Consider the following 72,089-nt stretch of genomic DNA (forward strand, 5'->3'; position numbering starts at 1 on the left):
AGGGTGGGGAGAGGGAAGAAAAAGCAGATAATTATTCTGTGCGTTCTTGCAAATATAAAAAATATGGATTATTCTTTTCTGCCTTTTTGGCTACCTTCATGACACCTGCCACCAAAGCAAAAAGATCAAGTGAGCAAGAAAGGACAAAATAGAAAATCTACTGCCTGGTTTTGTGGGTTTTTTCAATATTCATAAAACTAAGAATGGGAGTAAGAGAAACTGGTAGTTCCATGGACTATGACCTATCAGGCTATACATTTCTCTTGCATCAGCTTCTGCCAATATGGCACCCTGGATCCTTGGTCATCCTAGGGAAAGAAGGAAATCCCCAACGATGAACCAGCTTTTCAGCATCCTATTAATAGGACCCATATCCTTTGTGACTACAGGACTAGAAACTTCAAAAAGGCAACTTTTTTTTGGTTTTTCCTTGACCGCACTGCTCTGCATGCAGGGTATTGGTTCCCTGACCAGGGACTGAACCTGCACCCGCTTCAGTGGAAGCAGAGTCTTAACCACTGGATCACCAGGGAGGTCCCCAAAAAGGCATCTTTACCCATGGTGCCATCTGGATCTTGCTACCTAATTCAGTCTATTTTCTCCAGATTTCCCCAAAGTTCTATAGTTTCTCCGGAGCTAAGGCTCTGATTATTAGCAAGTATGGAAAGCAGCAGATAGTAACTCAGAAAGCATGCAAACCACATATGCTCTACCTTTATTCATTCTGATTTCAAGGCTCCACTGCAAGCACACATTCAGTTTACACCTAGCTGAACCTAGTCAATTACACCTCTCTTCTAAGTGAAACGAGCCAGTCAACATTTTGGTCAAATGGTCAACATTTTGACAACCAATCAGAATGTGGAATTGAGCTTCACATGCATGAGTGTGAAAACACACACACCATACATATATATTCATGAAGGTAAAAGCAGGTGGAAACATACATCTAGTGCCTTGCCATCCCCAAGTTTTTCACCTACATGCAGTGGAGACAGAGCCTGCATCTTTCCTCAGGATTCATAAGATACCCCCGAGGCCAGTGGGGGTGGTCTCATCTGACATGAGCCTTGCTTAGTTCTAGGCTTCCCACTGTACTAAGTACACTGAAGTCACATCACAGGCACATTCATCCTAAGCAAATTCTATGCTACCCCACCAGCCACCACAGAGAACAAGAGAGAGAGTAAAAATAAGAATATGGAGACTAGCTGACCGGCCGACGCGCGAGCGAGGCAGAATCTTGAGTCACAGCCATGTTCCTGGTTAACTCGGTCTGGAAGGGTGGAAGAGGCGGCGGGGGAGGCGGGGGCCACGGCGGGGGCCTTAGGGAATGTGCTCGGAGGCCTGGTCAGTGGGCCCGAGGCGGTGGCGACGGCAGAAGAGAAGGAAGCGGCGGCTGCGCGGAACTGCGTGGAACTGCGTGCGCATACTGGGCGGGTGCGGAACTGCGTGCGCATACTGGGCGGGGTCATTAGCGCCGTTAGCGAGGCGGCGGCTGCGCAGTACAACCCAGAGCCCCCGCCCCCTCGCACCCATTACTCCAACATCGAGGCCAATGAGAGTGAGAAGGCACGGCAGTTCCGGAGGTCTTTGCCCAGCTGGCTGGAGAGGACATGGAGGTCAGTGCCACAGAACTCATGAACATTCTCAACAAAGTCGTGACCCGACATCCTCATCTGAACACTGATGGTATTGGCATTGACACATGTCACAGCATGGTGGTGACACGACCGGCAAGCTGGGCTTCGAGGAATTCACGTACTTGTGGAACATCGAAAAGTGGCAGGCCGGGCTTCCCCGAGGGTGCAGTGGTTGAGAGTCCGCCTGCCGATGCAGGGGACACGGGTTCATGCCCCGGTCCGGGAGGATCCCACATGCGGCAGAACGGCTGGGCCTGTGAGCCGTGGCCGCTGAGCCCGCGCGTCCGGAGCCTGTGCTCTGCAGCGGGAGAGGCCACAGCAGCGAGAGGCCCGCGTACCGCAAAAAAAAAAAAAAAAAAGTGGCAGGCCATATACAAACAATTTGACATTGACCGTTCAGGGACCATTGGCAGCAGTGAACTCCCAGGGGCCTTTGAGGCAGCAGGATTCCGCCTGAATGAGCATCTCTACATGATCATCCGACACTACTCAGATGAGGGAGGGAACATGGATTTTGACAACTTCATCAGCTGCCTGGTCAGACCGGATGCCATGTTCCGTGCCTTCAAATCTCTTGACAAAGATGGCACTGGACAAATCCAGGTGAACACCCAGGAGTGGCTACAGCTGACCATGTATTCCTGAATGGGAGTCCCAGACCTGCCCCCTCATCGCCTCGCTGTAGGAGTCACCTTGGACTCTTCGGTCTCCCCCAGGGTTGATCCTGTTTGCAGTCACATCTTCATGGCTCCTGCGGACCCACAGGCCTTTCTGTTCTCCTAGCCCTTGGCACCCAGATTCTCAGTCAACAGCCAGGGCCCAACATGCTTCAACACACCCTGCCCCAGCACACCCATCTCACATCTACTCCATAACCCCTCTCTTGCATCTGTGCCAAGCCCAACGTTGGTGTTGCTTGCATACCCCAAGGGCCCTTCTCTCAGTTCTGGGAGCATCACTCCAGTCCCTACACACCCTGGCATACCCATTCAGTTACCACCCAGGCAGCTAAACTCCAGGCCATAACAGGCCACATGCCCCAGTGCCTCTGTCTGTATTCTGCTCCCAGCCTGCCAGGCCCAGGAGGAAATAAATGCACCCTAGTTGCTGCTCTCTCTGAAAAAAGAAAAAAAAAAGTATATGAAATTCCCATCCCTAAGGCTCTTTCCACCATTCAAACCAAAACTGGACTCCAGGCAGGGAACAGAAAGAGAAGGAGGCTGAGGAGGAATCTTAACATGCCTGCCTTTCCCTTCTCCATACCAAACAGCTCCACTTGTATTTGTTATATGTTGGGCTTCCTTGAAATATTTCACGTACCAAAAAAAATGGCTTACCACTCACCACGTCCCAAAAAGGGAAAACTTCAAAAATGTCTCCTTGGAGGGGGATACAAAACAGGGCTGACCCATACTGAGTATGGCCCCTGCAGCTTTCCTTACTTACTCACGCACTTGGATGGCTTTGCGAAGATTTCCAGACTCAAACTTGGAGAAGAACCGTAAGCAGTCAGAAGTGGTGTCTTGCAAAGGCCTGTAATGAAATAGAGAACCTTTGAACATAGGACTTATTGCTTTTCTTGGGCACAGTTTAACATTTCTTAGAGATAAGCTTTCTCTTACAGATCTTTAACCCGAATTTTCACTGTGCTGATTTTAGGAGAAGGAATGGATTATTAACTTAAAATATTCTTATGCTCGTGCCATTAAAAGGATATTCTATACTCCCACCCCCCTCATTCCACTGAGGTTCAAGACCACCTACCAAGGCTCATCTAGACTGAAGACAACTTTATTTATAATATCGCTTGGCTGGATGAGCCTCCGGACATCCTCAAATATTTTGATCCTGGAAAGGAAAATTGAAAACATTTTAAGGGTTGGCCCTCACTCCTTACCCCATTCATCCTATGGTCATGTGGGAAGGGCCTTGGGACTCATCAGAGAATTATGAAAGAAAAATGTAATCATGATCCAACCTTGAGCTGAATGAGTACAAAAAGCACCACCCCTCCTTCCTTTTCTTCTTTATCAAAAAATAAAACTACACTGAGCAGTAGGAATGTAGGAAGCAGTGATGCCAGATTTTCGTTTTAGGAGGATTCTCTACTCAAAGGAGTTTTGTCAAGAGCATTTGGGCTGAGGGACTTTGAAGCCTCTGGTTGTGTGAATAAGAGGGCCCTCTGCACTAAGACACTTTTGAAGGAGACATTAGGAATGCTGATGGTCTGGGAGGCTCCAATAAGCCTTTGAATTCTTGTGTCATTTATAGTCCTTGGTTCTGTTTGCTCCAGAAGACTACGGTCAATCTTCTCTCTGAGAAACACCAATATCTGGGAGACTTAAGTAAGAGGGAGGAAGGATACCTAAGGGATATTTCAGATTCCCTCCTTGAATTTCTGATCCAGGTCTCTGGGGCGGGGAGGGGTAGGAGAAGGGGGAGGGAAGGTCAAAATGAGGCCTAGACTCAGGGGAAAGATGTCCTGTCCAGTGGGGAGCTGTTGCTGGGCCAGCCCCTGTGGTGTGTCTCTCAGGAACTTGAGCATGGAGATAAGGTCAGAGGGGTGAGGTCAGAGATGTCAGCCAGGAGACCAAGTGGAAGCAGTTCTTGGGATCCACCATCAATTTGCTGATGAACTTGCTAACAGTTAAGAAAACTTACTGCTATGCACACTTTGCTCCATAGACTTAGTGTATGCATACTTAGTATATTTTCTGGGAAAATAGTTTTCTCCTTGAGTTCAGTAATTTTCTTTGTAATCTCGCTATGCCTATCCAAAGGCAAAGCTCCGTTTCATGCATCCTGGGAATAATCCATCACACAACATTTCTTCCCTGCAGGATGCATTGTTTTTTTCCTTACAATCCTCAGTGATGCAGCAAAACTATTCCCCAAGCCAAGTCAGGTTCTATAAGGTTGGGACTGTGGGATGGAGGTCCACCACCTCCTCTCATTAACAAGAGATCAGATTCCAATTTGCAGTAAATGAGAAAAGTGATCCCAAATAATCCATACTTGTTTCTTCCTGAGAACCTTCCCTTAAGGAATGATCCCAGTATTTGGAGAAACTGGATAATCTTTCCCTTTTGTAGGATTTGCAATGGATACGGGGTAAGGGGTTGCATTAGAATCGTCTAAGAAATTCTTTTTGTGGAAACACATGTCTACCACCACCCTACCCTTGGCTCTGAAATGTCCTAGTAGGGAGGCAAGCTTGTATATTTGGCGAAAATTTCCTTAAGGTTTTTTTTTTTTTTTTTTGGTCGGGGGGGTACGCGGGCCTCTCACTGTTGTGGCCTCTCCCGTTGCGGAGCACAGGCTCCGGACGTGCAGGCCCAGCGGCCATGGCTCACGGGCCCAGCCACTCCGCAGCATGTGGGATCTTCCCGGACCGGGGCATGAACTCGTGTCCCCTGCATCGGCAGGCAGACTCTCAACCACTGCGCCACCGGGGAAGCCCTCCTTAAGGCTTTTAACATGCTGCTGACTAATGCTCACTTTCCTGAAGATAACAGAATTATCTGTACAAACCATTCCACCTACAAAAATACTAAAGAAGAAAAAATATATATAGCTCCCAAGTTAGTAGCACCATCACCTTTGGACTCCACATTTACGTTCCAACACGGACTGGGCAGAGAGAGGTGGACAATGCCCCCAGTAATCAGGAAATGCCATCATTGTGAAGTCAGACACAGATCTGGTTCTTCTAGCTTTGGCCATACAAAGATATGGGGTCATGGAAGGCGATATGCGTCCGATGTGTCTGCAGGAGCTTATCTATTAATTCAGTAGTTTCTCTAGGTCTAGTGGAATTGGAAAAGGAGGCACTTATCCTTGGGCAGGAAATCGCATCTATGTCCCAAGCATCCTCTTTGAAGGACGCCTGAACGTCTGAGATTTCACTTCCGGAAGAACCTATCCCAAGACCATTGGATTGTGCATTTCGGTATGGGTTCATTCCAGGTCCTTTTTTGGAGGTTAGATGTATGTTGGACCTCCCCATCTTCACTCTGCTCAGAAGGGAGGTCTGGACAGGGACTTCTCTTTCTTGTCCCCAGGAGATTTGGTCCTTATTCAAGCAAAGCCCTTTTGGGGAGGCAGCAGTCAGAATGTGGTGGTGACTGGCATACCGAGTCTCGTCAAAGTTCAAACCATCTCCAGGTTTGGACTCCAGTTCCTTCAGGTTAAAAGTGGAAAAGAATACGTCAGTGTTTCTTTCCAAGTAGAGAATACAATCTGATCCCTGTCCTCACTCTCTGGGCACAGAGCTAAGCATAAATCCTGTGCACTGGAAAACTTTTTCCAAAGTCAGTCAAGGAAAGACTAAGCTTCAAGAGTCAAAGAAATGGCAGAATCCTAGAAACGCACACTTGGAAGGGGCATTTGGTGGGTCTAGTATGAGTCTATGCAGTACATGAAAGCCTCCTACAACACCCCCAAACATTTACAGCCTGGTTGAATGACTCATTTACAGAAACTTCCCTGTATCCCAAGGTGGTTCCTTTTATTTGAGGATCATTCTGATTGTTTAAGAAAAATTCTTGTTTACTCTGAATTAAAATTTCCTTCCCTGAAACTTTTACCCACCAATGCCTTTCTGCTTTCTAGAGTGAAATACAATATGTCAGCTCCCTTCTAGAAGTGACTTAGCGTGTACCCTTAGATATGGCCAAATTCATGGTTTATTAAGAATCATAAGAAAATAATGGAGGTCCAAAAGCAGGTCTAAATTTTGGTGGGAGCAACAGCAGAAGAAGCAGCAGCAACCAACCACTGGATTAACATGACCAGGTATAAGGTGCTTGATTTGTTTCTGCTAACAACGAAACCCTAGAATCAGGCTGGTCACCTTCAGAAAGCCATCTCATACAACCATCCCACTCTCACAAGAGAATGATTAAGTCACCATGAATTTTCACTTGCTTTCCCAGGACATGAGAGTAAGGCACCTTGCCCACCAGACAACAGGCAGCAATGTGAACCTTCATCCTACTTCCTTCCGAGGTGATGGGTGTCAGATTGTATTGATAGGACCCTTGCATGCATCCTATCTCTGCCACCTTCTCATATTTTTGTTTAGCCTTTTACTTCCCTCTCAGAAAGATCCCAGAAGCAGAATGCTAAAGATGAGCAATGCTTTCCATCTGGAGGCCAGTTTGGATGCCCAGGGTCTGCAAAGAACCCATTAGCATCACCGAGGAGTAGAACCACGGCATACGTTCTACCTCAAAACTGCAGGAGAGCTCAAGACACATCGCCTCATATTGCATCAGTTCCTCTTCAGGTCGATCAAGACCAGGTTTGGAGCTCAGCTTGTTCACATCTGTTTCCAAGGCATCATCCTACAATGGCACATTCAAAAAATATGTTACAATCAGGAGAGCCATCCTGAGAAATATCGAGACAAGCTACAGATGGGACTTTTCAGAATCCTGGGACACGGTTTCCTTGCCTCCAAGTTATAGTGCTAGCCTAGTCAAGGATAATTTAATATGTAAGGTTGTATTTTTTAAATACTAAGAAAGATGATAATTTTTCTCAGTGTTCATGTTAGTATTTATCAGCCTTCATCATAAATAATTTATGTAAAATGAGATGAACTATGTAAACAATGAAGCACAATACCAAAGAATCGTTTTTATCTCATCACCACTGTCTTTGCCATAACTGTAACTGTTGTACCTATTCATCTATCTACCTATTTAGGTCACTCTTTTCACAAACGTTTAATGAGCCCCTACTATGAGTGGGCACTCTCCTAGGTACTAAAGACTCATTGATAATTGAACAGACCAAGGTCCATGATTCCATAGAACTTGCCTTCTAGTGAGAAAAGGAAGACAGTAAGAAAGCAAACAAATGAGCAAGGTAACTTCGAACAGTGATAAATGTCATGGGAAGAATGAGAGGTGGTGAAGTGATGGTGAGTGAGGCTGGGGTACAAAGAAGATAAGGAGGTCACTTTTTTTTTTTTCTTTTTTTTTGCGGTACGCAGGCCTCTCACTGTTGTGGCCTCTCCCATTGCAGAGCACAGGCTCCGGACGCGCAGGCTCAGCGGCCATGGTTCACGGGCCCAGTCGCTCCGCGGCATGTGGGATCTTCCTGGACCAGGGCACGAACCCGTGTCCCCTGCATCGGCAGGCGGACTCTCAACCACTGAGCCACCAGGGAAGCCCGGAGGACACATTTTAACAATAACGGCCAAAAAGGCAAAGACTTGGGGGAAGAAATTACTAACAGAAAAAGAAAATAAAAGCAACTTAAATTTGCTTACAGAAAGAAGGTGGCTGAATGTATACACTCATATACAAGAATTCATACATATAACTGAATCACTGCTGTATAGCAGAAATTAACACATTATAAATCAATTATACTTCAATAAAGTAAATTAAAAAAAATTTTTTTAAATAGAAAGTGGCTGAAGCATAAAGAATAAGAGGAAGACTGTAGGAGTCAAGATTCCATACGCAGGTATGGTGCTGAGCCTTCCAGGCTCTGGGGAGGAGGTCGTAACCTCCTACTATACCTTTATCCCTTTGTACATTTAAAAGTTTACCGAATCACCACCAGCCTTTTCTTCATTGGGATGAATAATACCAGACCTTTTATTTCTTCTTCTAGATCATCATTTCATAATAGTTTAACAGTGATGATGACTCTCCTCCAAACACTTCTGTATTTTTCAAAGGTTATAGAATGTTACAGAGAAAGGACATAGTTCCATCTCTTCATCTTTCTGTGCCTCTCCCAGATCAAGTTTCCCTAATAAAATGAAGGGGGAATCCACCCTATATTTTAGGAATCTATTTTGTTAGTTAAGGAAAAACCTGATAGTCCTGAAAGCCTGGCTTATTCTTCCTGAAATCAAATAAATGTGGAAAATAAATGTTATATTCTGGGCTTCCCTGGTGGCGCAGTGGTTAAGAATCCGCCTGCCAGTGCAGGGGACGGGTTCGAGGCCTGGTCCGGGAATATACCACATGCCCCGGAGCAACTAAGTCTGCGCCACAACTACTGAGCCTCTGCTCTAGAGCCTGTGAGCCACAGCTACTGAAGCCCGCGCACCTAGAACCTGTGCTCCTCAACAAGAGAAGCCACCACAATGAGAAGCTCGTGCACCGCAACGAAGAGTAGCCCCCGCTCACCGCAACTAGAGAAAGCCCGCACACAGCAACGAAGACCCAACGCAGCCAAAAAAATAAATAAATAAGAGGGTTAACATAAATTTTTTTAAAAATCATTTTAAAAAATGTTATATTTCTGATTCAGGGGATAGAGTGCAATATTCCATCCATCTTCGGCAATTTTCCTCCAAGCTTTAAATTAAAAGAAATATAGATCCCATGAGGTTGATATAAGGAATTTTTCAGATACAGCGCATACCAGGCCCAAACTCCTTAGCCTGGTATTGGAGATCCCAACACTTATCCTTTCCAGCTTCATCTGTCAGATCTTCCTTCATTTCACCATCTCTGCTACAGCCTCAGCCATGCCCCAAGGTGGCACCAATAGAAATGCAACCTGCCAGGCATTGAGAAACATCTCCCCACCAACAAGTAAGGTTGGTACGTCTGGAATGAGGAGCGTCAGGTAACCCATGAGCTTCAGCCTATCTAGGTGACCTACTCAGCCTTAGAGCAGGTGTTAGCAAACTATAGTCCACTGCTTGTTTTTGTAAATAAAGTTTTATCGGATCACAGTCATGTCCGTTCATTTATATACTGCCTGCGATGGCTTCCTCAGTATAACAGCAAAGTGGAGTACTTGTAACAGAGACCATCTCTGGTCCTCAAAGCTTGAATCTTGGCCTCTGAATCTCCAGGCACTCAAGCAGGTTGTCAACTACTTCTGTATTTTATAAACACTCTTTAGAAATACCCTTATATTTATTTAGGAGTGGACCAGCTTCTCTGTCCTCACAGCAACCCAGAGAAGCTTCATCATTTAGGATTTTGGTACCCATCTAACCCAGATAACTCCCTCCCTCCTCAGGTTCGACCCTTCCAATATTGACTTTCCCCAGCCTTAGATTTGAGTTCAACACCCTTTTGAAGGTGCCGATTCAAACTCTGGTAGAGACAATCCCCAAGTTTACTAGACTGAATTCTTTGAAGATAAAAACTATGTCTTATTTGCTTTTGTATCATATTAACTTCCCTAGGAACTTAGCATGCCGCCTCACATATGGATCATATCCAAGAAAATACCTGAAAGAAATAAAAAGTTTAAGAGGAGGAAAGGAGGGAAGAAAGCAAGGAAGAGCTTGAATTCACCCTTTCTGTCCTCCTCTTCTTCAGAGTCTGTCCAAATCTAATGTTTGTGTTCCTTAAGAAAACAAACAAACAAACATGGCCAACCTCTAGTCTATATTCGTTGTAAGTTTCTCTTTCCTTATGATGACATTCACAGTTTTCAATCAAAGAACAGCACCCAACTATACACTCTCAAGATGCTTTACAGATATAAGTTCCTTTTAATCATTCTTTCTAAGAGGCTTCTCCCAATTGTTAACTAAGATTTTCAAAGGAAAAGGCCACAAGTTAAAGGCCTGCATCTATTCTCTGACCGGAAATAAATACTCTTGGCTTCTTGCCCACATAACTTGCAGCAAATGCTGTTGGGTTCTCCAGGGGAAAACCCGCTTCCCTGTCTCCTGCTACACCCCAGAATCAAGCCCTTACTCTGATGTTCCTCTGTTTCTCTATAAGGCATGCTCGCACACTTACTTCTCACCTTCTCCTCAGCTCGAAGGCTCTTGATGAATTATTTCCAGGCCCTCACTTATTTGTCTTATGCTTCCTTCCCAGCTGGATTGATTGATTTGTTTAGATTCCACTCCACCCCAACCCACCATCATCTGCAGGGTGGGGGTAAGGAGACGGTCTGAAAGCTCTCCCCCGACCCCATGCTGTGTGAAGTCGAGCACCAGCCTGCAGCTTGTCCCTCCACATCAGATACAAGAGGTGACTGATGCTACACATCAAACATTCAGTTATCAAAGAGCCAGCGAGAGGGGTGGGAAAGTGGCATTGGTGAATGACTGCAGCAGCCCAGTATTATTCAAATAATTCAGCACGTTCTCCATAGGCCTGCATCGGCAAGTCACAGCAAAGAGCCAATTTGCTACTGATGACTTCAGAAATGATTCTATTTATCACCAAAACCCTGAGCACACCAGAATAGCAACAGCAGCCTTAACCTAGAGACCTGGCTAAGAGGTAGTCCCTCTATGTCTGCTACTACCATTAGCAAGGTGAGTGATTATTACGACAGAGAACGCAAAAAGTCTCTTTCTCCCTAGGCAGATGTGTAGATGGAATGGTATGTAAAAAGAAAGGAAGAGAGGGAGGGGGAGAGGAGGATGGATGGATGGATAGTAGATAGATAAACAGACAAGTAGATAGATAGATAGATAGATAGATAGATAGATTTTTTTAATCCAGATTTCATCTCCAGGAATGTCATAAAAGGTAGCATTTACTTCTCAATCTTATTTTGCAGATGTCAAAACTAAGGAACTATAACTTGAAGGGACTTGTCCAAGTCGATGTCCACCAACAGAGATGGAGACAGAATTATAACTCATAGATAAATTATCATTATTCTAGAGCAGTGGTTCTTAACCACAGGGTGATTTTTGCCCCGCAGGGATATTTGGCAAGTCCTAGAGACAGTTTTGATTCATGACTGGGGGGCAAAGGGGTGGATGTCACCAGCATCTTGTGGATTGAGGTCAGGAGTGCTGCTAAACATCGTATAATGCACAGGACAACCCCCCATGACAAAGAATTATCCAGCCAAAATGCCAAGGTTTAGAAAACTTTTTCTAGAAAGGCTGTCAGTAAACTATGCCCCACTGCCTGCTTTTGTGGAACACGGGCATGCTCTATTGTTTACACATTGTCTATGGTTGCTTTTGTGCTACACCAGCAAAGTTGAGTTGTTGTGACAGAAACTGTATGGTCCACAGAGCGTAGAGTAATGATTATCTGACCTTTCATAGAGAGTTGGCTGATCTCCATTCTATAGCATAGGTTATTATTGATAGAGACTAAAAGGCACTACTTCCTTGCTGGCCAGGATATGTGCCATACAACCCAAAGGAGCACAGTTCACATACTCCAAGGTAAATGGAATTGTACAACGCAGTGGTCCTGTGTAGAGATTGGGTAGATAAGAAGAGTGACTTACAAAGACAGTGGAGATCTACTAGAAAAAGTTTCCTAGGAAGTCTTTCCATGGTCTCTTTGCTTGAATATCCTTCACATTCATTAAATACACCAACCCTAAATGTCTACCTCAGGCTTATCCTGATGGAATATTAGTGCCTTGATAATAGATAGCCTCTGACTTGACGATGGGATTGTACTGGGCCTACCAAGACAAAAATGACAACTTGGAGATCAGTAACAGTAGCCATCATTTAGTGAGCATCAGTATCTGCCAGGACTTAAAGTGGAAACGCAAAAGTCCATCCTTAAAATTTACCCTGGGCGGGACTTCCCTGGTGGCACAGTGGTTAAGAACCTGCCTGCCAATCCAGAGGACATGGCCCGGGAAGATCTCACATGCCATGGAGCAACTAAGCCCATGCACCACAACTACTGAGCCTGCACTCTAGAACCCACGAGCCACAACTACTGAGCCTGCATGCCACAATTACTGAAGCTCGTGTGCCTAGAGCCCGTGCTCTGCAACGAGAAACCACTGCAATGAGAAGTCCATGCACCTCAATGAAGAGTAGCCCCCGCTCACTGCAATTAGAGAAAGCCCAAGGGCAGCAACAAAGACCCAAAGTAACCAAAAATAAATAAATAAATAAATAAAAATTTCTCAAAAAAATTTTACCCTGGGCTTAGCTGAACATAGGAAGGGACATTTTCCTTTGTAGAATTATGAATGTAGAGATCATTAGAAGCAAGGGCTAGTGTACCTACTTCCTCTTTCACATCTTCAGAATCTGAGTCTTTGTCCTCTTCTTCGTCTCCATCATCTTCAAAATCTTCTGAATGGGAAAAAAAAAACAGAGGTGAAATGGATGAGGCTTCCCCTTTGCCTTGGATTGAGATTCTCGCCACCCAATGCTTAGTACTTCCCACAAGTAAGGGGCCATTATTAAGTGTACAGGATCCCAAAACACGCTTACACTTATCATATGTGTAAATCATGCGCACATAGGTATGTGAGAGCACTATATCATGATGTCTAAACTGCTGTCCCACACTGAATGCAAAATGAGTGCAGAATAAAATGACACATGAATACCATTCTGGCTTCCTTCACCCAATATAGAAGTATTTATGCAACTACTATGTAGAAGTACTTATGCAACTAACGTTGCCAGAGTTTAGTGATCACATAGATGTCAAACCTGTTGTAATGTAGACAGCACTTTGATTGATTCCCTAATTTTAATACGAAGGAACCGATTTAAAACAAAAGTCCACAGAAAGCACCCAGTGTCATTGTGACAAGATGATGCCTGTGGAAAATCTGTTCCCTGGAAGGAGGACAAGGTTGAAAAGCACTAGTATCTTCTGACAACAAAACCTTCTCGGAGATTGGATAATCATACTTTCAAGTATTCTAAAATGACTTGCATGGGGTGGCAAAACAGCAAAAGTTTGATTTCAATTTCATCCTGAGGGCAAATTAATTCCAGAACCAGTCTGTATGGTGGAGGGACTCCATCATGGGATTGCAAATACATTTTTTAAAATCAGCTGAGATGACTCTACAGGCATTCCATAGCTACCAGGCAAAGTGCCAACAGTTAATAATTAAGGACAAAATTAATAAGCTTGGTATTATGAAAAACTAGCTTTCTCATACATGTCTCTAATTACTTATTAGATAATCACAGTTGATCTGTTAAAAAAATTCATTCTACTTTCATCCACATTCCTCTGAAATATTATCCAAATGCAAAAGTTCATCATAAAGCTCATAACTATGAGCAAAATAAGTACAGAAGAACTACCCACATACTTTACCTTCAGTAAGAACACATGGAGGTTCAGAGGTGGTGCTCCCAGGGATTGGGAAGGAATAAGCACTGCTGGCTGTGACCAAGGCAAGTGGACTCTTAGGGTAGCATTACCTCAGGATCTGAAGCACAAGGGAGATGACAGGCGCCACACTTTTGTCATCCAGGCAGTTCTGAACAAAGAGAAGATCATATCAGACACTGACATCTTGTGTGGAGTCCCTTTGCTATAATGTTGTTTTAAGTAATGGATTACACGCAGCCTAAATGGACAGTAATAGCCTTAATGTAGAACATCTAATCTGAACATTCTAATGTAGAATTTTGTCTAACACAGGATCTGCTTTGGTCCAGTGTGTAATCTGCATTTTTATTTCTCTTTTACAGCTAATATATTATTGGAATGAATTTAGTCTGAAAACAGACTCCAGAGACTTTCAAGGGATGCTGCACCTAAGGTAAAACATGGTCCAGAATAGCTGAGAGAAGAGGAGGTAATGGCATCTTCCTTCAACCATCCATGTGTCATTGTGAATTATTGCCTAAATTAGAGAATGAGTAGCTGAATTGATAGAAGTCTTACTTTCTCTTTTAGCTATGATCTGAAGAGAAAAATATCAAGGAAAAAGATAAAATATGAAATCAGAAGAAGGACTAAGAGAATCCCAAGTACCTAAATCAAATAACATGCTTCTTCTCAAAGCCCACAGTGGTGATCTCTCTTGGTATCTACACAAAGCAAAGAAAAATTGGGTTTGCAGATATAACATTTTGATACTGATGGAACATGACAAGGCCCTTCTTTTCAGACACTGTGAAAACTGTAAGAACAAGTTTACTAAATTGAGAGACAGAGAGTTGGGAGTAGTCAGTATGTCTTTGGCAAAAATATGGCCATTTTCTGCAGTCTCTTAGTAAATGTTTTGTCTACTGACTTGTTACAGAAAGTTGACTAATGTAAGCCTCCAGTTTGGTATTCCTAAGGGGTTTCCACTAAGCTCTAAGGCCAATCAGTCATAGTAGGAGATATGGAGGATGCTTAGAACATGCCACAGGGCAGTGACTGTCTACAATTATGCCATGCATGGTACCTCCAGGCCCACATTATCGGCTGCTCCACAGGAAAGAACATGGAGGAAAAACATTTAATAAAATTTAAGCCATGGTTTCAAGCTACCCAAATGACTCCAAAGTAAAAAAAAAAAATGTAAGCCAACTTTCAAAACAGAAATTTCTTAATAAAATCAACAATGTTATTTCCGAGGAGGAGCTTCAAGATGGTGGAAGAGTAAGACACGGAGATCACCTTCCTCCCTACAAATACATCAGAAATACATCTACACGTGGAACAGCTCCTACAGAACACCTACTGAACGCTGGCAGAAGAACTCAGACCTCCCAAAAGGCAAGAAACTCCCCACGTACCTGGGTAGGGCAAAAGAAAAAAGAAAACAGAAGAATAGGGACAGGACCTGCACCAGTGGGAGGAAGCTGTGAAGGAGGTAAGGTTTCCACACACTAGGAAACCCCTTCACGGGCAGAGACTGCGGGTGGCAGAGTGGGGAAGCTTTGGAGCCGCGGAGGAGAGCGCAGCAATAGCGGTGTGGAGGGCAAAGCGGAGAGATTCCCGCACAGAGGATCAGTGCCGACCAGCACTCACCAGCCTGAGAGGCTTGTCTGCTCCTTTGCTGGGGTGGGCGGGGGCTGGGAGCTGAAGCTCCGGCTTCGGAGGTCAGATCCCAGGGAGAGGACTGGGGTTCGCTGCATGAACAGCCTGAAGGGGGCTAGTGTGCCACAGCTAGCTGGGAGGGAATCAAGGAAAATGTCTGGAGCTGCCAAAGACACAAGAGACTTTTTCTTGCCTCTTTGTTTCCTGGTGCGCAAGGAGAGGGGATTAAGAGCGCTGCTTAAAGGAGCTCCATAGACGGGCGCGAGCCACGGCTAACAGCACAGACACCAGAGACGGACTTGAGATGCTAAGGCTGCTATTGCCGCCACCAAGAAGCCTGTGTGCGAGCACAGGTCACTCTCCACACCTCCCCTCCCGGGAGCCTGTGCAGCCCGCCACTGCCAGGGTCCCGTGATCCAGGGACAACTTCCCCGAGAGAACGCACAGCGTGCCTCAGGCTGGTGCAACGTCATGCCAGCCTCTGCCGCCGCAGGCTCGCCCCACACTCCGTACCCTTCCCTCCCACCCCGGCCGGAGTGAGCCAGAGCCCCCGAATCAGCTGCTCCTTTAACCCTGTCCTGTCTGAGTGAAGAAAAGATGCCCTCAGGCGACCTACACACAGAGGCGGGGACAAATCCAAAGCTGAAGCCTGGGAGCTGTGCGAAAAAGAAGAGAAAGGGAAATCTCTTCCAGCAGCCTCAGCATCAGCAGATTAAATATCCACAATCAACTTGATGTACCCTGCATCTCTGGAATACCTGAATAGACAACAAATCATCCCAAATTGAGGCAGTAGACTTTGGGAGCAATGAGATATATATATATATATATATATATATATATATATATATATATATATATATATATATTTTACTTTTTCTATTTTCCTGAGTGTGTATGTGTATGCTTCTGTGTGTGAATTTGTCAGTATACCTTTGCTTTTTACCATTTGTCCTAGGGTTCTGTCTGTCCATTTTTTGGTGTGTGTGGGTGTGTGTTTTTGTGTGTTTTGCTATACTTTTTAGTGCTTCTTATCATTGGTGGATTTGTTTTTTGGTTTGGTTGCTCTCTTCTTTCTGTTTTATTACTTTAAATTTTTTTTTCTTATTTTTAATATTTCTTATTTTTTATTTTAATAACTTTCTTTTAATTTATTTTATTTTATTCTTTCTTTCTTTCTTTCTTTCTTTCTTTCTTTCTCTTTTTCTCCCTTTTATTCTGAGCCGTGTGGATGACAGGGTCTTGGTGTTCTGGCCGGGCATCAGGCCTGTGCCTCTGAGGTGGGAGAGCCGAGTTCAGGACATTGGTTCACCAAAGACCTCCCAGCTCCACATAATATCAAATGGCGAAGATCTCCAAGAGATCTCCAACTCAACACCAAGACCCAGCTCCACTCAATGACCAGCAAGCAACAGTGCTGTACACCCTATGCCAAACAACAAGCAAGACAGGACCACAACCCCACACATTAGCAGAGAGGCGGCCTAAAATCATAATAAGGTCGCAGACACACCAAAACACACCACCGGACGCAGACCTGCCCACCAGAAAATCAAGATACAGCCTCATCCACCAGAACACAGGCACTAGTCCCCTCCACCAGGAAGCCTACACAACCGACTGAACCAACCTTAGCCACTGGGGGCAGACACCAAAAACAACGGGAACTACGAACCTGCAGCCTGTGAAAAGGAAACCTGAAACATAGTAAGTTAAGCAAAATAAGAAGACAGACACACAGCAGATGAAGGAGCAAGATAAAAACCCACCACACCTAACAAATGAAGAGGAAATAGGCAGCCTACCTGAAAAGGAATTCAGAATAAGGATAGTAAAGATAATCCAACATCGTGGCAATAGAATGGAGAAAATATAAGAAACGTTTAAAAAGGAACTAGAAGAACTAAAGAGCAAACAAACAATCATGAACAACACAATAAATGAAACTAAAAATTCTCTAGAAGGGATCAACAGTAGAATAACTGAGGCAGGAGTATGGATAAGTGACCTGGAAGATCAAAGAGTGGAAATAACTACTGCAGAGCAGAATAAAGAAAAAAGAATGAAAAGAATTGACAACAGTCTCAGAGACCTCTGGGACAACATTAAAGGCACCAACATTCGAATTATATGGGTCCCAGAAGAAGAAGAGAAAATAAAGGGACTAGACTGTGAAAATATTTGAACAGATTTATAGTTGAAAACTTCCCTAATATGGGAAAGGAAATAATTAATCAAGTCCAGGAAGCACAGAGAGTCCCATACAGGTTAAGTCCAAGGAGAAACATGCCAAGACACATATTAATCAAACCTTCAAAAATTAAATACAAGGAAAAAATATTAAAAGCAGCAAGGGAAAAACAACAAATAACATACAAGGGAATCCTCATAAGGTTAACAGCTGATCTTTCATCAGAAACTCTGCAAGCCAGAAGGGAGTGGCACAACATAATTAAAGCGATGAAAGGGAAAAACCTACAACCGTGATTACACTACCTGGCAAGGATGTCATTCAGATTCAAAGGAGAAATTAAAACCTTTACAGACAAGCAAAAGCTAAGAGAATTCAGCAGCACCAAACCAGCATTACAGCAAATGCTAAAGAAACTTCTCGAGGCAAGAAACACAAGAAAAGGAAAAGACCTACAAAAACAACCCCAAGAAAATGGTGATAGGAACATACATATAGATAACTACCTAAAATGTAAACGGATTAAATGCTCAACCAAAAGACATAGAATGGCTGAATGGATACAAAAACAAGACCCATATATATGCTGCCTACAAGAGACCCACTTCAGACCTAGGGTCACATACAGACGGAAAGTGAGGGGATGGAAAAAGATATTCCATGTAAAAGAAAATCAAAAGAAAGCTGGAGTAGCAATTCTCATATAAGACTAAACAGACTTTAAAACAAAGACTATTACAAGAGACAAAGAAGGACACTACATAATGATCAAGGGATCAATCCAAAAAGAAGACATAAAAATTGTAAATATTTCTGCACCCAACATAGGAGCACCTAAATACATAAGGCAAATACTAACAGCCATAAAAGGGGAAATGGACAGTAACACAATCACAGTAGGGGACTTTAGCACCCCACTATCACCAATGGACAGATCATCCAAAATGAAAATAAATAAGGAAACACAGGCTTTAAATGATACATAAAACAAGACGGACGTAATTGATATTTATAGGACATTCCATCCAAAAACAACAGAATACACTTTCTTCTCAAGTGCTCATGGAACATTCTCCAGGATAGATCATATCTTGGGTCACAAATCAAGTCTTGGTAAATCTAAGGAAATTAAAATCGTATCAAGTACCTTTTCTGACCACAACGGTATGAGGGTAGATATCAATTACAGGAAAAAGTCTGTACAAAGTACAAACACATGCAGGCTAAACAATACACTACTTAATAACCAAGAGATCACTGAAACAATCAAAGAGGAAATCAAAAAAAAACCTAGAAACAAATGACAATGAAAACACGACAACCCAAAACCCATGGGATGAAGCAAAAGCAGTTCTAAGAGGGAAGTTTAGAGCAATACAATACTACCTTAAGAAACAAGAAACATCTCAAATAAACCACCTAACCTAACACCTAAAGCAATTAGAGAAAGAAGAACAAAAAACCCCCAGAGTTAGCAGAAGGAAAGAAATCAAAAAGATCAGATCAGAAAAAGAAATGAAGGAAACAATAGCAAAGGTCAATAAAACAAAAAGCTGGTTCTTTGAGAAGGTAAACAAAATTGATAAACCATTAGCCAGACTCATCAAGAAAAAAAGGGAGAAGACTCAAATCAATAAAATTAGAAATGAAAAAGGAGAAGTAACAACTGACACTGCAGAAATACAAAGAATCATGAGAGATTACTACAAGCAACTCTATGCCGATAAAATGGACAACCTGGAAGAAATGGACCAATTCTTAGAAATGCACAACCTTCCAAGACTGAACCAGGAAGAAATAGAAAATATAAACAGACCAATGACAAGCACTGAAATTGAAACTGTGATTAAAAATCTTCCACAAACAAAAGCCCAGGACCAGATGGCTTCACAGGCAAATTTTATCAAACATTTAGAGAAGAGTTAACACCTATGCTTCTCAAGCTCTTCCAAAATATAGCAGAGGGAGCAACACTCCCAAACTCATTCTACGAGGCTACCATCACTCTGATACCAAAACCAGACAAAGATGTCACAAGGAAATAAAACTACAGGCCAATATCACTGATGAACATAGATGCAAAAATCCTCAACAAAATACTAGCAAACAGAATCCAACAGCACATTAAAAGGATCATACACCATGATCAAGTGGGGTTTATCCCACTAATGCAAAGATTCTTCAATATACACAAATAAATCAATGTGATACACCATATTAATAAATTGAAGAATAAAAACCACATGGTCACCTCTATACATGCAGAAAAAGCTTTTGACAAAATTCAACATCCATTTATGATAAAAACCCTCCAGAAAGTAGGCATAGAGGGAACTTACCTCAACATAATAAAGGCCATATATGACAAACCCACAGCCAACATCGTCCTCAATGGTGAAAAACTGAAACCATTTCCTCTAAGATCAGAAACAAGACAAGGTTGCCCACTCTCACCACTCTTATTCAGCATAGTTTTGGAAGTGTTAGCCACAGCAATCAGAGAAGAAAAGCAAAGAAAAGGAATCCAAATCGGAAAAGAAGAAGTAAAGCTGTCACTGTTTGCAGATGACATGATACTCTACATAGAGAGTCCTAAAGATGCTACCAGAGAACTACTAGAGCTAATCAATGAATGTGGTAAAGTAGCAGGATACAAAATTAATGCACAGAAATCTCTGGCATTCCTATACACTAATGATGAAAAACCTGAAAGAGAAATTAAGAAAACACTCCCATTTACCATTGCAACAAAAAGAATAAAACACCTAGGAATACACCTACCTAAGGAGACAAAAGACCTGTATGCAGAAAGCTATAAGACACTGATGAAAGAAATTAAAGATGATACAAACAGATGGAGAGATATACCATATTCTTGGACTGGAAGAATCAACATTGTGAAAATGACTATACTATCCAAAGCAATCTACAGATTCAGTGCAATCCCTATCAAACTACCACTGGCAGTTTTCACAGAACTAGAACAAAAAATTCCACAATTTGTATGGAAACACAAAAAACCCCAAATAGCCAAAGTAATCTTGGGAAAGAAAAACGGATCTGGAGGAATCAGGCTCCCTGACTTCACACTATACTACAAAGCTACAGGTATCAAGATACTATGGTACTGGCAGAAAAACAGAAATATAAATCAATGGAACAGGATGAAAGCCCAGAGATAAACCCATGCACATATGGTCACCTTATTTTTGATAAAGGAGGCCAGAATATACAATGCGGAAAAGACAGCCTCTGCAATAAGTAATGCTAGGAAAACAGGACATCTATGTGTGAAAGAATGAAATTAAAACACTCCCTAACACCATACACAAAAATAGACTCAAAATGGATTAAAGACCTCAACGTAAGGCCAGACACTGTAAAACTCTTAGAGGAAAACATAGGCAGAACACTCTATGACATAAATCACAGCAAGATCCTTTTGGACCCAGCTCCTAGAGAAATGGAAATAAAAACAAAAATAAACAAATGGGACCTAATGAAACTTCAAAGCTTTTGCACACCAAAGGAAACCATAAGCAAGAAGAAAAGACAGCCCTCAGAATGGGAGAAAATATTTGCAAATGAAGCAACTGACAAATGATCAATCTCCAAAATTGACAAGCAGCTCATGAAGCTCAATATCAAAAAAAACAAACAACCCATCCAAAATTGGGCAGGAGACTTAAGTAGACGTTTCTCCAAAGAAGATATACAGATTGCCAACAAACACATGAAAGAATGCTCAACGTCATTAATCATTAGAGAAATGCAAATCAAAACTACAATGAGATATCACCTCACTCCTGTCACAACGGCCATCATCAAAAAATCTACAAACAGGGCTACCCTGGTGGCGCAGTGGTTGAGAGTCCGCCTGCCGATGCAGGGGACACGGGTTTTGCCCCGGTCCGGGAGAATTCCACATGCCGCGGAGAGGCTGGGCCTGTGGGCCATGGCTGCTGAGCCTGCGTGTCCGGAGCCTGTGCTCCGCGGCAGGAGAGGCCGCAGGGGTGACGGGTCTGCATACCGCAAAAAAAAAAAAAAAAAAAAAAAAAAATCCACAAAAAACTAAAAATAGAGAGCCGGAGGAAGATGGCGGAAGAGTAAGACGCGGAGATCACCTTCCTCCCCACAGATACATCAGAAATTCATCTACACGTGGAACAACTCCAACAGAACACCTACTGAACGCTGACAGAAGACCTCAGACCCCCCAAAAGGCAAGAAACTCCCCACATACCTGGGTAGGTCAAAAGAAAAAAAGAATAAACAGAGACAATAGGATATGGACGGGACCTGCACCAGTGGGAGGGAGCCGTGAAGGAGGGAAGGTTTCTACACACTACAAGCCCCTTCGCGGGCGGAGACTGCAGGTGGCGGAGGGGGAAAGCTTCGGAGTAGCGGAGGAGAGCACAGCAACAGGGGTGCGGAGGGCAAAGCGGAGAGATTTTGGCACAGAGGATCGGTGCCCTCAGGCACACACCAGCCCGAGAGGCTTGTCTGCTCGCCGCCGGGGCGGGCGGGGCTGGGAGCTGAGGCTCCGGTATCGGCTTTCAGTCGGAGCGCAGGGAGAGGACTGGGGCTGGCGGCAGGAAGAGAGCCTGAAGGGGTTAGTGCTAGCCCGGAGGGAGTCCGGGGAAAGGGTCTGGAGCTACCGGAGAGGCAAGAGACTTTTTTCCCTTTTGTTGCCTGGTGCGCGAGGAGAGGGCATTCCCCTCCCTCCCCTCTGCCTGAGTGAGCCAGAGCCCCCGAATCAGCGGCTCCTTTAAACCCGTCCTGTCTGAGCGAAGAACGGACGCCCTCCGGCGACCTACGCGCAGAGGCGGGGCCAGGTCCAAGGCTGAGACCCGGGAGTTGTGAGAGCAGAGACAGGGAAATCTCTCTGGGCAGCCTCGGAGGCAGTGGATTAAAGCTCCACGGTCCATTTGATGTGCCCTGCGTCTGTGGAGTGTATGAATGGACAGCGAATCATCCCAAATTGAGGAAGTGGACTTTGAGGACAAGATTTAAGACTTTCCCCCCCTTTTACAACGAATTATCCCAAATTAAGGAGGTGGACTTAGCAAGATTTCAGACTTCTCGCCCTTTTCCTCTTTTTACAACGAATTATCCCAAATCGAGGAGGTGGACTTGGAGAGCAAGATTTTTGATTTTTCCCCCTGCTCTCTTTTTGTGAATGTGTATGTGTAATCTTCTGTGTAAGATTCTCTCTGTATAGCTTTGCTCCACCATATGTCCCAGGGTTCTATCGGTCCGTGTTTTTTTTTTCAATAATTACTTTTTAATTTTAATAACGCTACTATATTTCATACTTTATTCTATTTTACTTTACCTGCTCTTTTTTTCCTACCTTCCCTTCCTCCCTCCCTCCCTCCGCTCCTCCTTTCCTTCTTTCTTTTTCTTTCCTCCCTCCCTCCCTCCCACCCTTCTTCTTTCCACTTTCTTTTTCTTTCCTTCCTCCCTCCCTCCCTCCCTTCTTCCATTCACTCTTCCTTTTGCTTTCATTCCTCCCTCCCTCCCTCCTTTCTTTCCTTCTTCCTTTCCATCCTTCCTCCCTCCCTCCCTCCTTTCTTTCTTCCTCCTTTCTTCCCTTCTTCCTTTCTTTCCCTCTCTCTTTCTTTCTTCTACTAATTCTTTCTTTCTACTTTTTCTCACTGTTATTCTGAGCCGGGTGGATGAAAGGCTCTTGGTGCTGCAGCCAGGAGTCAGTGCTGTGCCTCTGAAGTGGGAGAGCCAACCTCAGGACACGGGTCCACAAGAGACCTCCCAGCTCCACATAATATCAAGCAGCGAAAATCTCCCAGGGATCTCCATCTCAACAGCAGCACCCAGCTTCAGTCAACGACCAGCAAGCTACAGTGCTGGTCACCCTATGCCAAGCAACTAGCAAGGCAGGAACACAACCCCACCCATTAGCAGAGAGGCTACCTAAAAACATAATAAGGCCACAGGCACCCCAAAACACACCACCAGACGTGGACCTGCCCACCAGAAAGACAAGATCGAGCCTCAACCACCAGAACACAGGCATTAGTCCCCCCCACCAGGAAGCCTACACAACCTACTGAAACAACCTTAGCCACGGGGGACAGATACCAAAAACAACGGGAACTACGAATCTGCAGCCTGCAAAAAGGAGACCCCAAACACAGTAACATAAGCAAAATGAGAAAGCAGAAAAACACACAGCAGGTGAAGGAGCAAGATAAAAACCTACCAGACCTAACAAATGAAGAGGTAATAGGCAGTCTACCTGAAAAAGAATTCAGAATAATGATAGTAAACATGATCCAAAATCTTGGAAATAGGATAGACAAAATGCAAGAAACAGTTAACAAGGACCTAGAAGAACTAAAGATGAATCAAGCATCGATTAAAAACACAATAAATGAAATGAAAAATACTCTAGATGGGATCAATAGCAGAATAACTGAGGCAGAAGAACAGATAAGTGACCTGGAAGATAAAATAGTGGAAATAACTGATGCAGAGAAAAATAAAGAAAAAAGAATGAAAAGAATAGAGGACAGTCTCAGAGACCTCTGAGACAACATTAAACGCACCAACATTCGAATTATAGGGGTTCCAGAAGAAGAAGAGAAAAAGAAAGGGGCTGAGAAAATACTTGAAGAGATTATAGTTGAAAACTTCCCTAATATGGGAAAGGAAATAGTTAATCAAGTCCAGGAGGCACAGAGAGTCCCATACAGAATAAATCCAAGGAGAAATACGCCAAGACACATATTAATCAAACTGTCAAAAATTAAACACAAAGAAATCATATTAAAAGCATCAAGGGAAAAACAACAAATAACACACAAGGGAATCCCCATCAGGTTAACAGCTGATCTCTCAGCAGAAACTCTACAAGCCAGAAGGGAGTGGCAGGACATAATTAAAGTGATGAAGGAGAGAAACCTGCAACCAAGATTACTCTACCCAGCAAGGATCTCATTCAGATTTGATGGAGAAATTAAAACGTTTACAGACAAGCAAAAGCTGAGAGAGTTCAGCACCACCAAACCAGCTTTACAACAAATGCTAAAGGAACTTCTCTAGGCAAGAAACACAACAGAAGGAATATACCTACAATAACGAACCCAAAGCAATTAAGGAAATGGGAATAGAAACATACATATCAATAATTACCTTAAATGTAAATGGACTAAATGCTCCCACCAAAAGACACAGAGTGGCTGAATGGATACAAAAACAAGACCCATATATATGCTGTCTACAAGAGACCCACTTCAGACCTAGAGACACATACAGATTGAAAGTAAGGGGATGGAAAAAGATATTCCATGCAAATGGAAATCAAAAGAAAGCTGGAGTAGCAATTCTTATATCAGACAAAATAGACTTTAAAATAAAGACTCTTAGAAGAGACAAAGAAGGACACTACATAACGATAAAGGGATCGATCCAAGAAGAAGATATAACAATTGTAAATATTTATGCACCCAACATAGGAGCACCTCAATACATAAGGCAAATACTAACAGCCATAAAAGGGGAAATCGACAGTAACACAATCATAGTAGGGGACTTTAACAGCCCACTTTCACCAATGGACAGATCATCCAAAATGAAAATAAATAAGGAAACACAAGCTTTAAATGATACATTAAACAAGATGGACTTACTTGATATTTATAGGACATTCCATCCAAAAACAACAGAATACACATTTTTCTCAAGTGCTCATGGAACATTCTCCAGGATAGATCATATCTTGGGTCACAAATCAAGCCTTGGTAAATTTAAGAAAATTGAAATTGTATCAAGTATCTTTTCCGACCACAATGCTATGAGACTAGACATCAATTACAGGAAAAGATCTGTAAAAAATACAAACACATGGAGGCTAAACAATACACTACTCAATAACGAAGTGATCACTGAAGAAATCAAAGAGGAAATTAAAAAATACCTAGAAACAAATGACAATGGAGACACGACAACCCAAAACCTATGGGACGCAGCAAAAGCAGTTCTAAGGGGGAAGTTTATAGCAATACAATCCCACCTTAAGAAACAGGAAACATTTCGAGTAAACAACCTGACCCTGCACCTAAAGCAATTAGAGAAAGAAGAACAAAAAACCCCCAAACTTAGCAGAAGGAAAGAAATCATAAAGATCAGATCAGAAATAAATGAAAAAGAAATGAAGGAAACAATAGCAAAGATCAACCAAACTAAAAGCTGGTTCTTTGAGAAGATAAACAAAATTGACAAACCATTAGCCAGACTCATCAAGAAAAGAAGGGAGAAGACTCAAATCAATAGAATTAGAAATGAAAAAGGAGAAGGAACAACTGACACTGCAGAAATACAAAAGATCATGAGAGATTACTACAAGCAACTCTATGCCAATAAAATGGACAACCTGGAAGAAATGGACAAATTCTTAGAAATGCACAACCTACCAAGACTGACTCAGGAAGAAATAGAAAATATGAATAGACCAATCACAAGCACTGAAATTGAAACTGGGATTAAAAATCTTCCATCAAACAAAAGCCCAGGACCAGATGGCTTCACAGGCGAATTCTATCAAACATTTAGAGAAGAGCTAACACCCATCCTTCTCAAACTCTTCCAAACAATATCAGAGGAAGGAACACTCCCAAACTCATTCTACGAGGCCACCATCACCTTGATACCAAAACCAGGCAAGGATGTCACAAAGAAAGAAAACTACAGGCCAATATCACTGATGAACATAGATGCAAAAATCCTCAACAAAATACTAGCAAACAGAATCCAACAGCACATTAAAAGGATCATACACCATGATCAAGTGGGGTTTATTCCAGGAATGCAAGGATTCTTCAATATACGCAAATCAATCAATGTGATACACCATATTAACAAGTTGAAGGAGAAAAACCATATGATCATCTCAATAGATGCAGAGAAAGCTTTCGACAAAATTCAACACCCATTTATGATAAAAACCCTGCAGAAAGTAGGCATAGAGGGAACTTTCCTCAACATAATAAAGGCCATATATGACAAACCCACAGCCAACATTGTCCTCAATGGTGAAAAACTGAAACCATTTCCACTAAGATCAGGAACAAGACAAGGCTGCCCACTCTCACCACTCTTATTCAACCTAGTTTTGGAAGTTTTAGCCACAGCAATCAGAGAAGAAAAGGAAATAAAAGGAATCCAAATTGGAAAAGAAGAAGTAAAGCTGTCACTGTTTGCAGATGACATGATACTATACATAGAGAATCCTAAAGATGCTACCGAAAAACTACTAGAGCTAATCAATGAATTTGGTAAAGTAGCAGGATACAAAATCAATGCACAGAAATCTCTGGTATTCCTGTACACTAATGATGAAAAATCTGAAAATGAAATCAAGAAAACACTCCCATTTACCATTGCAACAAAAAGAATAAAATATCTAGGAATAAACCTACCTAAGGAGACAAAAGACCTGTATGCAGAAAAGTATAAGACACTGATGAAAGAAATTAAAGAGGATACAAATAGATGGAGAGATATACCATGCTCCTGGATTGGAAGAATCAATATTGTGAAAATGACTCTACTACCCAAAGCAATCTACAGATTCAATGCAATCCCTATCAAACTACCACTGGCATTTTTCACAGAACTAGAACAAAAAATTTCAAAATTTGTTTGGAAAAACAAAAGACCCCGAATAGCCAAAGCAATCTTAAGAACGAAAAATGGAGCTGGAGGAATCAGGCTCCCTGACTTCAGCCTATACTACAAAGCTACAGTAATTAAGACAGTGTGGTACTGGCATAAAAACAGAAAGATAGATCAGTGGATCAGGATAGAAAGCCCAGAGATAAACCCACGCACATATGGCCAACTTATCTTTGATAAAGGAGGCAGGAATGTACAGTGGAGAAAGGACAGCCTCTTCAATAAGTGGTGCTGGGAAAACTGGACAGGGACATGTAAAAGTATGAGATTAGATCACTCCCTAACACCATACACAAAAATAAGCTCAAAATGGATTAAAGACCTAAATGTAAGGCCAGACACTATCAAACTCTTAGAGGAAAACATAGGCAGAACACTCTATGACATAAATCACAGCAAGATCCTTTTGGACCCACCTCCTAGAGAAATGGAAATAAAGACAAAAATAAACACATGGGACCTAATGAAACTTAAAAGCTTTTGCACAGCAAAGGAAACCATAAACAAGACCAAAAGACAACCCTCAGAATGGGAGAAAATATTTGCCAATGAAGCAACTGACAAAGGATTAATCTCCAAAATTTATAAGCAGCTCATGCAACTCAATAACAAAAAAACAAACAACCCAATCCAAAAATGGGCAGAAGACCTAAATAGACATTTCTCCACAGAAGATATACAGACTGCCAACAAACACATGAAAGGATGCTCAACATCTTTACTCATTAGAGAAATGCAAATCAAAACTACAATGAGATGTCATCTCACACCAGTCAGAATGGCCATCATCAAAAAATCTAGAAACAATAAATGCTGGAGAGGGTGTGGGAAAAAGGGAACACTCTTGCACTGCTGGTGGGAATGTGAATTGGTACAGCCACTATGGAGAACGGTATGGAGGTTCCTTAAAAAACTACAAATAGAACTACCATATGACCCAGCAATCCCACTACTGGGCATATACCCTGAGAAAACCATAATTCAAAAAGAGACATGTACCAAAATGTTCATAGCAGCCCTATTTACAATAGCCCAGAGATGGAAACAACCTAAGTGTCCATCATCGGATGAATGGGTAAAGAAGATGTGGCACATATATACAATGGAATATTACTCAGCCATAAAAAGAAATGAAATTGAGCTATTTGTAATGAGGTGGATGGACCTAGAGTCTGTCATACAGAGTGAAGTAAGTCAGAAAGAGAAAGACAAATACTGTATGCTGACACATATATATGGAATTTAAGAAAAAAAAATGTCATGAAGAACATAGGGGTAAGACAGGAATAAAGACACAGACCTACTAGAGAATGGACTTGAGGATATGGGGAGGGGGAAGGGTAAGCTGTGACAAAGTGAAAGAGCGGCATGGACATATATACACTACCAAACGTAAGGTAGATAGCTAGTGGGAAGCAGCCGCATAGCACAGGGAGATCAGCTCGGTGCTTTGTGACCGCCTGGAGGGGTGGGATAGGGAGGGTGGGAGGGAGACGCAAAAGGGAGGGGATATGGGAACATATGTATATGTATAACTGATTAAATTTGTTATAAAGCAAAAAAAAAAAAAAAAAAAAAGCAAAAAAAAAAAAAAAAGAGACATGTACCAAAATGTTCATTGCAGCTCTATTCACAATAGCCCGGAGCTGGAAACAACCTAAGTGTCCATCATCGGATGAATGGATAAAGAAGATGCGGCACATATATACAATGGAATATTACTCAGCCATAAAAAGGAACAAAACTGAGCTATTTGTAATGAGGTGGATAGACCTAGAGTCTGTCATACAGAGTGAAGTAAGTCAGAAAGAGAAAGACAAATACCATATGCTAACACATATATATGGAATTAAAAAAAAAAAATGTCATGAAGAACCTAGGGGTAAAACGGGAATAAAGACACAGACCTACTTGAGAACGGACTTGAGGATATGGGGAGGGGGAAGGGTAAGCTGTGACAAAGCGAAAGAGAGGCATGGACATATATACACTACCAAACGTAAGGTAGATAGATAGTGGGAAGCAGCCGCAGAGCACGGGGAGATCAGCTCGCTGCTTTGTGACCGCCTGGAGGGGTGGGATAGGGAGGGTGGGAGGGAGGGAGACGCAATAGGGAAGGGATGTGGGAACAGATGTGTATGTATGACTGATTCACTTTGTTATAAAGCAGAAACTAATAATAAATAAATAAATAAATAAATAAATAAATAAATAAAACTAAAAATAGAACTACCATACGACCCAGCAATCCCACTCCTGGGCATATACCCTGATAAAACCATAATTCAAAGAGAATCATGTATCACAATGTTCATTGCAGCTTTATTTACAATAGCCAGGACATGGAAGCAACCTGAGTGTCCACCGACCGATGAATGGCTAAAGAAGATGTGGCTCATATATACAATGGAATATTAATCAGCCATAAAAAGAAACGAAATTGAGTTATTTGTAGTGAGGTGGATGCACCTAGAATCTGTCATACAGAGTGAAGTAAGTGAGAAAGAGAAAAACAAATACCGTATGCTAACACATATATACGGAATCTAAAAAAAAAAAAAAAAAAAAATGGTCATGAAGAACCTAGGGGCAGGACGGGAATAAAGACGCAGACCTACTAGAGAATGGACTTGAGGGTATGGGGAGGGGGAAGGGTAAGCTGGGACAAAGTAAGAGTGTCATGTACATACATACACTACCAAATGTAAAACCGATAGCTAGTGGGAAGAAGCCATATAGCACAGGGAGATCAGCTCGGTCTTTTGTGACCACCTAGAGGGGTGGGATAGGGAGGGTGGGAGGGAGGGAGACGCAAGAGGGAAGAGATATGGGCATAGATGTATATGTATTCACTTTGTTATAAAGCAGAAACTAACACCATCATAAAGCAATTATACTCCAATAAAGATGTTAAAAATAAATAAATAAATGTTATTATTAAAAGAGGAAAATAAATATGTTACTTAGCCCCCTCCTCCCCGCAAAAAAGAATGTTATTTCCCCTTCCATGTACTCAAATAATACCAGTCAGGTCTCCTGAACCAACAGCAGGAAACACTCTCCAAGGAAAATAAATTCCTTGAGGCTATTTTATCGCTGGCACTGGTCAAATAGTTTTAAGTGCTTACTGAAAAGTATGAGTATTGGAAAAAGAGAGAACTGAGCATGGAGGATGAAGAATGGTAAGGTAGATGACTGATCAGAGATAATGCTCTAAGCTTCAAGCTTAGGAGGTAGTGAGCCAAGTCCAAGCCAGGCAACTCAGTCAAAACTGCCAGCATTTTGGAAGCCAGGTCTGTCTATGATTGCCATTGGTAATATTGCTGATGATGGTAACAGTGTAATGTTTTACTTGGTGTGGGATTATTATGCATTATAGACAATCTGATCCTCTGAACGTTTAAAGGATGCTCAGAGGATCTGTGCAAGGCTGTGGGACCCAGGAAACAAAGAGGTGGAGTTATTGAGAGAGAATCATGGCAAGCAGTGGCCTCAGCAGGAAGGCAAAGAACAATATGATGGGCGAAGTCTGTGGGAAGGACTCAAAAACAGTTCTTTCTCAGTCACTCTCATGCCCAGTAGGCTTGCAATTACACCACAAGCACCGATAAAAACAGTAAAGGACAGTGGTTTTCAAAGTGTGACCCAGACCAGCAGTATCAACATCACTTAGGAATTTGTTAGAAACACAACTTCTCAGGATCTTCCCAGACCTACTGAATCAGAAACTCTGAGGATGGGGCCCTTGCAGCCATGTAGGTGGCTTTGATCACAGTTAACTTAGAGAACCTCTGGTCCAGTGGACAGAAATACGGACTGTTGAGGAAGACCATCAGTTTCAAATCCTTTGAAATGTTGAAATCAGAAAGTCTGCATAAACTGCTATGCCAGCCCTAAGCCATAGTAAGCATTCAAGACAAATCTCATTCCCTCGTCCTCTTCCTCCTCCTCCTTTATTTTCTCCTTCTTCCTCCTCTTCTCCTTCATTTTCATTGTCATCTCCATCAGTTGCTGCAGCAGCAGCAGCAGCAGCAGCAGTAGAAGCAGCATAATTTGCAATAGCTACTGAAATGACATCACTAGATCCAAGGTTCCCCATTTGGCCATCCTGTGACTTACGCATCTTCTCTGGCAGGAGAGGGGAGAGAATGGATGGGCAGCTCTAACTCCAGCACAGCTGCAAGGGCATCTGTGCTCACAGCACTCAGCCCGGGTGCTGGGAAGCTTTTCAGGCAGGAGAAACCTGGCCACCAAGTGCAGATTCTGCCTCTGCTCACATCCTGCTTCCATTCCCAACAGTAATTGGAGGCTGGGAGCTCATTGTAAATTTGCTTAATTGAGCAGTTGAGGTCTTTATTGTCCTGCTGAGGAACTGCTTCTAAAAGCCTGCTTCTGGGCTCACAGCCCCTTTCATGCCTGTGCTTCACTTGGTATTTTCTCCACTCTCTTCTTGTCATAGACCTGTACCTCTGGGATCACCATCTTTTCCCTGTATTACTCTTTTAATTGTTGTTGTTTTTTTTTTTAACGCAGATCAGAGAAATAGTCAATAATGCAGAGGGCAGGGGGCAGAGGAGCTGGCTAAAGCACACGAGCCAGAGTTGGGGGATTCTAGGCATCAGCAATACGGGGGGAGTTTCACAAAGGCGGGGAGAGATTCAAGATATGGGGGACACAGGCTTACAAAGTATGGTGAAGCTCGGAAACATTCAAAGCACTTCCTCATCCAGAGGAATAGAATGGAAAATGTAGCTATTTCATGACCAAGAAGCTCTGAAAGCTTTAATGATGGAGAGAAACCCAGAGGCGATAGCAGACAGAAAATTAGATATTGGTTTGCAGTGCAGTATTATGTTATTGTTTAGAGGAGGGGGAAAAAGCTTTCTTAAAAAAATGGTTAGTCTACTGATGCCATGGTTGGAAAACAGCACTCTCGTTGACCGCTTCATTACCTCAGATGTACTCAGGTACAGAGAAATTGGAGGGTGTCTAGAGAGAAGCAACGAGATCAATGAAAGTAGTGCAGAGACTGACTAATACGAAGACAGCAAGGAACATGATGTGTGTGAAACACGGCTGCCTCGGTCCCAGGAGAGGTTTGGTGAGCAGATGATGGGTATTTGGGAGATACTCACATCATCCATGGAGAATGTATAGGTAGCCTCGCATGATGGTGTTTAAATTAGCCCTAATCAAGTGAAATTAAGGAATTTATTATTTGGTTGAAATCCAGGAAACCCTAGACACTTATTCCACTGGGGTGCAGGTAAGTGACAGCCCTTATAGGTGCTACTCCCTTTGCCTGGGATGCTCTTCCTCTTAAACTTGGCATGACAGACTCCTTCAATAATTCAGGTCTCAGCTTAGGTGTCACCTGCTCAGAGAAGACTTGAGCTCTCTAAGAGAAGGTCAAGTCTCCCTGCATATGTAAAAGTCACTGGAGACCTGTGCCCTTCCTCTGTTGATTTCACAGAGCAATATGAAATTATCTTCCAGATTGAATTCTTTGCTTCCTTAGTGTCCAACTCTCTGGTGGAATGCTTGCCCCAAAAATCAGCGGTCTCGTCTATCATATTCACCACTAGGTCCCAAAAACTAATCATTATTCCAATAACAACTCACACTCATAAAGCAGTTAAGTCATGGCAAGAACCCTGCTAACATAGACATGTCTATGTTAACTTGTTTAGGCCATGCAAAAACCTAGATTATATCGCTTCTATTTTTTTTCAGAAGAAGCAGCTTGAGTCCCAGAGAAGGTGGGTGACTTCTCTAAAGTTGCACAGCTATAGGTGCTAGGGCTGGGATCTGAAGCCAGGTTCTCTAGCTTGAAAATCAACACTCTTAATCACTGCACTACCCAGTGTGTACCCAACAATATGTACTCAATAAATGAGTCAATCAGTACATGAGTGAGTGAAGGAATGAGGATCTGAGTCCAGAACATCTGCCCAGAGCAGGAAGCAAGAAACGTACTGAGGTTTCCCAGCTTTAGTGAACATGAGTCCTAAATGACGGCCTTCAAGAATCATCCAGATGTCATCCAACTGCAGAGATAATCCCCATGCTGATTACCTGTAGAGTGCTGAAAAGGATCTCCATGCCCTGAGCTGCCAGGAAGGCCTCCCTGCCAGACCGGAGGTTGGCAATATGCCTGAGGCAAAGCAGAAGCGCCCTGCGGATCAGCACATAGGAACTGGTTGTGTCATGGCTGTGCCAGTCCTGATGCAGCCTGAGCAAGATGGTGACATAGCCTCTGTTCAATGCCCTGCGGCTGTTAGACTCTGAAACCAATGGGAAAGGACAATGTCAATCACAGGCTGGCCATACATGCCTGAGGATGTCCCAGTGTACCTCCCAAAAGATACTAATTCATCATAAAGGGAATGAAAATAACTTTCCATTGGAGAAAACTGGCAGATATCACCTTCATCAAGTGACCAAAGTCAACATCAGCAGATAAGATGCCCTGAGAAAGACACACCATCACTTTAGGATCACTTAAGCACCACTTTAGCATCACTTTAGCATCCCTTCAGCATCGCTTCTATGATTTTCCTGCCCCCAAATGCATAACCTAAATGTTACTACGAGGAAAATCAGCAAACCCAAAATGAGGGACATGATGCAAAATATCCAATCTATACTTTTCAAAAATGTCAAGGTCATGAAAAGCCAAAAAAAACAAAACAAAACAGGGATTGAGCTAACAGAGACTAAAAAGACATGGCATGTCAGTATGATATATAATTATAATTTAGATCCTGGACCAGAAAACATTTTTTTTTCTTTTGCTACATAAGGCGTTAGTGATGCAATTGGTAAAATATGAATAGTGTTTAGATTAACCCATAGTATTGTATAAATGTTTATTGTCAGATTTTGATAAACTATTATATGTTTACATAAGTGAATATTCTTGTTTTTATGAAATTCACCATTGTGAATGTCTATAACATTCTCAAATAGTTCAGAAAAAGGATAATAGTGTGTGGGGAGAGAGAAGAAAGGAGGTGGGGGGAATCCACAGGATTCCCATTCCTCTTTCCTAAGCCTCAGTAGACTTGGGATATTGTCATTTGGGTTGAGCAAACTATAAGGCTTAGGTTGAAAAGGAGAGGACCCTGAGTGACAGACATAATGTCAGGAAGGCTGCCATGTGTAACAGATGCGTTGGGTGTTTTCCCTGAAGAGAACGGAAGCCAGATCATCAAGGGGTTGGCTCCGTCAAGGAAAGGAACTCCTCAGGCTCAAGGATACCCAATAGGGAGCTGGTATCTATGTGGTAATGAGCAGCGTGGCACCAAAAATATCCAGAAAGAGGTTGAAAGTCCACCCAGCAAAGGATATGAGGACAAGGCTTCCTTACATCTGACAGGGAGCTGTAATAGCATGCTCTTACAGTTCTCTTCCCCTCTTTCACACCATGACAACCCTTTGTTAGTTGAATGACCTTGCATGAGACCTCCCATGAGACCCCTCTGATGGGTGACTGATTTCTTCCTTTTTCCATTATGAAGAAAGAAAGGGGGAAGAATGGTCCAAGATACCTCTCTCAACAGTCCACATACACCACTTTTCATGTTAAGCTCCTCCGCCTACAGGGTTGGTGGACAGACCAGTTCAGGTCTACCCAGTAGATGGGGAGACAGATACTCTCTGGATCCTGGTCCTCTCTACCCCTGTGGACTAGGTACCCCGAAGAACTCTAACGGGCTGACTCTCAGGAACAAACGCCCACATCTTGCAGCTCTGCCCTCTCACGACTGCATTTCTCCATTATCCATACTGTTCATGCTGGTTTATGAGACAATCTATGTTTCTGGATGAGCATGTGAGACAGAGATCCCCTGAACTGTAACTGGATAAGCAAAATTTCAGCTCCAAGTCAGATTTTTTCCTAAGACCATATAAGTGCACATGAGTGAAACAATAAGATGAAAATTCAGTGCTTTATTCCAGAAGGGTTTTTCTCATAATATTAATGGAATTCTCCTTTTCTTCTACTTGTTTGTCAAATTCTAAATTGTCAGGCTTGACTGAGCCCCACTGAGATTTCTGACCCATTTGTGCAGTTGGTTTTATTTTTTTTTTTTCACCTTTGACAACATTTCATTCAGCCATGACCCTAAATTGAGAGCCATGAGCTTTATTCACTCCATGATGTGTTTGTGGAAGGTTTAAATCACCTTCATTACCTCCTTTAATGAATTATTCTTTTGTATCAAAAATATTTCTCGGGCTTCCCTGGTGGCACAGTGGTTGAGAATCCGCCTGCCGATGCAGGGGACACGGGTTCGTGCCCCGGTCTGGGAAGATCCCACATGCCGCAGAGCGGCTAGGCCCGTGAGCCATGGCCGCTGAGCCTGTGCGTCCAGAGCCTGTGCTCCGCAACGGGAGAGGCCACAACAGTGAGAGGCCTGCGTACCGCAAAAAAAAAAAAAAAAAAAAAAAAAAATATTTCTCTCCTCGGCTGGTCCCAGCCACAAAGCACTGGACTTCTTTACCGCCTAAATGAGGTTCCAGCCTATCCAATATCTGATGTTTAAAAGAAAATTGAGGATTAGGTAGGAAGTATTAAAGGAAACTATCACCTCCTGAAAAGAAGACAGAATGGCAAAAAAAGTGCATGGAGGCCGCGTGGGCAGTGGGACGTTAAGAACTTTTGTCTTTTATCTATGTTAAGGGTATGAGACTAATAATGTGTTATCCTCATGACGTTCATCTCCCACTTCTGGGGGAGGGGGAGGGAGATAACGAGAAAAAAGTCTTTGATTGTCTGAAAGAAAAATCCCTTATCAGATCCCAATGATTTTATTCACGATTTCCTGTTAATCTTCAACGAGCTGTCATGTTTACTAACATCGAAAATAGCTACACCTCCTCCCCCAACCCCTACCCTAAATCAGTCAATCTTTCTCCCTGAACGGCTTGGGAGTTTTGAAAAAGTCAATATGCACCTGAAACCCGACAAGAGATCCATCAAGCTGAACAAATGGAGAGGGGAGCCGAAGAATGAAATGAGGGTCACTGGGATCTGCAACTTGCAGAAGTTTGAGAAGATCTGAGGGGAGGACAGTGCTTCTCCCAGGGAGGCCAAATAGGAAGGAGAAGATGTGGGGTTTCATACATTCCTTTGGGTGGGCTCAGGGTTTGGAGGCCAGAGAAGATCCCCAGACCAGCTGTACTTTACTCTCTTTATGTAAATGGCTTCTTCCTAAGAATTTCCTTGGAAAAAGAGTTCCTGTTCCTTAATTTTTTTTTAAATTTCCGAAACAGATTGGTTTATGTTAAACTGGTTGGAGGATGGGGTGGAATGGACAGAGAGGACTTCTGAGGACCTTTCATTTAACAGCTCACCTCCACCCCCTTCCCCATCCAAAGGCGCTCTCCATGCCCCCTTGTCTCCATCAGCCCCTCCCTGGCAGCCTCCTGCTGAAGTTCTTATCTGGCCAGTTTTCCTGTGGCAAATCTGCATCCTTGTCCTCACCTCCAATTTATCCTCTTAAGTTCTACTCTTTCTACCTACCTTTCCAGATTTTATCCTCCTGAAACCTTAGTTGTAGCTAATTCTCAGTCTAAAATGTGACCTCGCGCTCTCCTTAGTTTTACCCCACGTATTTCTTCACAGAGGTTCCAATGTTTTCTTTAGTGCAGACCCCACTGATGCAGCAGATTTTTACATTCAGGAAGAAAGAATAAAAAAAGGAAGGGAATATGCCAAGATATCAATAGTACCTATGAGGGAGGAAAATATGGATGATTCTATTTGCTTTGGGTTTTTTTAGACTCGACTTAGACTTTTCTGTACTTTTTATTCTCCACATCCTCTGCAATGAACTTTGACAATCAACAAGAAAAAAGACAGGTTACCCTTTGACAGGAAGTCCGTAGTCTATAGGCCATGCCATGTTGTAAATGCCTGTGGGCAGGACAAGCAGTCCCCGGGTTGCCAAAGCAACCAATTCACCTTACCCCACCCCTTTCCAAAGTGAATTACCTACCTTGCCCCTGAAGGTATTTGAGAGCATGATCATCTCTATAAAGATGTTTGTCTTTTAACAGGAAAGCCCAGACACCTTCAAGACTCAAAGACTGGATTTCTCATGGGGAATTTCCAGCCCCATGACAGGTTGGTGGAGAAGTGCTTGGTGACCCAGATTATAATACCTGCAAGCAACCCAACGCTCTGCCACTTTTATTGGGCAAAACCAGAGGAAATTCCCATGACTGCTCTGTTTCCCATATCTGAGAATTTCATCACCCCCTTTAGAGTAAAGAGATAGCTTAAAGTGGAGGAAAAGTGGGAACCTGCAGCAGAGGAATGAGCTGGATGCTTTCACAACCACAGCTCTAGGAATGAGACATACAAATTAGTGCACACCTCCAAACTCATCTTTACTATCCTCGTGTACCCTTCACTGCCTTGCTGGGCAGAGCCTTCAGCTGTCAGCTTTCTTTCTGGAGTCCTTGCACATGGCTGTGACCTCCCCTGCTTTCTAGCTGTGTGACCTTGAGCATGTTACTTCACAGCTCTTGTCACTAAGTCTTTATCTAAAAAACAAACAAACAAAACTGATAACAGTCCCTTCCTTGTGGAACTGTTGAGAAAATTAAATGAGATAATATATATAAAGTAGATAGCTTGATGCCTGGAATGTAATAAGCACTCAATACCTGTTGCTTATTATACTTGCCATCATCAACATGATAAGCATCATCTATTTACTATTCCAACTCCCCCTCTGTCATTTTGGACAACAAACTGCCAAATGCTCAGGACATGAACAGATTCCTTTGGACAGCCTCACACAAGAATAGGAGCACTAGGATCACATAGTTGTTGATCTGCATTTTGGTTCTATCATTTACTAGCTGTGTAACCTTGTTTAAGTTACTAAGCCATCCTGGACTACATTTCCATCATCTGCAAATATTAAAGCAAGATAAAAGAGAGATAACTAAAGCATCACCCTTACAAGTCCATTATAAGGAATGAATGCATAGCGTAGCAGCTGGCATCAAGTATGTGCTCAATAAATGATAATCCCTTCCCCATAAGGATGACATTCAAACTTCAAATTCACTTCACTAGTGAGAATAGCCCAAGGAAAAGTTTCAAAATAAGTAAAATTTATAACCACAGTCCTTCAATCCCCATGTAATGGAATCGACTTCTCACCCCAAATGCCCACACATCTTACATAGCTGCCTATCTGTCCTTAGACACCCCAAACATACATACCGAGGACCATTCCCCCACATTATCCCAGGAGCCCTTACAATGTCCATAATGGAGAACTTTTTACTTCCCCTCTCTGACCAACTTTACCCGAGTTGGGTCCCATGACACTAAAGCTTTTTGAGAAGACTGGGTAGTGCTGTAAGATCCTCTTGATTGATAATGGTTAAGTGTTTAATAATTCACCCTTGCTTTTGATAAGCACATACACGAGGAAGAATAAATACAAGGATTCGAGGCTCTCATCATTCTTAAGAACAGAAATCATCTTCAGCCACATAGCATAGTAGGCCATTACTATCCAAAGAAATTCTTGCCCAGGAAGATTAAATAATTTTATTAAACAGATTTATTTCCTTCTGTTTCAGGAACTTCATGAAAATTCATTCATATGAACTACTGACAATTCAGTGAGCCCTTTACAGGACTGTGGCCCCCTTCTCATAAGAGAAGACCACTCAGCTGGGCTTATCAAACACCCCTCCCCAAGGCTTGCCTCCAAACCCTCTCCTCACTGGATCCCCCAACTGAGCAATTATATCACAAACACTGCCTGATCTTCATCAGGACTCCACGTGCAAATACCCACCTGGAGCCACAGCACTCACACTGTATAATATCCCACCCTAGAAATCCCGCCTTGGGGACAATACTACAACCCAAGATAATGGTGACCTTAACTACAGCAAACAATCCAATGGCCTCTGCAACAGTGCTCTTCTCAGGGAGTCAATTTAGAAGATGTTTCTGGACAAAGCAGGCTTTTACCAAGACTTCTAAATCATATTACATGAACAATAAGCTACCTGTTTTGCCACTGTAACAACAGTTACAATTACTGAGTATTTATTTACTGAATGTTTCCTATGTGCTCAGCATTGGGCTAATCATTTTACATGGTCATCTCATTTATCTCATGGAAATGCTTGAAGATAAGCATTATTTGCCTCCTCTTACAAATGAAGACACAGAGGCTGAGAGAAGTTAAATAACTTATTCAAGTCCTGAGAGCTTATAAATGGCATGTGGAGAATTCAAATGGAATCCCTCATCTGCCTCCAAAGCTGACATCCCACATCATTATCCCCAGTGCTGGTTTGTACAGATTACACTGTTTTGCATTCAGATAAAGACCTTTAACGGTTACCAGGAGAACCAGCTTCTTGAGGAGCGTTTCCGAAAGGCTGAAGGAGATGAAGTCTGCGGAACAGCTGAGGTGCTTGAGGGGCGTGGCTTTCAGCCAAATGGAACCTGGCACCGTCCCCCCGGCCAGTCGCCCTCCGTCGCCCTCCCCCATCTTCTCTGCTCCCTCCCAGGCCCTTAAATTGTGGCAAAAGTTGATTTTTAATAGGAGACTCAAGGAGGTTTAAAGAGCCAAGGGCTTCGCTGGTGGCGCAGTGATTGAGAATCCGCCTGCCAATGCAGGGGACACGGGTTCAAGCCCTGATCTGGGAAGATCCCACATGCCGCAGAGCAACTAAGCCCGTGCGCCACAACTACTGAGACTGCGCGTCTGGAGCCTGTGAGCCACAACTACTGAGCCTGCGCGTCTGGAGCCTGTGCTCCGCAACAAGAGAGGCCGCGATAGTGAGAGGCCCGCGCACCGCGATGAACAGTGGCCCCCACTTGCCGCAACTAGAGAAAGCCCTCGCACAGAAACGAAGACCCAACGCAGCCAAAAATAAATAAATAAATAAATAAATTTAAAAATAAATAAATAAAGAGCCAAATTAACAGCCAATGGTGCCTCAGCTCCCTGGAGGAGATGTTCAGGACCCCTCCTGATGCCCGGCAGGGACCCCTGAGGCCAGCCGGGAAGTCAGGCCCAGTATGTGGCTGCAGGGCTGCCGAGGGGGAGTCACTCTCAGCCTCCCCGGCAGCTGCTTCGACGCTCCTCACAAAGGAGAAGCCTCGCTGTATGTACCGAAACATAACTGATCTTAATGTCAGCAGTAATGGAAATTACACTCCATTATCATTAGCTCAAATAAGAATAATGATATGGAATTAGCTTGCAGGTATTTTTTTCTCTTTGTAAAATAGATACTTTTCAGTAAACTTGGCTCTAAAGGAAATTTGGGTTTCAAGCAAATCTTGTTTTCACATTGACTGCCTTTTGAAAATGAAAGATGCTTTTCCTAAGCTTCAGAAAGAGTGGCTAAGAAGGCTGAGAAACCATCCTTCATAGCATTGTTTTAAATCTAGACTCGCCTACTGCTGGTTGGGTTTTTTTGAATCACCAACTGCTTCTAATACCTTTCCACAGATACATTCCCATGCCATAGAAGTTTCTCCACTCTTGAGAAAGCCTCAGAAGCCATATCTGCCTCTTCCTCCACACACCCAGCTCTTCCTCTGGTCCTTGGAGAGTACCATGTCCAAGGTATTAGGCTGCAGTGCTACAGGGGAAGGGACCACTAACAAATAGGGACATACTCCAGACCAGAACCCCCTGCCACTTCCCTGCATCCCATATGATGAATCAATCTCACCTTGTACTTTATCAATACTAAGGCATATATTTTTTCACATTCTAGCATTTCCAGAATTAAGATGCTTCTTACCAATGATGATGTTTCAATGACAACTGGCAGCATTTTTTCGCTCTTCATGGCACATAAAAATTGGAGCATCTTATAGTCAATGACATCCTAGATTTGAGGAAGTAGGATTAATTTTTCAATATTTAGTTTGAAAATTCTCTAAAAGGAGCTTGTTCCCAGCAAGAAATGATCGCTTGAGAGGTTTGCTCAGCATATGGGAATAAGCAGAGACAGTTTGCCCTGAAAGCCAGATCTTGCTGTGTCTAGGTATGCGGTGAATTATCAGCTAAAACCATACTCATACCCCCTAAACTCCAGGAACCACCATTCACTCTTTCAACAAACACACTTAACAACTACTACGTGCTAGTATGTGCCAGGCAGTATTGTAGGCACTGGGGATATTAGAGCAGGAAATGAGATGCACAAAGTCTCTACTCTTAGGGGCTTGCATTCCCATGGGGGAGCTGGGGAGACTCTCAGATCCAAATAGATGCACACACACACACACACACACAAATTAGGTAACTTCAGACAATGACGAGTGCTACAGTGAAAATCAAAGAATGATTCTAGAGGGACTGGTGGGGCTGCTACTTTAGACTGGGTGGCTGGGGCAACTCTTTGAGGAGGGGGCATTAGCACTGAAACCGGAATGTAGGAAAGAATCAGGCTGCAGAGATCCGGGGACAGAAAATTCTAGAAATCTGGAGAGCAGAGCAAGTAGAAAAGCCCAAATTTGGTGAGTGCAAATAACAAAAAGTCTGGAAGCTAAAGCCAGGTGAAGAAAGTGAGGGGAGAGCAGTAGGGCAGAGATCAGAATGCGGGACCCCCACCGCTTTGACATTCATCACAGCGGGTTGTGCAAAGTCAGGTGGGGGGGGCAGATATGTCGGTGAGATTTTCTCACTCTCCTTTTTGTTATTTGTTTTTGACATCTCTGCAAGAAAGCCCTTAGGAATGATCATCTTTGCCTGGACCTAAAATTTCCCAGGAGTTTTCCTATCCATCCAGAGTTTTCTTTTGAGTCTGGATTCTTCGTAGGGAAAGAAGCACCTGCTAAGCCCTAAGACGAGCCCCAGTCCCTTCTGGGTTATTGTAGAGAACTTCCTCCTAGTTTCATTTTGCCATTTCCACTGTTTACTCATCAGAAGGCAACACTTAAAGAAGAAAGCCAGGATTTATACCTGGAAGAAGAAAAACAGAGCACTTCCCCGCCTGCCTTTCTCTGTCAATGGACGAGGGAGACACCTGTCTGTCAGTGGCGTTGCCTGCTTCTGGCCAGAGTACAGACAAGCAGTGTGGACTACAGGAAAACAAATCTGCACGTGCAAACATCACGTGCAAATTGGTTCACACTGCATTATGCTTCCAGGCCTTGAGCATGCGCAGAGCAAGGTAAAGAGCTCAGCCTCTGTGCTCCTGGCCCGCTGTCCTTTGGCCTGATGTCATACGGTAGCACAGCACTGAAAAGTCCCGAAGCAAGCGTGAGCCTTGCGCTTCCTTGTTTGAACTCCACTCCTATCCCCCGTGGTCCTCCGAGTGCCCCTTCCCTACCGCCTGGAATGTGCCCGCAGCAGCCTCCTACTTGACCCGCATGCCTCCCCTCCACTGCCCAACACATCTCACTAAAACACACACTCAGATGCTGTCATCCTCTACTCAGAAAAATGGAACAGCTCAGGGAAATCCAGAAGATCTGTGGATGCCAACAGGGGCCTAATGTTCTCTGGGTCTCCTTGTATGGGCGCAGCAGTTGCCAGGCAGCCTGGGTGTCCCTGGGATTAGGGGGAGGGGCTAAGGAAGAGGCTGAGCAGGGTCTCTGACCCCTGCTGCCACCAGAACAGCTCCACCATCAGCTGTTTACATGCAATGGCTCTGCCAAGGTTTTCAAGTTTAATACCTACAATTTATTTCTTTAAAATAAAAATTAAAGATTTGAAACCCTCTGGTAGTGAAATGAAGTGGGATTTCAGTCCCACTGTGCCAAGTACACATCATGCAATCTTGGGCAAGTCAGCCAACCTCTCTGAACCTCAATGTTTTGTATAGAACAGTTTCCCAGCCTGGAACTATGGACATCTGAGGCCGAATATTAGGTCGTAGGGTCGGGGGCAGCTGCCCTGTGCACTGTAGGATATTTAGCAGCATCCTGCCCTCTACCCACATGAGGCCAGGAGCGCCCACACCCCCTGCAGATGTAGCAATGAAAAATGTCTCCAGACCTTGTTAAATGTTCCCTTGGGACAAAATCACTCACGCTGCGAACTGCTGCTCTAGAAGAGTTAAATATTTACCTGTCTTGCTGGACTACGGTGAGCATTAAATGAGATAATATATGAAAAAGTGCTCTGCAAACTGCTATTATTAGAAGTCTGTTGGAAGCATCTGACTTACATCCTGACATAAATGAATAATTGTACAGTCAATCCTGAATGGGATGAGGACGCTACTGTGCACTTTCAGAGCTCTGAGATGTTTATCTTTTTGTCTATCTCTTTCAATCTTTGTGATACCTTATCTTTGTCAATCCATAGCCAGTCATTCATTATGCCAGGGTGACACAAATTCTGAAATCCAGAACATTTAGAGCTCAGCAAGCCTGGATGTTAACCCCTGATTCCCCAGAATGAAAACAAAGTACGTAAGTGTGTGTGGATCAACCTTCTAGAGTAAGAGGTTTGAGCTTTTAGCAAACACACACGACCTTCACACACGAGCCTGAGCTTCCTTGAACACATTCACCCTGTTGTCAAAGCAACATCATGGCCCAAACCTACAGGCAGACAGATAATCAGGCCAGAGGGAAAGCCCTAGAGATAGAACCAGGTCTTTAGTGCCAGAAAACAGGATAGTCTGGTTGAAACACAGCAGCCTGCTTAGTTGTGAGAACCAGGATTGGCTGCAACCTTATTACAACAAGTTTTTTTGCAGACAACAGTTTATGTCAGGCAAGGAAAACACACCACCGCCATCCACAGTTCTGTTAGACCCCGTGTGGGTGCCTGGGAACATCCTGGCCATCTTGGGAAGGTAGTTCACCATCTTGCCTATACTAACAACCATTGTCATTCCCACCGGAAGCTGACCCTTCTCATTTAATTAGGTCCAGTTTAATTGTTTAATTCGGCGTCTTAATCCCAAGAGACTCAAAAGTTACTTGACTAAGGCTCAAGGATGAAGATAACAATTTTACATCTCTCTCTGAGTCAAACTTGACTAGCTCTTCCTTAGGACCACCACACAGTAAAAACGAGCACATGTTCCAAACCTCCTAAAGGATGCATCAGCCCGTCTTTAAATTATAATCTCTGACAATTTACTGAGCTCTGAAAGTGTCCCATGAGAATATTTATTTCAGAGGTTTTCAAACTTGATTCTTTCGAGCCCTGAGGAACTTCCATGGAAGTTTCTCAGCATCAATCACGAGCCAGGGAAAGAAGAGGTGAAAAGGGAAAGGCCAGGCTGTGATTCGCTGGGATCTCCCACTTCTGCTCCCGTTTTATCTGCTTTAGATGTGTCATCTCCTCAGAGGATTTCTTTTAAAAAAAAAAAAGTTTCTTCTACTAAAGCACCCTCAAACCACTCAACTTGTACGGCCCTCCCATTTTTGGAAAACCAAACTGAAGTCAAGTACAATGACAAAGAACTAATTTCAGGTCCCATGCCCATCAGCCAAGTCCAGGTTTCCTGACTCCATGGGGAAGGTGAGACTCATCCTTGAAATAGGAAGATTTTCTGCTTTGAAGACAGTCACAACGGAGTTTGAATTTCAGCTCTCCACTTACCATTCATGGGATCTTGGGGAAAAAATGATTAACCTCTCCTAACTACAACTTCCTTGTATGTAAAATGGGAATATAACGTGCCTGGCAAGTGCCACTGCTCTGTAATTAATAGTTATGATCATTATTCCCTGAAGGTACTCTCATAAACAATAATTCTCTTATCACTCCCCACCTTCCTGCCCTCTTCCTTGAGGGATCGCAGAGAACAGTTCATGAAACATATTATCAGATGGGATGTGGGATGCCTGTGAACCATGGGAAGGCAGATGGGCATCTTACTTAAGTCGTGCCTTTGGCCTTGGCAGCAAAGGTGAAGAAGGTAACAGGTTATCACAAGGGTTCAGGGGAGATGGGGAAAAGTAACTGCAGGATTCTCTGCTCTCTACCAGAGGCAGCCCTCAAAAAAGCTGCGCGAGATGCGAGATGCTCCCTACCCTCGGTAAGTCCCTCTCAACCCCGCTAACCTCACTGGGAGTGCAACAAATTCCAGCAACTTTTCCAACACCGGGCTTGGGCTCCGCTCACCCTGCCTCCTCCCAGCTCCCTTAAATAATGGCTGAGCGAATGCCTCCGGCACCATCTTCAGCTAATTTCCTTCAAGACATGCAAGCTGCTAACGCTGGGAAGCACAGATAGTGTGGAATAGCAAATACGGCCAAAATTAGATTAAAATAACCTCCTGATAAACAACTTACTCACCGAAAATAAATATGTGTCCCAGAATTAATTTTGCATATATATCTATAAATATAAGTATAGATATAAATATAATTACTAGAAGGAGATATATTTACGTGTTCATATGTTAATGGTATATATTTTCCTGGCTGCTATGACTAGGAGAAATTTAAAAAATTTCCTTTGATTTTGTATGCAATTACCAATATTGCTGTCATAAATATGTGTAAGTTTTAAGATTTTAATATAAAATATACTTTTAGATGTTTTGTGAAATCAAGTGATATATATGTTCCATAACACAGTCTCACATGAACAAAGGTATTAGAATTCTGTCAAAAACTTCTTTAATGTACCGTGAAATGACAAGTGTCTACTGTAGATTTGTGACTATTTTTATTCCAAGGTCATTTAGTTAAAATACAAGCAATGCCTTGGGGGTACTATTCTCAGTATGTGCTGTATGTAATGTAATTTTAGGTAATTAAATAAATAAATTTATTTAAAAACAAACAAACAAATTACTCACCGAAAATAAATATTGGACTAGCGCGGCCAAGATAACTAGAAGAACAGCACCACCACATGGCAGGAAGAGGAAGTACATGAGCTGCGGTCTGTGGCCAGGGACCATCAGCACCCACCCCCAACTCGGGGGGCCTGACAAAGCCAGCAGGGAAAGGGAACTAGCAGCTGTAATCCTTCCCGGCCCTCTTCCCTTCTCCTCTCACTCACCCCGTCATTCATCAGCCTCACCTGATGCTCAGCCTCACAGCAGAGACTCTGGCCCTTTGCACAGCCATGCTGGTGTATTGGCACCTCTCACTGGGTCCCCTTCAGATGCTTGTATGGGATGGACCGTGTGATGCTCTTTCCTAAACTAAATGACAGATGCTCCCACCACACACACACGCACACAAATCCTTCTAATACTTAGAAAGGATTTATTTAGCTTCCTTTCAGATTTGGATCTTATCTTCTTTGGGCTAAATAAACCTACCCTTGTTCATCTCTCCTTGGTGTGCACAGAGCTCAGGTCCCAGGGTCTACAGCAGGTAAGCTCTGTAGCCCAACCTCTCCAGGCCTCAGTTCCTACACCTGTGAAATGGTGATGATGATACCCCCTTACCAGGCATGTACATGCAGTGGTATATACAGTGGTTGACACGCTAAGCAGTCGATAAATGGTACACGTGGGCGTTGTCATTTCAATCCCACCGTGTGACGGATGTAGTTTGCTAGTCTGCATTCATACAAAGTCCATCACAGCAGTCCATCCCAGTGTGACAAATGCAAAATTCTAGCAATATTACTTGAAGCAGATTTCTGGATCATCACAGAAATATAGGGCCTGCTTCTCCAGAAGTTATGATGGCAGAAAGGACGTCGGGTCTATAATCACACCACAGTTTGATTCTTTCTGGGGACAGGAATTGGGCTGGCCTCTTCATTAAGGCATATTGGAAGCAAATGTATGAGGCTTAAGTCACGAAACTGGAATCCTTCTTTACTTAACATTAGTGTGTTAGAGGTTCTCTGGGTACAGCTCAATGTGAGGTGTGCGGCCTATGACAGGGACCCCAGTGCCCATGGAGGTAGACCCTGCAGGGAAAATACGTGCATACGTACACAAAAATGCATACACACAAACATATGCAAAAATATAGGACTCACTGATTACAGTATAGTTACTTCTTAATTATAGTTAGTATATTTAGAGTTAGTATAAATATAGTGAAAAGGTTTAATTGGAAACCTAACCCTGGGCAGAGATGGGGGGTTGTCAATACCCTTGACAGAGACATTTGTGCTGAGACAAAAGAAAGAACCAGTGTTAGCTGGACAAGAAACCTTCTAAGTCTCAGAGATCTGGGTGGGTCACTCCCTCTCTCTGGTCCTCAGTTTCCCTGTGTGAAAATGCGGAGAGGGGTGGATAAGACCAACAGTTTTCTGGGATCTAGACAGTAATTTGTATTGTAGTCATCAAACTCACTAAGAGACTAGATCTTAATTATTCCAACCACTAAAAAGAAATGATAATTATGTGATGTGACAGAGGTGCAAATTATTGCTCTAATAGCAATATAGCAATATAGATGTAGCAAATCTAGAATGTAAATCTATAACGTAAATGTGTTACATGTACACAATGTTAAGTGTCAAATATATTTCAATTTTTAGAAAGATTAGTAGTTTTCTGGGTTCTCAGGGAGCCCTATATTTTTGTGAACGTGTCTCAGAGGCCACCTTAGGGGAGAATCATTGGGAAATGGACAGACAGGGCTCTGAGTTCTCTACTCAAAGAAAAAAATGTTTGAACACCACTGCACTAAACAACCTCGAAGGTCTTTTCCAGCTCTGATGGTCTGACTCCATGGCCCTCCTCTGGAAACTGAAGGGGAAACACTCCGTGGGCAGAACCCTGGGGCACCAGGCTTGTCCAGGCAGCCTGGGAAGCCAGGAGGACAGATTCCAGGCCCCGTGGGAACACAGATTGTACATGTGAGCCCTGTGAAGTCTGTGCCACCCTACGGCTACTGGTGTTATGTCAGAAGTTCAAAGGAATCACACTGCCAACCATCCTAAAACACTGATGCCATTCTGAGAACTCCTCAGAGCTCCTAGAATTCCTACAAAAGCCTCAGTTGGGGCTTTTCAAACATGGCCCCTTCTCTGACATTTTGCTGTAGAGCAACTATCTGGCCACCAAGTCCTCCAGTCCCTACACTGCTGATTGCCAGGCCATAGTAGAGGACCGTTGAGAGCTTGAGGTGTCTGTCCATGATCAGGACTCTAGGCGCCAGAAGTCCCCTCCTTCCTATACCCCCGCCAGCAACAGGCTGCGCTGACCCCGTGAGCCAGCTGGGCAGAGCTCACCGAGGAAGACACCAGAGAACCTCCTCTTCCTGCCAAACTTCCCACGAGCTCCCTTGCATCTCTCCCTCCCTTCTTTCTTCTCTGTCTCCCTCCCTTTACTAACTCACTTTCCCATTCCCTGCACCCTCCCCATTGCCCCAACTTATGCAAACTCCCAGGCTCCTCTGAATGCTCATGCTGAAGTTGGAGAGTGGTCTGAAGTAGACCCATCATCCTCTTACTAAGATGTAGGGCCTGAACCAGAAAGTGCTTCAGGTCTTTCCTTGTTGCGAGAATGTGACCTTTAAAGCTGGGCAGCAAGGTTACTACCAAGGCGTTATGTGAAGATTCATCCCTGGAGCCAGTACAGATCAGGCAGAATCCCACGGTGCACGCTCATTCCAAGCACCACTGCCAGGCCACCACTTCTCCAAACTGCATTTATACCTAATGCTCACAAAAGGGTGTTAGGGAGCAGAAAGAAAAAGGGAGAGGTGGAGAGGCCAATGAGAAAGGAGAAGAAGATGAGGGGAAAAAAAGGAAAAAGAGACACAGAAGTCCAGGTAGAGACACAGATAAAAGAGAGAAAGGCAGAGTGGATGCAGATAGAAAAAGGGACAAGGGCACATGGATGGACCTAGAGATTATCATACTAAGTGAAATGAGTCAGAAAGAGAAAGACAGATACCATATGAGATCACTTATATGTGGAACCTAAAATATGACACAAATGCTGTATAGCACAGGGAACTCGACTCGATACTCTGTAATGACCTATATGGGAAAAGAATCTAAAAGAGAATGGATATATGTGTACATGTAACTGATTCACTTTGCTGTATGGCAGAAACTAACACAACATTGTAAATCAACGACAGTCCAATAAAAATTTTTAAAGTATATAAATAAACTAGACATAACTTGGTTGAAAAATAAAATAAAATGAAATATGAAACAAAAACTGACTCACAGATATAGAGAACAGACTTGTGGTTACCAAGGAGGAGGGGGCATTGGGGGAGGGATGGACTGGGAGTTTGGGGTTAGTAGATGCAGATTATCACATATAGGATGGATAAACAATAAGGTCCTACTGTATTACACAGGGAACTATATTCAATATCCTGGGATAAACGATAATGGAAAGGAATAAATAAAAGAATGTATATATGTGTATAACTGAGTCACTTTGCTGTACACCAGAAATTAACACATTGTAAATCAACTATACTTCAATAAAGAAATTAATTTTTTTTTAAAAAGGGACGGGGCAAAGGACCATGTCTTATTTTTATTAATTAGAGAAAAAACTGCCTGCAATAGAAGCATTATTTATTAATCAAAGCCTTATTAAGTTTTGGTAATATAAAGCTAAATGTTTTTGTGCAGGGTAAAGCATAAAAGGGCAAAGCTTTCAATACAGGAAAATTTAGTGTTTGTACATGCGTAGGTAGAGAGAGGGGAACTGATACAATCAAAGTATGGAATCTGGATTAGACCGTTCTAGCCCACATACATACAAAAAGGACCCTTGAATGAGCAATGACTTTAATTTTTAGGATTCTAAATTTCGGAAATAATTGGAAAAGAGGCCTAGGACTTCCAAGGCTTTATTTTGCATGCTGTTCCTCGGAAAAGGAAAGAGATGAGACCTGTCTTTTGGTTCGTTTCTCTCTGTCCGCCATCTACCTTTCCTACATTGGCTTCTCATGCAATAGCTACTTGATGGAAGAAAGGGCTGAGACAAAATAACAAAATTGTTCTTACGCAACCTGGTGCTCTTTCCCTTTCTTTCTGTTATGGTGGGCAGCTCCAAGGCTCCCAGATCCCTCAGCCCTGCTCTCCCTGTTACTGGTGAGGGTTGCCTCCCACCACCCACTACGTCATAGGGCCTTGTTGACCTAAGATTCACAAGCCCACCCATGTTTACTGCCCCCAAGGTAGTAGATATGTCCTCCTGGCTCTATTTTAACTGGGAAATGTTCTCCTTTTGTAATGCAATTATAGAGATATACTAAAATGCCCAACTTTTATACTGATAAGTATCAAGGCCAGAATAATCACCAGCTAAAAAGAGTTTGCTTTCAGGAGATAAAGGTTCACATAAATATTCCCAGATATCAGTGCCAGATGGTGAGGGTTTGAATTTTAGACAGAAACTGACTTCCTGCATTTGGGTTCAGTGGACACAAACTCATCTGGGATGTAAATTGACAGACATTCGATGTCAAGTCTTACTTATGCATGAAGGCATTTGAAGCAACTAGAGAATTCCATGACACTCATCCCCCCCACAGCAACCCCAGCCTAAGTGCAGTGGTACCATCCATACCCAGACCTTACATGCCACACAATACTTTCGTTAGGCTGGTAGAACAAAGATGGCAACTGCTCCTCCCCAAATCCATGAAAGACTTTGCTATTTAAACACAGCACTCTTGAACCTTCCTACATTGTTTGTGGGAACTGGTGCAGCCACTGTGGAAAACACTATGGAGGTTTCTCAAAAAGCTAAAAATACAACTACCATATGACCCAGCCATTCCACTCCTGGTGTATATCCAAAAAGAAAACAAAACACTAATTCAAAAAGATACATGCATCCCAATGTTCATAGCAGCATTATTTATGATTGCCAAGATATGGAAGCAACCTAAGTGTCCATCAACAGATGAATGGATAAAGAAGATGTGGTATACACATATACAATGGAATACTATGCAGCCATAAAAAAGAATGAAAATTTGCCATTTGCAGCAACTTGTATGGACTTGGAGGGCATTATGCTAAATGAGTAAGTCAGACAGAGAAAGACAAATACTGTATCCTATCACTTATATGTGGAATCTAAAAAAAAAATACAACAAACTAGTGAATATAAAAACAAAGAAGCAGACTCACAGATATAGAGAACAAATTAGTGGTTACCAGTAGGGAGAGGGAAGTGGGGAGGGGCAGTATAGGGGTATGAGATTAAGAGGTACAAACTTTTAGGTATAAAATAATCTACAAAGATATACTGTACAACACAGGGAATATAGCCAATATTTCATAAGAACTATAAATGGAGTATAACCTTTAAAAATTGTGAATCACTATATTGTATACCTGTGACTTGTATAATACTGTACATCAACTATACTTCAATAAAAAATAAATTTAAAAAAGAAAAAACAGCCCTCTTGCCTGCTGAGCTCAAATACGATCTCAGAATCCTACCCACACATGGGAGTTGGCAATTGCAATGGAACTTTCTTTTTTTTTCTTTTTGCGGTTCGCAGGCCTCTCCTGTTGCAGAGCACAGGCTCTGGACGCGCAGGCTCAGCGGCCATGGCTCACAGGCCAAGCCGCTCCACGGCATGTGGGATCTTCCCGGACCTGGGCACGAACCCGTGTCCCCTGCATTGGCAGGCGCACTCTCAACCACTGCGCCACCAGGGAAGCCCTGCAATGGAAATTTCTGCTGTCCTTGTTCTAAGATCCTCTAGATCTCTAGAACCTCCTCCCTCCCAAGTAACTTCTGCATGTTCATAAAGACTTTCTGACATCGTATTCTTACTTCATGTGAACCCACAGGAATGACACCAGTGCTGGGGAATTTAAGATCAATTATGCAAGAAGAGCATTTCTATGAAATACCAATAAAAGTATTTGGGAGGGATCATCTGAAACCCTGAATGAGCTTCAGCTAATGTGTGATCAAATATGCAACAGTGATTCTCAGAAGGAGGCAATTTTCACATCCCAGGGGACAATTAGCAGTGTCTAGAGACAAATCTTAGTCATTATAACTGGCAATCTCACCTGGTGACAAAAGGCCAGGGATGCTGCTAAACATTCCAAAATGCACAGGACAGGCCTCAACAACTAAGAATTATCCAGTTCAAAATGCAAGGCTGTTAAGGTTGAGAAACCCTGATAGACATGAAGGCTGAGTATTTAGTGGTAGAAAGACCATAAGAGAAGTTCTCATCCAGCTCTCTTGTGTTAGGATGAACCTGAGACTCAGACAAAAGTCTATGTGGAGAGCTCAGCAGAATTAGCAAATAACCCTATACATCCTTCTAATGCGACAATAAAACTTGTTTTATACGTGGAGGATGGCAGGCTATCATTTCCCTGACAGTCTATTTGTATAGTTAAACAGAGATTAGAACTAATATCACTGCTTCTATGCATGGGTCGTTGGATTCAGTAGTACAGGGTAGTAGGGGGCGGTATTGCCTTTTTTTATACATGTAGATATTATAACTCATTCATTCACTTAAACATTTAGTACACAAATATTTATTTTAGGCTTTTTATTGTGCTGATGCAAGTAATACAACAATCAGCAAAGATGACCCTTGCCCTCAAAAGTTTGCAATCTGCTGGGAGAGATGGGCAACAGCAAATTCAATGCAGCATAATCAATGTCGTGTTGGGAGACCCTATGGGAGCATAGAGGAGGGGCATCCAGCCTGGTCTTGGTAGCCAGGGAAAGTGTTTTCAGAGGGAATGAGGTCTGAGCTGAGCTCTGGAGGGAGAGTAGAAGTTAGAAACTCTAAAACTGAGCCCCTAGTGCAGTGTACTCCATTTGCTAAGCACAACTAGCACGTTGGAAACGCACTTAAGGCTCTAAGCCTGAATCAGACGGTATTTGCACTGGCTATTGGTTTCTCCTGGGCCCATGCATCATGTTTTACACAGAAATAGTTAATAACTGTCATGTGACTACATTCAGATTTTTACACATGGTGTATCAGGACACTCAACTCTGAGCTTCAGGGGGGTGTGTGTATGGGTAAAAAAATAAGTCAGCCTTAGCTAGTGTAAACAGCTCTTTGCAGGAAACTGCTCTCAGCAGGAAGCCACTTTCTCGTCACTTTACCAAAGCTAGATTGTAACTAACTTTTTTTTTGGTATTTTTATTGGAATATAGTTGATTTACAATGTTGTTAGTTTCAGGTGTACAGCAAAGTGAATCAGTTATACATATACATATATCCACACTTTTTTAGATTCTTTTCCCATATAGGTCATTACAGATTATTGAGTTCCCTGTGCTATACAGTATGTCCTTATTAGTTATCTATTTTATATATAGTAGTATGTATATGTCAATCCCAATCTCCCAATTTATCCCTCCCCAACCCTTTCGCTGCTGGTAACCATAAGTTTGTCTTCTACATCTGTGACTCTATATCACTTTTGTAAATAAGTTCGTTTGCACCATTTAACTAATTTTAAATCAGGCACCCCAATTCTCTACAATCTCCGGCCCAAGTACACCTTTCAAATCTTTTAATCACACAATACCTTGCCTAACTCATCGGTTCTTTCCATAGATCAAAGAAGTAGAAATGAAGAATAAGTAATTAACAGATGACCAGACCTCTTCCCTAGCTTCCCCGTCAGTAATCTCCCGAACGGACGGTGTGACCAAACTGCATGAACAAGGTAACATCTTAGAGGAAGATCACCAGAAGTCTACAAGCCTGCACACAGTGAGGGATGGTGATGATTCTGACCCCCTATCTCAATGACTAACTGAGATTACTTCCCTCCTTCCCTTTAAAAGTATCATGGTCGAATCTTCAGAGGTGGTTTTGGGGGGAGGCTGAGTCTACCATCTCCCCAGATTGCCAGCATTCTGATTAAAGGCATCTTTCCTTTCTACCAACATTTGCGAGTATGTAATTGATTTTGTAAGCAGCAAGCAGCGGGACCCCCACCCCCTGCATTTGATAACACTAGCAGGGCTCTGTCCCCATGAAACATCAGGCCTCTACTGCCAAAGCTAGGCAGGGAGGATCCAGGAGAAAGCTACTTTCCTAAGGCACAGCACTCGCCGGCTGGCTTACCCAGCCGTTCTCAGCATCTTTACCTCCTGCAATCCAAGAACTTCCCCACCTTGCTTCCTCCAACACCTGGTGTTATAATCAGGTGAGCAGACAGAGTGAGCAGGCAAATAATGAAAACCCAGATGCCAAACCTGAGTCAAGTTCAGTATGGAGAATGAACCGTTCTCTCCCCATAACCCGCAGGTAACACTTTCTCCCCCGCTCCTATCTCGAGGGCTTCCTAACCCCTCACTCTTCATTCCCCAACCTGCTCTAACTACCTTCACTCTCCCTGCAGGTCAGGCAGCTGTGGATAGACTTGTGTACTGTATCAAGTTCCAACAAACCAAATGAATTCAAGCTTCAATTATTTTTTCAGTCTACAAAGGGAAGCACTATGTGATGTGACTCTTTCTCTGCACTTAGAGTTGACAGAGATACATGGTTGGGGGAGAAGGTGTTTTGATTTTCATTTATTTATTTGTAAGTTTTATTAAAGTTCACCTATTACCCACATGCCTCGGGCTCCCTATAGAGGAACAAATATCACAATTGAAGCAGCTGGTTTCCAAGATGCCAAATTAAAATAGATGAAGAGGTAAGGAGGGGAAAAAAAATAAAAACATTAAGCTGAAACTTCTTCACTCCCAAGTGCATGGTGCCTTCTACTATACTGCACACATGAAATTGACTCCCAATGTAATTAGACCAGAGCTACAAGGCAAACAAACAAAAACAATTCTCAAATTATTCAGACTCCCAGAGCTATTCTTTTGCAATCACTCAAGTAACTGAGGAAAGAGCCAATTTTTTAATATAAATTGGTTATCAGCATCTACACTCTCCAAGCGATTCCAACACCCCATCTGCCCAAGAATATAGTCACTAGCTGAGTTGTGAATCAAAGGCAAGAATCATGCTTCCCACCCACTGTCATAAACCTTTCTTCCATAGGACAATCCCACTGGAACCTGCAGTTTATTCCAACAGTCCTTAAAAGCTGCTGGTCCAATTAGAAGGAGCTGGAGAGTTCCTCGGGTCTGCAGTAGACAACATACTCCAGTTAGAGTCAGTTGTCTTGGCAGCATTATGAATGGCACCGCCACAGAGAGAGAGATTAACTCTCTCTTTGCAGCCCCGAGTTAGAACTGCCGTAATATCCTCCATCTCACCCCAAAGCTCCAGGAATGGCTCTACTGCCTTCCAGGTTGAAAATGAGCCATGGAGACAGAAGAGCATCTTTCACTGAACTCAGAGGGGAAAGAAATAACCACGTTTCAAAAGAGGCACTTACTGAATTTCAGCAATGCTGCCAGAACTTCAGTGGCTGCCCTGGGGAAAGAGAAAGAGAAGTGGAAAAGTCAATGTTCAATGGTCTTTTTGTCAGCCCATGGATCCCATAGCTGGCCGGCTCATTGCTGCCACATAACTGCCCCAATATTAACCAGGTAGCAGGCACTCCATTGATTCTACTGCTGACCATTAAAGGGGCACAAATGTAGGAATCACGCTGAGTGAAGTGTCTGTCTTGCAAATGGGTCTCAAGAGCCCCTTCCTCTGCTGAAAGTCTCTTCCCCTCCCCCTCTTGCCTCCCACCTTCCACCAACTTCCTCACGCTGTGCTCCTTCCAGCCAGAGCTCTTGCAGTCCCTCGATTTATACCTGGAAACCCTGGGGACTCTGGAGAATGGGTTGGGAGGGGGTGGGACTTGGAGGTTGAGTGAGTACAGCAGTGCACTGCAAACTTCTTGAGACATCACGGCCCTGGGAACACACTAGAAAACATTCACACATTGGAAAGCGAAGCTGGTTCCTTAGGGTAAAAATGGTTACATTGCATTTTCCTTCCAAATTCATTGTTTTCTTCCATGAAGGAATTTGACAGCCTTTGCAGTGAGGGGAGGCATACAGAATGAAAATGCATTTGGCTCAGGTCTTAGTGACCCTTCAGTCTACTCCCTGAGCCTGGGAAGGTCACACAAAGACCCACTTACAGGGCAGAGGAAAACTTCATGGCACTGAGGACACTGTGGGAGGGAGAATGTGTCCTTTTTTTCATTAAAGAAGAGAAGGATTCTGCACAGCCCTACTAACTTATGCTTAAGGCCTGTTAAACAGTGATATGTCCCCAGAACCCTTCTGAGAACTGGGGGAACAGGCCAAAGAGGCTAGATCACCCTTCCAAGATTATATAGACATGTAAGCAGAACTGGGGCCCCAAACCCAGGAATCTCACTTCCCATTTTTTCTTCCTCCACATCCATTGTTCTCCAGAATCTCTCTCGGTACTTTCTTTGCCCTGGTCTCTGCCCAGTTGATAAGGGACAATTCTCTTGGCAATATATTATTTACTATTGAGCAACAGAGCTGACAGTAAAAAAAAAAATAATAACAAAGGAATGAATAAAAATAAACTAAAACAGAAAGTAGGCACTTGAAACCTTACTGCTTCCCATAACCCACGAGGGAATCCTGCAAAGCAGTGGCCTGAAACTCACTGATGCAAACCCATGTCTGGGATGACCCCCAGCTCTGTGAGACCAAACAACTGCAGGGCAGTCATAAAGAAGGCAAGGCTAGTTTTCACCGATAGACTACATCATTTCTCCTTCCCAACCATGATTTCCTCTAATCAACTTTCAGCTTCCTCAGCTATGCTCTTTTCTAACACGACATAGTGCTGTTGCAGGAAGGAGGACCTCTTCCAAGGCCCTGAGAAGGGGACCCCTTCTTGTCTAACACTTGGAAATAAATGTCCAAGGAGACAAAGTTGTCTCTTGCTGGGAGACAATCCATGCAAGTGGTTACCATCATGCCTGGCTAAGGCGGGCAGTTTTGGCCAAACAGCGGGGCAACAGTGGATTTAAGAAAGGGCACGTTGAAGGTGTTGCTGGCAGCCCAAGCCAGTGTGGAAAATCTGTGAGCCACAGTGCAGAGGGCCTGGCTTGGGTTGGGAGAAAATGAATATCAGTACTTTGGGGAAAAGCAGAGTAGCCATATTGAGTTCATCAGAGGAGGTTAGCAGAGAAGAAGGAAGCCACAGAAGCAGGAAAAGGAAGAATGGGGATGTCCCAAGCAAAATACCTACCCAGGTCCTTAGATCACAGGTCAGGTCTTAGGGCAACTCTGCATTTACGATTTGCATGGCACATTTGTTTGGGCGAGTTCACCATGGAGGTAGGGCTCTGGTAGATAATAGTTTTATAAGGGATACACTGGTGGTGGGGAAGAACAGGCTTCAGGCAGGTCAGTTAGGAGGATCTGAGGTAACAGGGTCTGCAGCCAAAAGAGTGACGTAGAGGAAGAAGGAAGAGAGAGGGGTTAAAGGGAAGTTTAGAGTCTTGCTACTCAAACCATGGGTCTCCCACCTGCACCCACTCATATTTCCTGAGAGCCAAATAGAAATGCAGACTCTCAAGCCCCATCGCTGGCCTGCTGAATCAGTACATTTATTCTAGCAGATAACTCATATGCATATTAACCTTTGAGAATAACTGGTTTAGAGGACAGTATCAATCTGGCTCAGTTACTCATTGATGTTGCGAGGAAGATTCAAGGGGACTCCCAGATCTCAACCCTCTAGAAGGTAGCTAATAGTATGATAAATTAATAAATAAACATGAATCCAAACAGTGACATGATACAGCAGAAAATACATGGTAAGTGTCACATTAGCCAAAGATGGGAGAGAAGCAAGAGGAACTACAATCCGGCAGTCTGTGGAACAAAAACCACATTCACTGTAAGATAGACAAGAAGAAAAGGCAGAGGGCTATGTATCAGATGAAGGAACAAGATAAAACCCCAGAAAAACAACTAAATGAAGTGGAGATACGCAACCTTCCAGAAAAAGAATTCAGAATCATGACAGTGAAGATGATCCAGGACCTTGGAAAAAAGAATGGAGGCAAAGACTGAGAAGATACAAGAAATGTTTAACAAAGATCTGCAAGAATTAAAGAACAAACAAACAGAGATGAACAATACAATAACTGAAATGAAAACTACAGTAGAAGGAATCAATAGCAGAATAATTGAGGTGGAAGAACGGATAAGTGACCTGGCAGACAGAATGGTGGAATTCAATGCTGTGAAACAGAATAAAGAAAAAAGAATGAAAAGAAATGAAGACAGCCTAAGAGACCTCTGGCTGTTAACGTAACAACATTCACATTATAGGGGGTCCCAGAAGGAGAAGAGAGAGAAAAAGGACCCAAGAAAGTATTTAAAGAGATTAGAGTTGAAAACTTCCCTAACATTGGAAAGGAAAGAACCACCCAAGTCCAGGAAGCACAGACAGTCCCATACAGGATAAACCCAAGGAGAAACACGCTGAGACACATAGTAATCAAATTGGCAAAATTAAAGACAAAGACAAATTATTGAAAGCAGCAAGGGAAAAACAACAAATAACATACAAAGAACTCCCATAAGATTAACAGCTGATTTCTCAGCAGAAACTCCACAAGCCAGAAGGGAGTGGCATGATATACTTAAAGTGATGAAAGGGAAGAAACTACAACCAAGATTACTCTACCCAGCAAGGGTCACATTCAGATTCGATGAAGAAATCAAAAGCGTTACAGACAAGCAAAAGCTAAGAGAAGTCAGCACCACCAAACCAGCTCTACAACAAATGCTAAAGGAACTTTTCAAAGTGGGAAACACAAGAGAACAAAGGACCTACAAAAACAAACCCAAAACAATTAAGAAAATGGTCATAGGAACATACATATCGATAATTACCTGAAACGTGAATGGATTAAATGCTCCAACCAAAAGACACAGGCTTGCTGAATGGATACAAAAACAAGACCCATATATGTGGTGTCTAGAAGAGACCCACTTCAGACCTAGGGACACATATAGACTGAAAGTGAGGGGATGGAAAAGATAGTCCATGAAAACGGAAATCAAAAGAAAGCAGTACTCATATCAGGTAAAAGAGACTTTAAAATAAAGAATGTTACAAGAGACAAGGAAGGACACTACGTAATGATCAAGGGATCAATCCAAGAAGAAGATATAACAATTATAAACATCTATGCACCCAACATAGGAACACCTCAATACATAGGAAACTGCTAACAGCTATAAAAGAGGAAATTGACAGTAACACAATAATAGTGGGGGACTTTAAGACCTCACTTACACCAATGGACAGATCATCCAAACAGAAAATTAATAAGGAAACACAAGCTTTAAATGACACAATAGCCAGATAGATTTAATTCATATTTATAGGACATTCCATCCAAAAACAGCAGACTACACTTTCTTCTCAAGTGCACATGGAACATTCTCCAGGATAGATCACATCTTGGAGCACGAATCCAGCCTCAGTAAACTTAAGAAAATTGAAATCATATCAAGCATCTTTTCTGACCACAACACTGTGAGATTAGAAATGAATTACAGGGGAAAAAATGTAAAAAACACAAACACATGGAGGCTAAACAATACGTTACTAAATAACCAAGAGATCACTGAAGAAATCAGAGGAAAACAAACAATACGTAGAGACAAATGACAATGAAAACACGACGATCCAAAACCTGTGGGATACATCAAAAGTGGTTCTAAGAGGGAAGTTTATAGCTATACAAGCCTACCTCAAGAAACAAGAAAAATCTCAAATAAGCAATCTAACCTTACACCAAAAGGAACTAGAGAAAGAAGAACAAACAAAACCCAAAGTTATCAGAAGGAAAGAAATCATAAAGATCAGAGCAGAAATAAATGAAATAGAAACAAAGAAAACAACAGCAAACATCAGTAAAACTAAAAGCTGGTTCTTTGAGAAGATAAAAAAAAGTTGATAAACAATTAGCCAGACTCATCAAGAAAAAGAGGGAGAGGACTCAATTCAATAAAATTAGAAATGAAAAAGGAGAAGTTACAACAGACACTGCAGAAATACAAAGCATCCTAAGAGACTACTATAAGCAACTCTATGCCAATAAAATGGACAACCTGGAAGAAATGGACAAATTCTTAGAAAGGTAAAACCTTTCAAGACTGAACCAGGAAGAAACAGAAAATATGAACAGACCAATCACAAGTAATGAAATTGAAGCTGTGATGAAAAATCTTCCAACAAAAGTCCAGGACCAGATGGCTTCACAGGTGAATTCTATCAAATATTTAGAGAAGAGCTAACACCCATCCTTCCCAAACTCTGCCACAAATTGCAGAGGCAGGAACACTCCCAAACTTATTATATGAGGCCACCATCACCCTGATACCAAAACCAGACAAAGATACTACAAAAAAAGAAAATTACAGAACAATATCACTGATGAATATACATGCAAAAATCCTCAACAAAATACCAGCAAACAGAATCCAACAACACATTAAAAGGATCACACACCATGATCAAGTGGGATTTATCCCAGAGATGCAAGGAGTCTTCAATATATGCAAATCAATCAATGTGATATACCAGATTAACAAACTGAAGAATAAAAACCATATGATCATCTCAATAGATGCAGAAAAAGCTTTTGACAAAATCCAACACCCATTTATGATAAAAACTCTCCAGAAAGTGGGCATGGAGGGAACCTACCTCAACATAATAAAGACCATATATGACAAACCCACAGCAAACATCATTCTCAATGGTGAAAAACTGAAAGCATTTCTTGTAAGATCAGGAACAAGACAAGGATGTCCACTATCACCACTATTATTCAACGTAGTTTTGGAAGTCCTAGCCACGGCAATCATAGAAGAAAAACAAATAAAAAGAATACAAATTGGAAAAGAAGAAGTAAAACTGTCACTGTTTGCAGATGACCTGAAACTATACATAGAGAATCCTAAAGATGCCACCAGAAAACTACTAGAGCTAATCAATGAATTTGGTAAAGTTGCATGATACAAAATTAATGCACAGAAATCTCTTGTTTTCCTATACACTAATGATGAAAAATCTGAAAGAGAAATTAAGGGAAAACTCCCACTTACCATTGCAACAAAAAGAATAAAAGACCTAGGAATAAACCTACTAGGAGACAAAAGACCTGTATGCAGAAAACTATTAGACAATGATGAAAGAAATTAAAGATGATACCAACAGATGGAGAGATATACCATGTTCTTGGATTGGAATAATCAATATTGTGAAAATGACTATACTATTGAAAGCAATCTACAGATTCAATGCAATCCCTATCAAATTACCAATGGCAATTTTTAGAGAACTAGAACAAAAGATCTTAAAATTTGTATGGAGACACAAAAGACCCCAAATAGCCAAAGCAGTCTTGAGGGAAAAAAACGCAGCTGGAGGAATCAGACTCCCTGACTTCAGACTGTACTACAAAGCTACAGTAATCAAGACAATATGGTACTGGCACAAGAACAAAAACATAGATCAATGGAACAAGATAGAAAGCCCAAAGGTAAACCCACGCACCTATGGTCAACTAATCTATGACAAAGGAGGCAAGGATATACAATGGAGAAAAGACAGTCTCTTCAAAAAGTGGTGCTGGGAAAACTGGACAGCTACATGTAAAAGAATGAAATTAGAGCACTCCCTAACACCATACACAAAAATAAATTCAAAATGGATTAGGGAGCTAAATGTAAGACCGGACACTATAAAGCTCTCAGAGGAAAACACAGGAAGAACACTCTTTGACATAAATCACAGCAAGATCTTTTCTGATCCACCTCCTAGAGTAATGGAAATAAAAACAAAAATAAACAAATGGGACCTAATGAAACTTAAAAGCTTTTGCACAGCAAAGGAAAACATAAGCAAGACGAAAAGACAACCCTCAGAATGGGAGAAAATATTTGCAAAGAAATCAATAGACAAAGGATTAATCTCCAAAATATATAAACAGCTCATGCAGCTCAATATTAGAAAAACAAACAACCCAATCCAAAAATGCACAGAAGACCTAAATAGACATTTCTCCAAAGAAGACATACAGATGGGCAAGAAGCACATGAAAAGCTGCTCAACATCACTAATTATTAGAGAAATGCAAATCAAAACTACAATGAGGTATCACCTCACAACAGTTAGAATGGGCATCATCAGGAAATCTACAAACAACAAATGCTGGAGAGGGTATGGAGAAAAGGGAACCCTCTTGCACTGTTGGTGGGAATTTAAATTGATACAGCCACTATGGAGAACAGTATGGAGGTTCCTTAAAAAAGTAAAAATAGAATTACCATATGATCCAGCAATCCCACTACTGGGCATATACCAAGAGAAAACCATAATTCCAAAATACACATGCACTCCAATGTTCATTGCAGCACTATTTACAATAGCCAGGTCATGGAAGCAACCTAAATGCCCATCAACAGACGAATGGATAAAGAAGATGTGGTACATATATACAATGGAATAATGCTCAGCCATAAAAAGGAACGAAATTGGGTCATTATTGAGACGTGGATGGATCTAGAGGCTGTCATACACAGTGAAGTAAGTCAGAAAAACAAATATCGTATATTAACGCATATATGTGGAACCTAGAAAAATGGTACAGATGAACCGGTTTGCAGGGCAGAAATTGAGACACAGATGTAGAGAACAAACGAATGGACACTAAGTGGGGAAAGTGGCAGGGGGGTGGGGGTGGGATGAATTGGGAGATTGGGATTGACATGTATACACTGATGTGTATAAAATTGATGACTAATAAGAACCTGCTATATAAAAAAATAAAATAAAATTCAAACATTAAAAGCAAAAAGAAAATATAGTTGAGCATAAGTTAATGGAATAAATTTAAATCACCCAAATATCTCTCACCTAACTACTGTGAAACTCCAGAATGAATCTGTTCATATCAACTCTAGGACCCCTTCAAACTGTTCTTTCAGCTGCAACTAGAGTGATCTTCCCAAGAACAACTGATTAAGGAAACCTCACATTGCCACTCCCATGCCCCCTTTCACTCTTGGATAAAAATCCAAATACTAAAACATGGTCTAGGAGACCCTACAAAGTCTGGCTCCTGTCACCGGCTCCAGCCTAGTTTCATACCACCCTCTTACTCTCTGTGGTTCTGCCCCTCTGGCCTTTTTCCAAGCTTTGGAACATGTTCCCATAACTTGTCCTTTGTCCTTGCTAATGACACAGCCTAAAATGCTCTAGACTTTCCCCTCCTCCTTCACATCCTAACTCAGGTGTCACTTCCTTAGGAAAGACTTCTGTGACCCCTAGCCTAGGTCCAGGCCCTCTAATTGCTGTGTTCATCCTTTGCAACCCACCCTTTTTAATTGCTCAATTTAGTTTGTAATTCTTCACTCATTTCATGATTATTTTATTAATGTCTGTCTCCTCTTTCAGCCTGCAAACTCCAGAAAAGAGAAAACATTTTGCTTTGCCTTATTCTACCCCCACCATTTAATAGTATTTGAAAACAGAACACCATCGAATATTTGTTGAACCTTTTCCAAATATCAGGTCCTAGGAGCTTTATATATACTGTCTATTCATTCAACAAATATTTACTGAGCACTTACTATGTGCTGGGATAAACTGATAAACCAAAGGTTCTTGTACTCAAAAGGGTTAGGGTGAAAGAAATAGTTAATAGGTAATCAGTATTTTTGAGGAATACATTAAATTAGCATTCTAAAATGTGGTCAGTGCTATGAGGGGAAAAAAAAGAAAAGTAAGAACAAGGTAAAGAGATAAGATGCACAGGGCTGGCTTGCAAGTTTGGCTACAGTAGGCTTCATGGAGAAGGGAAACTCTGAGGAAAGGCATGAAGGAGGGAAGAAAGCTGCTATATGAATATCAGAAGGAAGCATGTTCAGACCCTCTAAAATGACAATAGGCCTGACCTGTTCAAGGAAGAGCAAGTTGGCCAGGGCTGCTGGAGCCAAAACAGATGAGAGGAGAGGAGCAGGAGCTGGGGTGAGCAGTAACAGGGAACTATTCATGTAGAGCCTGGTAAGCACTCTAAAGGCCTTCCTTTCACTCCAAGTGAGGGATTCACTACAGGATTTTCAGCAATGATCTAACATGTTTTAAGAAGATTTCTCTGACTGCTCTAGTTTTCAAAAGAGAAAAGGACTCTGAGGAAGCAAGAGTAGAAACCAGACACAGACCAGAGGAGAAAGCAGCAGAGAGCTTTGTGGAGCAAACCAAATACAGCAATGAGTAAAAAATGTTATAGACAATGGTCAAGTGGGATTTCTCCCAGGAATGCAGGGTTGGTTGAACATCTGAAAATCAACCAATGTAATAACCCACCGTAATAATAAAATAAAGAATAAAAACCATATTATCATTTTAATAGACACAGAAAAAGCGTTTGATAAAATCCATTACGCTTTCATGATAAAAATACTCAACAAACTAGGGACAGAAGATAACTTCCTCCACCTAATAAAGGGATCTACTTAAAACCAATAGTTAATATGATACTTAATGGAGAAAGATGATTGAATGCTTTCCTTCTATGAACAGGAACAAAATAAGGATGTCCATTTTCACCACCTCTGTTCAACATTGTACTGGAGGTTCTAACCAGGGCATTTAGGAAGGAGGGAACAAAGGAAGGAAGGAAGGAAGGAAGGAAGGAAGGAAGGAAGGAAAGAAAGAAGGGAGGAAGGAAAGGCATGCAGATTGGAAAAGAGGGAGTAAAACTATCTTATTTATAGACGGTTGGGTCTTGTATATAGAAAGTAAATGAATCCACTAAAGAACTATCAGAAATAATAAGTTCTGCAATCAATATTCAAAGATCAATTATATTCCTGTAAACTAGCAATGAATAGCTCAAAAATGAGATTTAAAATGGCAATCTCACTTACAATGGCAGCAAAAGAATAAAATTCCTCGTAATAAATTTAATAAAAGAAACTCAAGCCTTTTACACTGAAAGCTAGAAAACTCTGTTTTTAAAAAATTAAAGAAAATCTAAATGAATAGAAATCACCTAAATATCAGCAGTCACCTAACTACTGCTATAGCCCCAAAACTGATGCATCCATATTCACTCTAGGTCCCTTCAAACTGTTCTTCAGGGTACAACTAGAGGGATCTTCTCAAGAAGAACATGGATATGTCTTGAATTTGGAGATAACAGGATTTCTTGGCAACTTGCTATGCAGAAGTAACATAAGCTAACTTATTTCCCATACCAATTCCCATTTTATAGATGAAGGGACTATTCAAGGTAAATTAACCCACCTGAAGTAACATTAGAAAGCAGCAGAGCTGGAACTTCACCTCAACTCTGTCTGACCCCAACATCTGGCAATTACGCCAGCCACCCAGCAGAACCTGGAGCACTGGGCTCAGCGATCTTTCCCATTCATTTTGCTAGTTTACAGAAATACAATTGATTTTTGAATATTGATCTTTTACCATGGTCACATTGCAGAACATGTTTATTAGTTCTGATAGTTTTTTAGTGGATTCATTGAGACTTTCTATATACAAGATGAAACCATCTATAAATAAGACAGTTTCCAGAAAAAAAGAAGTAGGTAGCCCTAGAATTTAACCCTAGATCCTCTCTAGAATTGGCCATGGGATGTGGAGTTGTAGCAGCAGAAACAGAAAGTGGAGGGAAAAGGAGTTATTTAAATAACAGGCGGATAAAGCAGGAGGACCTTTAAAAGGGATAGAACACATTGCCTGCAGATCAGAGGCGCCCAGAATGCCATCTGGTACCGTCCCAGCCTCCTGCCTGGCTGGAGAGGGAATAGGAGGATGGGTAAAAGCAGACACACACACACACACACACACACACACAAACACACACACACACACACACGGCCAATTACCAAGGAAAATGGATGACAAATGGATCTTACTAATCACTATTTTTCAGAGACAGAGGAGAAAACAGAAATGGAAACTGAGATGGTCCCTACACAGTGAAAGAAAAGAAAAACTGTGGACATATGGTACAAACTTTGAACCAGATCCTGTGCCCAGCATGGAACTTGTCCATTTTATCCTGGGAAAAAAAGAAAAGAAAAAGTACCCCTCCCCCCAACTCTATCCAGATGCTGTCAAAGACATCTTGTGGGAATCATCATCAATCGTGGGAAGTTTTTACTAAAGAAATGGAAACCCAGACCTCAGACTGCTTTGGTTAGTAAAAACTCAGCAGAGAGTGTGACAGGGGGGTGGCTACTGCCTGAGCCAGCGAACCAGGAGCACAGCACTGCAGTCAAGGCTGGGAGGACCCCACCCACCTGACTTTTCGGAAGCAGAAACTATGCAAAGGGGAGCTGGTTTTGAAGCACTTCCAAATACATGGGCAATATCATCAAGACCAAGGACTCAGACAAAAGAATTTCAATAATAGTAGAGGAATTTAACACCCCACTTATACCAATGGACCGATCATCCAAACAGAAAATAAATAAGGAAACACAAACTTTAAATGACACAATAGACCAAATGGACTTAATTGATATTTATAGGACATTCCATTGAAAAACAACAAAATACAATTGCTTCTCAAGTGCACATGGAACATTCTCCAGGACAGATCACATCTTGGGTCAAATCAAGCCTCAGTAAATTTAAGAGAATTGAAATGATATCAAGCATCTTTTCTGACCACAATGCTATGAGACTAGATATCAATTACAGGGGGAAAAAAAAGGCAAAAATTACAAACACATAGAGGCTAAACAGTATGCTACTGAACAACTAACAGATCACTGAAGAAATCAAAGAGGAAAGCAAAAAATACCTAGAAACAAATGACAATGAAAACATGATGACCCAAAACCTATGGGATGCAGCAAAAGCAGTTCAAAGAGGGAAGTCTATAGCAATACCATCCTACCTTAAGAAACAAGAAACATCTCAAATAAACAACCTAACCTTACACCTAAAGCAATTAGAGAAAGAATAAGAAAAAAAAAAACCCAATGTTCGCAGAAGGAAAGAAATCATAAAAATCAGATCAGAAATAAATGAAAAAGAAATGAAGGAAACAATAGCAAAAATCAATAAAACTAAAAGCTGGTTCTTTGAGAAGATAAGCAAAATTGATAAACCATTAGCCAGACTCATCAAGAAAAAAAGGAAGAAGACTCATATCAACAGAATTAGAAGCGAAAAAGGAAAAGACACTGCAGAAATACAAAGGATCATTTGAGACTACTACAAGCAACTACATGCCAATAAAATGGACAACCTGGAACAAATGGACAAATTCTTAGAAAAGTACAACCTTCCAAGACTAAACCAGGAAAAAACAGAAAATATGAACAGACCAATCACAAACACTGAAATTGAAACTGTGGTTAAAAATCTTCCAACAAACAAAAGCCCAGGGCCAGATGGTTTCACAGGAGAATGCTATCAAACGTTTAGAGAAGAGCTAGTGCCTGTCCTTCGCAAACTCTTCCAAAATGTAGCAGAGGGAGGAACGCTCCCGAAATCTTTCTACAAGGACACCATCACCCTGATACCAACACCAGACAAAGATGTCACAAAAAAAGAAAATTACAGGCCAATATCACTGATGAATATACATGCAAAAATCCTCAACAAAATACTAGCAAACAGAATCGAACAGAACATTAAAAGGATCATACACCATGATCAAGAGGGTTTATCCCAGGAATGCAAGGATTCTTCAATATACACAAATCAATCAATGTGATACACTATATTAACAAATTGAAGGATAAAAACCATGTGATAATCTCAATAGATGCAGAGAAAGCTTTTGACAAAATTCAACACCGATTTATGATAAAAACTCTGCAGAAAGTGGGCATAGAGGGAATCTACCTCAACATAATAAAAGCCATGTATGATAAACCCACAGCCAACTGAGAATGATTTCTCAATGGTGAAAAACTGAAAGCATTTCTTCTAAGACCAGGAACAAGACAAGGGTGCCCAATTCACTACTATTATTCAACATAGTTTTGGAAGTTTAAGCCATGGCAAACAGAGAAGAAAAAGAAATCAAAGGAATCCAAACTGGAAAAGAAGAAACACTGTCACTGCTTGCAGATGACATGATACTATACATAGAAAATCCTAAAGATGCCACCAGAAAACTACTAGAGCTAATCAATGAATTTGGTAAAGTAGCAGGATACAAAATTAATGCACAGAAATCTCTTGCATTCCTATAATAACAATGAAAACTCAGAAAGAGAAATTAAGGAAACACTCCCATTTACCATTGAAACAAAAAGGATAAAGTACCTAGGAATAAACCTACTTAAGGAGGAAAAAAACCTGTATGCAGAAAACTATAAGACACTGATGAAAGAAATCAAAGATGATAAAAACATATGGAATTCCTGTCTTGAATTGGAAGAATCAACGTTGCGAAAATGACTATACTACCCAAAGCAATCTACAGATTCAATGCAATGCCTATCAAACTACCAACGGCGAGAGAGATGTTGGTAAGATGACGGAGGAGTAAGACGTGGACATCACCTTCCTCCCCACAAATGCATCAGAAATATATCTACATGTCGAACAGCTCCTACAGAACACCTACTGAACGCTGGCAGAAGACCTCAGACTTCCCAAAAGGCAAGAAACTCCCCCACGTACCTGGGTAGGGCAAAAGAAAAAAGAAACACCAGACACAAAAGAATACAGACGGGACCTGCACCAGTGGGAGGGAGCTGTGAAGGAGGAAAGGTTTCCACACACTAGAAGCCCCGTCACTGGTGGAGACTGGGTGGGGGGGAGTTTCGGAGCCACAGAGGAGAACCCAGCAATAGGAGTGCAGAGGGCAAAGCAGAGATATTCCCGCACAGAGGAGACCTGACGACCAGCGCTCACCAGCATGAGAGGCTTCTCTCCTCAACTGCCGGGGTGGGTGGGGGCTGGGAGCTGAGGCTCAGGGTTCGGAGGTCAGACCCCAGGGAGAGGACTGGGGTTGGCAGCTTGAACACAGCCTAAAGGGGGCTAAGCACCACAGCTAGCCTGGAAGGAGTCCAGGAAAAAGTCTGGAACTGCCTAATTGGCAAGAGACCATTGTTTCAGGGTGTGCGAGGAGAGGGGATTCAGAGCACTGCCTAAACCAGCTTCAGAGATGGGCACGAGCTGCGGCTATCAGCTCAGACACCAGAGATGGGCATGAGATGCTAAGGCTGCTGCTGCAGCCACCGTAAAGCCTCTGTACAAGCACAGGTCACTCTCCACACCTCCCCTGCCGGAAGCCTGTGCAGCCCGCCACTGCCAGGGTCCCGTGATCCAGGGACAACTTCCCCCGGAGAATACATGGTGCCTCAGGCTGGTGAAATGTCATGCTTGCCTCTGCACCCGCAGGCTCGCCCCACATTCCATACCCCTCCCTCCCACCGACCTGAGGGAGCCAGATCCCCTAATCAGCTGCTACTTTAACCCCGTCTTGTCTGAGCAAAGAAAAAGACGCCCTCAGGTGACCTACACGCAGAGGCTGGGCCAAATCCAAAGCTAAAACCCAGGAACTGTGTGAACAAAGAAGAGAAAGGGAAATTTCACCCAGCAGCTTAAGGAGCAGCGGATTAAATCTCCACAATCAACTTGATGTACCATGCATCTCTGGAATACATGAAGAGAAAATGAATCATCCCAAAATTGAGGCGGTGGACTTTGTGTGATTTTGCTGTACAGCTTTGCTTTTACCATTTGTCCGAGGGTTCTGTCGGTCCTTTTTTTTTTTCTTAGTATAGTTTTTAGCGCTTGTTATCAGTGGTGGATTTGTTTTTTGCTTCGGTTGCTCTCTTTCTTTCTTTCTTTTTAAATTACTCTTTAATTTTTTTTATTTTTAATAATAACTCTATTTTATTTATTTTTTCTTTCTTTCTTTCTTTTTTTCTCTCTTTTCTTCTGAGCCGTGTGGTTGACAGGGTCTTCGTGCTCCAGCCAGGTGTCAGGCCTGTGCCTCTGAGGTGGGAGAGCTCAGTTGAGGACATTGGTCCACCAGAGACCTCCAGGCTCCACGTAATATCAAACGGCGAAAGCTCTCCCAGAGATCTCCATCTCAACGCTAAGACCCAGCTCCACTCAATGACCAGCAAGCTACAGTGTGGGACACCCTATGCCAAATAAAAAGCAAGACAGGAACACAACCCCACACATTAGCAGAGAGACGGTCTAAAATCATAATAAGGTCACAGACACCCCAAAACACACCACTGGATGCCATCCTGCCCACCAGAAAGACAAGATGCAGCCTCATCCACCAGACATAGGCACCAGTCCCCTCCACCAGGAAGCCTACCAAACCCACTGAACCAACCTTAGCTCCTGGAGGCAGAAACCAGAAACAACGGGAACTACGAACCTGCAGCCTGCAAAAAGGAGAGCCCAAACACAGTAAGTTAAGCAAAAGAGAAGACAGAGAAATACACAGCAGATGAAGGAGCAAGGTAAAAACCCACCAGACCAAACAAATGAAGAGGAAATAGGCAGTCTACCTGAAAAAAATTCAGAGTAATGATAGTAAAGATGATCCAAAATTTTGGAAATAATGGAGAAATGGAGAAAATACAAGAAATGTTTAACAAAGACCTAGAAGAACTAAAGAGCAAACAAACAATCATGAACAACACAGGAAATGAAATAAAAAATTATCTAGAAGGAATCAATAGCAGAATAACTAAGGCAGAAGAATGGATAAGTGACCTGGAAGATAAAATAGGGGAAATAACTATCTCAGAGCAGAATAAAGAAAAAAGAATGAAAATAATTGAGGGTAGTCTCAGAGACCTCTGGGACAACAATAAATGCACCAAAAAATCGAATTATAGGGGTCCCAGAAGAAGAAGAGAAAAAGAAAGGGACAGGACTGAGAAAATATTGGAAGAGATTATAGTTGAAAACTTCCCTAACATGGGAAAGGAAATAGTCAAGTCCAGTAACCACAGAGAGTCCCATAGAGGATAAATCCAAAGAGAAACACACCCAAACACATATTAATCAAACTATCAAAAATTAAATACAAAGAAAAAATATTAAAAGCAGCAAGGGAAAAACAACAAATAACATACAAGAGAATCCCATAGGGTTAACAGCTGATTTTTCAGCAGAAAACTCTGCAAGCCAGAAGGGAGTGCCAGGACATATTTAAAGCGAAGAAAGAGAAAAACCTACAACTAAGATTACTCGACCCAGCAAGGATCTCATTCAGATTCAATGGAGAAATTAAAACTTTTACAGACAAGCAAAAGCTAAGAGAATTCAGCGCCACCAAACCAGCTTTAGAACAAATGCTAAAAGAACTTCTCTAGGCAGGAAACACAAGGGAAGGAAAAGACCTACAATAATAAACCCAAGACAATTAAGAAAATGGTAATAGGAACATACATATCACTAACTACCTTAAATGAAAATGGATTAAATGCTCCAACCAAAAGACACAGGCTTGCTGAATGGATACAAAAACAAGATCCATATATGTGGTGTCTAGAAGAGACCCACTTCAGTCCCAGGGACACATACAGACTGAAAGTGAGGGGATGGAAAAAGGTATTCCATGCAAATGAAAATCAAAAGAAAGCTGGAGTAACAATTCTCGTATCAAACAAAATACACTTTAAAATAAAGACTATTAAAAGAGACAAAGAAGGACACTACATAATGATCAAGGGATCAGTCCAAGAAGAAGATATAACAATTGTAAATATTTATGCACCCAACATAGGAGCACCTCAATACATAAGGCAAATGCTAACAGCCATAAGAGGGGAAATGGACAGTAACACAATCAGAGTAGGGGACTTCAACACCCCATTTTCACCAATGGACAGATCATCCAAAATGAAAATAAATAAGGGAACGCAAGCTTAAAATAATACATTAAACAAGATGGACTTAATTGATATTGGTAGGACATTCCATCCAAAAACAACAGAATACACTTTCTTCTCAAGTGCTCATGGAAGATTCTGCAGGATAGATCATATCTTGGGTCACAAATGAAGCCTTGGTAAATTTAAGAAAACTGAAATCGTATCAACTCTCTTTTCTGACCACAGCACTATGAGACTAGATAT

General features: G+C 42.3%; 1 protein-coding gene and 1 pseudogene across 2 annotated transcripts; one reads left to right on the top strand and one right to left on the bottom strand.

Moving 5' to 3' along the window:
* Positions 1-1,256: 1,256 nt before the first annotated feature.
* LOC307051005 (calpain small subunit 1-like) lies at positions 1,257-2,288 on the top strand (annotated as a pseudogene). The gene is made up of 2 exons: positions 1,257-1,789; positions 2,010-2,288. The product of its transcript is annotated as a calpain small subunit 1-like (transcript).
* Positions 2,289-2,743: 455 nt separating this feature from the next.
* LOC307049548 (cytosolic carboxypeptidase 4-like) lies at positions 2,744-57,541 on the bottom strand (the record flags this gene model as incomplete). The annotated part of the gene is given in 13 exon segments (XM_079699107.1): positions 2,744-2,759; positions 3,090-3,176; positions 3,408-3,491; positions 5,242-5,378; positions 5,380-5,823; positions 6,872-6,988; positions 12,587-12,654; positions 13,643-13,745; positions 13,749-13,808; positions 33,264-33,472; positions 55,412-55,449; positions 55,707-55,891; positions 57,485-57,541. Coding segments are annotated over 13 exon segments (1,605 nt in total).
* Positions 57,542-72,089: the final 14,548 nt, after the last annotated feature.

This window comes from Hyperoodon ampullatus (assembly GCF_949752795.1).
Source record: "Hyperoodon ampullatus genome assembly, chromosome: 3".
Classification (NCBI taxonomy): Eukaryota; Metazoa; Chordata; class Mammalia; order Artiodactyla; family Ziphiidae; genus Hyperoodon; species Hyperoodon ampullatus.